At 45.1% G+C, this 55,368-nt stretch overlaps 1 protein-coding gene across 4 annotated transcripts; it reads left to right on the top strand.

Annotated features, from left to right (window-relative positions):
• Positions 1 to 22,649: 22,649 nt before the first annotated feature.
• LETMD1 (LETM1 domain containing 1) lies at positions 22,650 to 54,928 on the top strand. Of its 4 annotated transcripts, none has more exons than XM_069970322.1 (9): positions 22,650 to 22,720; positions 40,944 to 41,095; positions 44,498 to 44,613; positions 47,062 to 47,144; positions 48,250 to 48,436; positions 49,208 to 49,309; positions 50,898 to 51,050; positions 51,989 to 52,085; positions 53,681 to 54,928. In XM_069970322.1, coding segments are annotated over exons 1-9 (966 nt in total). In that variant the 5' UTR covers positions 22,650 to 22,718; the 3' UTR covers positions 53,755 to 54,928. The 4 variants fall into 4 exon arrangements, with proteins under 4 accessions (XP_069826423.1, XP_069826421.1, XP_069826420.1 ...); XM_069970320.1 differs by lacking the exon at positions 22,650 to 22,720 and adding an exon at positions 30,948 to 31,047; XM_069970319.1 differs by lacking the exon at positions 22,650 to 22,720 and adding an exon at positions 38,211 to 38,412.
• Positions 54,929 to 55,368: the final 440 nt, after the last annotated feature.

Below are 55,368 nucleotides of genomic sequence, written 5' to 3'. Positions count from 1 at the left end.
GACTGGTTTCAGAAAGTTATATAGATTTATAATTTACTTCTATTTAAAAATCTAAAGTCTTCCCATACTTATTAGCTGCTGTATGTCCTACAGGAAGTGGTTTATTCTTTTTAGTCTGACACAGTGCTCTCTGCTGCCACCTCTGTCCAAGACAGGAACTGTTCAGGGCAGGAGATTTGCTACTGCTCTGGACAGTTCCTCTCTTGGACAGAGATGTCTGCAGAGAGACATGTGTCAGACTGAAAAGAATATAACACATCCTGCAGGACATACAACAGCTGATAAGTATGAGAAGACTTGAGATTTTTAAATAGAAGTAAATTACAAGTCTATAACTTCCTGCAACCAGTTTATTTTATAAGAAAAAGATTTTCGCTGGACAACCCCTTTAGGGTGCGTTCACACGTACAGGATCCGCAGCAGATTTGATGGTACAGATTTGATGCTGTGTTCATTTGTTTAGATGAAATCTGCTACGGATCCTGTACGTGTGAACGCATCCTTAAAGTCTGTCAGAAATCACTACCCCTTAATCCTCTCCTGAATCTTTGCTAACACAATATGCAAATATGACACTCGAATAGAGGATTCCTCTTCCCCAAGTGCATTATTTTATTATTTCGAAACATTGAAACTTTCCATTGTTTTGACGACTAATCTAGTTAATTATTAATCCTATCTATCTCTATCTGTTTGAAATTAAAACAATTTGTGTGTATAAATAGTTATGAAACCTGTTCTTATAAAGAGGGGAAAAAAGGGGTGAGGCCACTTATCCTTCCTGGTAAAAATAAGAATAAAAACACAGATGTAAATAGTAGAGCGAGCGGTATAAATGCAGATGTAGTAGTAGGCAGTAATTATCCAACCGAATCAATTAAATCAATTTTATTTTCTCTGTTTGTGAACAGGTTTCATAACTGTTTATACACATTAATTGCTTTCATTGTTTAACTGCATCTCAAACTTAAAAGGGTCTTTAACAGGGGCAGCGATAAGCCGAGGAGTAGGAAAACACCTGATCGCATCTTTAGAGCGGTCTTCAAAATTTATTGTTCTTGGCTGCACATCTTCCTGTGTAAACAGATGTGCAGCAGATAGGAAAAGGAAAGCTGACAGCATGGATATGCATATCTGTATATGCAAGGCATAATTTATGGAGCGGCAAGGTACCACACACAATGCCTGTATTGTTTGTGTCGCCATTTAAAAGAGGGGAAATGACAACGCAGATAGGCATTTATCCATGCTGACAGTTTCCAGATGCCAATCCCATCAGCAGTGCATACTTACAGTCAGTGCTGTGTGATCCGGCAACTTCATCTTTTCTCTGACAGTGACAGATACATCCTGCTCCCGCAGGGGGAGAGTGAAGATGCTGCATCACAAACAGCACTGATGGTAAGTATGCACTGCTGATCAGCATCTGGAAACTGGCATTATGGATATACGCATCTGTGCTGTCAGTGTCTCTTCTTTAAAGGAGAAGCCTGGCGATTTCTGGTGTCATCTAGTGGGCATAAGGTAGTGTGAAGACTAATGGTGCGTTTACACAGGCAGATTTATCTGACAGATTTTTTAAGCCAAAGCCAGGAACAGACCATAAACAGGGAACAGGTCATAAAGGAAAGACTGAGATTTCTCCTCTTTTCAAATCCATTCCTGGTTTTGGCTTCCAAAATCTGTCAGATAAATCTCTCTGTGTAACCGCACCATTACTCAAAGTCAATAAACAGGCACAGGTCTTTTTCTTCTAAGTATTCCACCTCATCCTCCAACATACCGGCAGAGCACAGTACTACATAGGTTAAGACCAGGGGCGTAGCTAAAGATTGATGGGCCCTGGTGCAAAATTCTAATTTGGGCCCCCCCCTTGCATCCCACCTGATCAGGCACAGTCAGAGGCTGTCCCATTGATTCAATAGGCTTTCTTGTGCGCCTTCACTCTCCGTTCTATATGACATGTCAATTCTTTGAGAGGAGAGTGGAAGCACATGAGAAATCCCATTTAATCAATGGGACAGGCAGAATTTCAAGTGGCACCCGCGGCGCAGGTTCCGCTTGAAATTCCACCTCTTTTGCTCTGTGTGAACGGGCCCTTAAAATATAAATCCCACTATATAAAGGCCAATAAAAGCATGTTCCTGTTCCTCCTCCAGCATGTAATGGGGTCCGGCCATCAGCATGCAGTGAGGGTTGCTGCTGCTCACAGTGGTGTGTTGTTTTGCCACCTGTGACAGCAGAGGCCCTCAGTCTGAGCCTGGCCCCTTCAGCAGCTGCTTAGTAAGCACCGGGGCTTGGGGGGGCCTGGGAGGAAGGGAGGGAGGGTGTCCGCTGTGATGCCTGTTACTTTTACAGCCCAGGCGGCCCCCCCATGTACTGGCAATCTGGGCAGCCCCCTGGTCTGCCAGATTGTCAGTCTGGTCGTGGAGGAAGAGCAGCAGTGCAGTTCTCTCACACGGGGAGAACTGCAGAGTAATAGAAAGTGGTGTTGGTGGCGGGCGTCGGCGCCCCCCCCCCCCCCCCCCCCAGCTAGGGGCCCGGTCACCATGGCGACTGGTGCGACCCCCTATAGCTACGCCACTGGTTAAGACCACAACATCCTCCTCTCTGCTACTCTGTTTTCTTCGTACTACTCAGCACTACTCAGTCAACACGACTATATCCTACCATGCACCTTCACTACAGATCTGGTCGTTGTATTGTCAAGTATTTATTTGGAACGATTGTCAAGTGTATTTTCAAGTGCTTTATCCAGAGAAACCTCATATCATTGTCTCTGTATTACCTGCTGCACATTTGCAAATAGTAAACTGGCTTTACTACCTTTAAGAGACTCTGTGATTTCTTGCAGTCCACCTACACAGCACACATCGCAACCTTGGGACACTTGCCCTTTCTGTAGGTAGCGGTTCTGATAGTCCTGGAGTGTCACTACACAGCTCTGGCCATCCATGATCACTCTAACCCAAGGGACCCCCGTAGCAACCCGGCAGGACACTGACCACAGGGGAAAAGGGTACAACCGGCCTCATAAAATAAAAGCAGGCATGCCATCACACCTGTATGCCCACCTGGCACTGGCGTCACAAATTAACATCTCGAGGTCTGCCTGTATCTCGGCCAATCACCACAGAACTGGCGTCACACCGCAACATCTAGCAAGTGACCGATCACTCCTCCGATGTAACATCACCCTGGGGGTACATCACATTGTAAAACTAACAAATGACAGCCAGGTAGGGGGTGCGGGTAGATAATAAAGAATCTATATTCACCATTCCCTGTGCCTCTCTCTCTCCCACAGCGGCTGGAAGTCGTTCTCGGTCATTTTCGACAGGGTTCCGTGTATTTCATGGCCCCAGCTCCTTTAGCTGCAATGTCACATACTCAGCTGATGGACTGCCTGTTCAGCCAGTCAATGACTACAGCGGTGTCCATCCCCAGTCAGTGATTGGCTGAGCGGGCGATCCATCAGCTGAGTATGTGATGTGGCAGCTGGAAGAGCTGCAGGAGGCCGGTGGCTATTGGATACCATTAAGGAAGAGCTACCCTATAGACAGGAATAGAGCCGTTTCTGGGAGAAGGATCTGTTCACACAATGCGGATATCTGTTGCATTTTAACATGCATTTTGATTGGTGAACTTATTAAAGGGAACCAATCACCCAGAAAATCAATGTAAAGACAAGGATATGTGCTGATAGATCACCCAGCACACTTCCCAAATATGCCCCTGTAACCTCTGTGCCCCCCTCAATTAGACAGTAATCTTACTTTGTTCAGGTCACGCGCTGTATGTAAATTTTTGCTAAGTAGTCCTGGTGGGCGTATGTAGTCCTGGTGGGCGTATGTAGTCACGGTCCGGGGGCGTATCTAGTCACGGTCCGGGGGCGTATCTAGTCACGGTCTGGGGCTGTAATCACGCCCAGAGGGGCGTGATTCGGAGGCTTGCGGTCCAGTGACGTCATCCGGCGGCTTGCGTTCCGCGTCGCGGCCGCGCCGACGTGTTCGGGAACCCGCGCATGCGCAGTACGGCGGGAGACGACGCTGACGTACTGCGCATGCGCGGGTTCCCGAACACGTCAGCGCGGCCGCGACGCGGAACGCAAGCCGCCGGATGACGTCACTGGACCGCAAGCCTCCGAATCACGCCCCTCTGGGCGTGATTACAGCCCCAGACCGTGACTACATACGCCCCCGGACCGTGACTAGAAACGCCCCCGGACCGTGACTACATACGCCCACCAGGACTACATACGCCCACCAGGACTAGTTAGCAAAAATTTACATACAGCGCGTGACCTGAACAAAGTAAGATTACTGTCTAATTGAGGGGGGCACAGAGGTTACAGGGGCATATTTGGGAAGTGTGCTGGGTGATCTATCAGCACATATCCTTGTCTTTACATTGATTTTCTGGGTGATTGGTTCCCTTTAAGAGACTTGGGAGTTCACCAACCAAATTACATCATATATTTCCAGGTAGGGATCCCCTCCTTGTCTATTCATTTCAACAGCTTCATTAATAATACTCTCTGGCCGCCCTTTCAACATACAATTACATCAGATTGTCAGCAGTCTCCTTCATGTTAACAAATCCCCCATATATAACCATGTACCAGTGGATTCTAAACTGAGCGACTGGAAATGCTGGGAATTGTAGTGTATAGAAATGTCTGTGAACCACAAGTGTCCCTCCAAAAAGTTGGGAGGTATGAAGGAAGGGCTGACTGCAAAGCATTATGGGGGAGCTTGATGTCATGTGTTTTCAGTCATCATCATAAACTTTAAAGCAATGGAGCAGCTTTATCAACCTGCCAGAGACAAAACACGGTCTGATTCGCCTATAGCAGGCATGTCCAAAGTCCGGCCGGAGGGCCATTTGCAGCCCACGTTCCGAACTTTTACGGCCCCCCAGGTATCCAGCTTGCTATTATCTGCCTGTGTTATAAAGCATATAGCATGTAGCATGTAAAATGGTCGGCCCTCGCACATGTTCACTTCATCAAATTTGGCACTCTTCGAAAAAAGTTTGGACATGCCTGGCCTATAGCAACCAATCACAGCTCAGCTCTCATATCTTAACAAGCTCTTGTAAGGGTACAAACACACACACCGTATATGCAGCAGATATGCAACAGATCTGCAGCAGATTTGATGGTGAACACTTGATGCTGTGTTCAGTTATTTAGATACAATCTGCTGCGTATCGTAGCAGTAAATACGCTGCGTATACGGTGTGTGTGTTTGTACCCTAAAAGTAAAACTGAGTGATTGGTTGCTATGGACAAGTTAGACGCATGGCAACCAATCACAGTTCAGCTTTTATTTTACCAGAGTAATTTAGGAAATGGAAGCTGAGCTGTGATTGGTTGCTATGGGCCACATCAAACCATATTATTTAGTGTTCTTAGTGTGGCCTAACCATAAGCTGTTTGCTTGGCCATAAGTGTGTTGAGTGATCTCTGCAGTAAAGCGCATCGCTAGTCATTAATGGGTTAATGCTTCAGATGTGTTTACCTGCAGTAACCATGGCAACCCTGCACTGTGATGACAAACGCTTATGTCATAGAGAAGGTTCCATAAAGCCATGCACCGCACCCTGATCAGTGCCATCTTGGATGTGCCAGAGGACCCTGAGCCTAACTTTTTTACTGCCCCCGACCCTTGATATAATTTGGAGGATCTAGCAGAGGAAAAGGGGTGGTCTGCTTTAGACTACCCCTTCATCGAGTCTCCACCTTCTTGAGAAATGGACCTGGATCTGTGAGAGAGAAGAGATACATCCACCTAGCCATCAATAAGGTGACAGATATTGCAGCTAGATTTCTCTCACATCCAGTTAATTATATTTATAGTATAGTATTACCCTCTAAGCCCAGGGGAGGGGCGACTCTCCAGCCATGGCTCCCTCGAGGTTTCCCCCACAGGGGTTTTTTCCTCGCCTGAGTGCTGGAGGGTGACTCTTTGTGAGTCGGGAGTCTGCCATTTTCAGTGTCATGTAATTTTAAATAAAATTAGGACCCTTTGACACCTGATTACAATGTGTTGTGTCTTTATTTTATGTTATTTGGTGTAACTTATTATGCTTGGGAGTTGGGGATCCATCACATATTGCAGAGTCATACCTCCCAACCGTCCCGGATTTCGCGGGACAGTCCCGTTTTCGGGGTGCTGTCCCGCGGTCCCGGAACGGCCCCCCGTGTCAAGCATTATATGTGGCCCCAGCGAAAAAAACAATAAACCAGTAACTCACCTGTCCTCCGGTCCCAGCAGCTCCTCTCCCGGCAGAGCGCGCACTCCCGTCATCCTCCGGGGCGGGCAGCGGGGAACAGAGACACTGACTGTGCCGGCAGTGACCTGTAGCCTCTGTCATGAATCACTTCCGGTACAGTCAGTGACTCTGTACCCTGCTGCCCGCCCCGGAGGATGACGGGAGTGCGCGCTCTGCCGGGAGAGGAGCTGCTGGGACCGGAGGACAGGTGAATTACTGGTTTATTGTTTTTTGTTGCTGGGGCCACACAAATGTGGGATTGGCTACTCTGTGGGCACTATATGGGGGATTGGCTACTATGTGGGGGGATTGGATAATATGTGGGGCACTATATGGGGGCATTGGCATTGGCTACTATGTGGGGCATATTTGGGGGCATTGGCTACTATTTGGGGCACTATATGGAGGATTGGCTACTATTTGGGGCACTATATGGGGGATTGGCTACTATGTGGGGCATATATGGGGGATTGGCTACTATGTGGGGCATATATGGGGGCATTGGCTACTATGTGGGGCATATATGGGGGCATATATGGGGGATTGGCTACTATGTGGGGCACTATATGGGGGATTGGCTACTATGTGGGGCATATATGGGGGGCATTGGCTACTATGTGGGGCATATATGGGGGGCATAGGCTACTATGTGGGGCATATATGGGGGATTGGCTACTATGTGAGGCACTATATGGGGGATTGGCTACTATGTGGGGCATATATGGGGGCATTGGCTACTATGTGGGCACTCTATGGGGGTTTGGCTACTATGTGGGGCACTCTATGGGGGATTGGCTACTATGTGGGGCACTATATGGAGGGATTGGCTACTATGTGGGGCACTATATGGGGATTGGCTACTATGTGGGCATATATGGGGGATTGGCTACTATGTGGGGCACTATATGGGGGCATTGGCTACTATGTGGGGCACTATATGGGGGATTGGATAATATGTGGGGCACTATATGGGGATTGGCTACTATGTGGGGCACTATATGAGGGGATTGGATACTATGTGGGGCACTATATGGGGGCATTGGCTACTATGTGGGGCACTATATGGGGATTGACTACTATGTGGGGCACTATATGAGGGGATTGAATACTATGTGGGGCACTATATGGGGGCATTGGCTACTATGTGGGGCACTATATGGGGATTGGCTACTATGTGGGCACTATATGGGGGGATTGGCTACTATGTGGGGCACTATATGGGGGGATTGGCTACTATGTGGGGTACTATATGGGGATTGGCTACTATGTGGGGCACTATATGGGGGCATTGGCTACTATGTGGGGCACTATATGGGGGCATAGGCTACTATGTGGGGCACTATATGGGGGCATTGGATACTATGTGGGGCACTATGTGGGGGATTGGATTCTATGTGGGGCACTATGTGGGGGATTGGACACTATGTCGGGCACTATGTGGAGGATTGGACACTATGTTGGTCACTATATGGGGGCATTGGATACTATGTGGGGCACTATAATGGGGAATTGGATACTATATAGGGCATTTTTGGCGGGATTGGATATTATATCGGGCACTATTCAGTCAGCAGCATGTGGTGACTGTAGGGGAGTGGCTATGGAGGGTTGCTATGGGGGCGTGGCTATGGAGGGTTGCTATGGGGGCGTGGCTATGGAGGGTCGCTATGGGGGCTTGGCTATGGAGGGTCGCTATGGGGGCTTGGCTATGGAGGGTCGCTATGGGGGCGTGGCTATGGGGACAGCGGCACACATGTCCCTCTTTGCTCTTTGCAAAAGTTGGGAGGTATGCAGAGTCAAAAAGCTGGACATCTGCCTGCTACACCAATCTTTCACCTGCACAATGAGTGCAAGTAGGATGGAGCAGTGGCTAGTAGAAATCCTGCATGTATACCAACTTACATGGTGCTGGGTATCTCACTGTAAATGGGAGCTATGTAGACAGAGAGGGAAGCTCCATCTCTTAAGGTTCCACTGTATGCAGTGGGAAGAATGGCACTTGGCACTCCGGCGCCAAACTCAAAATAGATGTGTTGCACAATGGGCATTTCTGAAGAAAGCATTGGAGATACAAGGGGTTAAGAGCAGAGTTTAGATTTGTAAAGAAAAAAGTACTAAGCCGTGTTTTATGTTCTTTGAATCTGATTATGATTGTGCAAAATGATATTTATTCTTCCATTATTCATATGACCTCACCTTTTAGGCTTGCTGACAAATGAGCACTCAATCTACATGTGAAGTCTATGTGTGTCATGTGTCATGCTCAATTCAGCATGTGTTTTAAAACTATTGGCACCGCTCTAGGCTAGGTCAGTAAACTCAATGACCCTTGCTCGTCTACAGAGTTAATTTAAAAATGTAGGAGATATATATATATATATATATATATATATATATATATATATATATCTCCCCACCACTTAATGACTGATGAGCTATCTACAGGATCATCAGTCAGTTGTGCCTGGAAAAGCCCTTTAAAATTATACTGTCAACCCCTTAGTGCTGTGGGCAAAGTGCCCTGCATTTAGTATCAGTGACCCTCTGTATCAGGTTGCTAAGGGTGCTTCTGGGTGCAGTCGTGCCTAGGAGTTATCCCTGAATGAGCTGTAGGAGGGCATGTAGGAACAATGAACACCCTCCTACAGCTCTTTGGCACCACTGCTCCTAGAAAAACCCGTGCCATTTTTTCAGGGTAAATTCACACGGCGTCTCGCACAAGAAATCCGCAGCTAATCCGCAATACACATATTATTCTTATTATTATTAATATGTGTATTGCGGATTAGCTGCGGATTTCTTATGCGAGACGCCCGTGTAAATTTACCCTCAATCAGGAAAGCTGACAGATTTCCATAGCGGCTGCAGGACCTGGTGAGTGGATGTCCTGCAAGCTACTGTCACAAAAATTCAGACTGTACCTTACAAAGTATAACTGAAAAGAAAAATATTAAACCATATTTATTAACATAAATGTAAAAGACAAACAGCTAAAATCACTTTAAAAAAATATATATATATCCTATCTTTGGTTCAAATTGAACACAGTAAAACCTGCTTGATCTCAACCAATAAATAGAGTGACAGCCTTACAAAATATCACAAAGAATATTAATATTTGTGCAAATACAGCAATAAATCTCAAATTTATATTATAATAATATTAATACCAAGCAATACACAAAAAGAACAACCATAAAGTGCAAATACTAAAGCTTGATGCAAAATACAAAGATTTGCTGTCACTGCAGGATCAGGTGAGGACAAAACACCCCACACCATCAGTCACCAGGACTTTCTCAAGGTTCCGTCACCGTATAGTAAATGGCCTGTTTATTGGTTGAGATCGGTCAGGGTTCACTAGGTTGGATTTGAACCAGTGATAGGATATATGTTGGGTTTTTTAAGTGATTTTAGCTGTTTGTCCTTTGGATTTATGTTAATAAATATGGTTTGATATTTTTTCCAATTATACTCTGTGAGGTGAAGTCTTTTTCCAACCCATGTTTGTTGCTGTTCTGTGTGTGGGAGTTGTGAGGACTGTTACAGATATGGAAGAAAAAACAAAACATAATTTAAAAAAAAAACAGACCCACAATGCCCTAAAAAAGTATTGTATTTAATATTTCCCAATCGACTTTTGGCCAACATCTGGCTGCAGCATTTTTAAGCTACAAAAAAAACCATACACCAATTTTGACATTCTTTTTAGAAAAATTCAAAGGGAAATTCATCAAGGGCTTTGAGCCTATTTTCAGGTGAATAATTGGATTTTTCTCCCATTTTTGGTCTCAGTTCTATTTATGAACCGGTATTCGACAGAGATTTTTTAGATGCAATTTTTTTAATCTAATTCGCATAATATGGGAATTGCGCCCAATTTATCATTTGAGACTTTTAAAAAAAGTCGCAAAAACTGGTGCAGGCCTACGTCTGGTCAGTTTCAGGTTAATTTGTTGGCGACTTTTTACTTAGACGCAATTATTAGAACAGTGGGACTTTTCCATGAATCACACACAATATATTGTAACAAAATAAAGAACAACCCACATTAGAATAGTCGCACACATTGTAGTATGTGCACACTACGGAATAGCCGAGGAATGTCAAGTGGAATCTGCACTGTGGATTCCGCTTAAAATTCTGCCTGTTCCATTGATTAAATGGGATTTATCAAGCGCAATTTGCTATCCACCCAAAGAATTTACATGTAATTGCAACTGCAATGGAGTCGTAGTCACAACTTGGTACCTGTAACACAATATAACAACCTGAGCTGTATGCATAAGTACTTGTCTTATTTCTCTGTATTTTGTGTTATAGCAAAAAAAAAAAAAAATATATGAAAAATCACATGCATTAAAAATGTCACTGATGAATTTATCCTAAACATATTTTTTATGCCTATTCCACAGCTACAGCAGAAGCCTGAAAACATGTAATATGTTTTCAATTTGTGAGAGACTTGGTTCACATTGGGAACTGCAACATGCAGTTTTTCCACCACAGATTTGATGTCCATCCCTTTACAAGCCCAGCAGCCATAACCAAAACCACAGCATATGGAAACAACAGACATGTAACCATAGCCTTATACATCACTGTGTGTAGATGATCAGAGTGGACTTACATAGGACCTTGTGATGATCATGAGCCCGTGCAAACAAGTCTTGCCGTGCTCTATATTGTGTCCACATGGTTAAAAGGATTACATTTAGGATGCCCTTACACATCCAGCTCTGAATCAGGTTTTCTTATTTAGTTAATGAAAGAAAACCAGGGGCAGATTACAGGAATGATAGTATATAAAAAGAGATTCCCCATCATCCTGGACTCCACTCCTGGTTTTAGCTTAAAAAAAACTGCACACACACACAAAAAAAAAGGTTTAGGGGCTGTAAGACTGGATTCACACATAGGAGGGAATTTACTAAGGGCCCTATTCCACCGGACGATTATGGTTTGCATAATCGTTAATGATTAACGATCTCAAACGACCGCTATTGCGAAAGACCTGAAAACGTTCACTCATTTCCATGGAACGATAATCGTTACTTATGATCATAATTGCGATTGTTTTTTCTTCTCTATTTATTCGCTATTGCGTTCGTATCTTTTGCGAACGACCGAACGATGTCTTATTCAATGCGAATGATTTGCGAACGTTTAGCGAACGAGCAACGATAAAAATAGGTCCAGGTCTTATAGCCCTTATTCACGGAACGATTATCATTGATAGACTCGTTCCAACGACCGCTCGTTAACGAGCACTTAACGATTTTTTTAAGCGAACGATAACACATAATACGCGTGGGAACGTTAACGATATCTGTAGTGTAACGATTTTTTTGCGGTCGTTACATCGTAACATGGTCGTTTAAAACGTGGGGAAATGTAGGTAGACATTTCAAGAACGACTGAAAGATTTTTTATTCAACGAAAAGATTAGCGAATTATTGTTGAAAGACCAACGATCTTTTTTCGACATGTTGAAAAAAAATAGTGAACGACTCAAAGACGATTTCACTGTTGTCGTTCGCTCGTTTACAGCTATTGCACAGAATGAATATCGTTAACGAGCGGTCGTTTGAACGATTTTATGAACGATAATCGTTCGAAAAAGTTCCGTGGAATAGGGCCTTTATAAAGCGATCAACGATTTCTCGTTCGGTCGTTAATCGTTAACTGCATTTCAATCGAACGATTATCGTTTAGATTCAAACGATTTAACGATGATCTGAGCGATAATCGTCCGGTGGAATAGGACCCTAAGACTAGAGCACTGTTCATATAATAAGATTTCTCAAGTAATCAGTCCACAGAAAAAGCAGTCAGCACTGCTAAGTTAGGGTATGACTCCATTCTATGCACAGGTAGATTCTGTTGTCCGCGTGAAGAATTAACTTGTTCACTTTTCGATGGCTAAATCTGCCTGGCCATAGAATGGAGTCTATGGCACAGGCAGTGGCGGAACTACCGCAGTAGCAGCAGTAGCTGCTGCTATGGGGCCCGGCACAACAAGGGGCCCGGCAGCAGGGGCTGCCTGAGTGAGGGAATGGTATTTGTGTAGAAGCCGGGGCATCACAGAAGAGAGAGAGGGGGAAATAAAACACGGATGCACCCCCTCTCTCTCTCTCTCTCTCTGTCCCGGTCACGGAGAAGAAGCCCTGACAGGAGACTCCTCTCCTCCTGCAGCAGCTAGAGGCCGCTCTCCTGTCTGGCCTGTCAGCTGCCTGCACAGAGGAGCATGATAACCTCTGACCCCCAGCCCTCTCCTGCCGGACCTCAGGCTTGACAGCTCCTTCCCCCTTCGGTAAGTATATACTGTCACCTATAAGGTGTGTGTGGTTGGGGAGGGGGGATGTTGTATGGTGGCTGCTATGTTGCATAAGTGTGTGTGGGGGGGTGGGACTACAACTCCCAGTGTGGTCTGTCTACTGTCTGTGCCCCCATCCTCCTCACAGACTAAATGGAGACACAGATTGCACAGACAGATCACACTGGGAGTTGTAGTCCCACACTGTCAATAATATGACAGTGTCAATAATTTGAATTGTCCCATTTTTCCTTGCAGTGCCAGCCAGGATATATACATGCAGTACTATATTATATATATATATACACTGTATATACATACACACACATGCAGTGCCAGCCAGGATATTTACATGCAGTACTATATATATATATATATATATATATATATATATATATATATATATATATATGCATATATATAGTATTGTTCAGTTCTGTTATGGCGGTATTGTTCTTGTCTGGTATGGTGTTATTATCCAGTCACAGTATGGCGGTATTATCCAGTCACAGTATGGCGGTATTGGTCAGGTCTGGTATGGCGGTATTATCCAGTCACAGTATGTCGGTATTGGTCAGGCCTGGTGTGGCAGTGTTATCCAGTCACAGTATGGTGGTATTGGTCAGGTCTGGTATGGCGGTGTTATCCAGTCACTGTATGGTTGTATTGGTCAGGTCTGGTATGGATGTGTTATACAGTCACAGTATGGCGGTATTGTTCAGGTCTGGTATGGTGGTATTATCCAGTCACAGTATGGCGGTATTATCCAGTCACAGTATGTCGGTATTGGTCAGGTCTGGTATGGCGGTGTTATCCAGTCACTGTATGGTTGTATTGGTCAGGTCTGGTATGGATGTGTTATACAGTCACAGTATGGCGGTATTGTTCAGGTCTGGTATGGTGGTATTATCCAGTCACAGTATGGCGGTATTGTTCATTAGGTCTGGTATGGCTGTATATGTTAAATGTGCATTGTCTGAAGCTTTTACCTACCAATCCTATGGCGGGAATCGCTACAGACAATATGCAGATCATTTAATGTGCAAACTTGTTTATATATTTTAAGCATTTAAAAACCATGTAGAAAAAGAAAGATTCAGACAATGTATGTGGCCGAAACCACACGTCCATTTCTTCCCCAGTAACCGGGAAGTGGGGGGGGGGGCCCCTTGGAAAGTTCGCTATGGGGCCCAGCCATTTCTAGTTACGCCCCTGGGCACAGGCGAAGATGCGTGTGGCCATGAGTGGGGGAACACAGAAGAATCTGCGGCGGGTGACCTGCCTGGGTTCCATAGTGTGCACATTCACTTACACTTGCCAACCACTTTAGGTGTTCATCTGGTCAAACCAGTGCTAGTGGGCTTGGACTAAAGCCTCATTCACACGTCAGCAAAATTTATCTGGACAAATTGTTTTCAATGTGCCTATTCACACAACCACAATTCTTGTGGATCTGTGTATAGGCAGTGATCTGTGCTGCAAACAAAAAAAAAGAGGAAATGCCCTAGTGTGAATCGGCGGTCGCAGCACGGGTTACTGTAGTGGTCTATGAACCGCAGACCACTATGAAGGCACATGTGCAGACCTGCGATTGCAGACAGCATTGCAGATGAATGTAGCTTTAGTGATGTCAGTATATAGCAGTCCACAACTGTATAATCAAAAGAAATGAATATTACACTCACCAGCTTGTCCTTTATGAATCTTCTTTATTTAGCAGTGTTCACATTGCTGAGACAGGCCAACAAACATTTTTTGCCACGTGCACTTTGTAAAGATTCATTAAAGGGGTTATACAGCGCTACACAAACATGGCCTCTTTCTTCCAGAGACAGCACCACTTTTGTCTCCAGTTCAGGTGTGGTTTGCAATTAAACTCCATTTACTTTAAAGCGACTCTGTATCCACAATTTGACCCCCCCAAACCACTTGTACCTTCGGATAGCTGCTTTTAATCCAAGATCTGTCCTGGGGTCCGTTTGGCAGGTGATGCAGTTATGATCCTAAAAAAATACTTTTAAACTTGAAGTCCAGTGCCAAACGGGAGTATCTGTGCCCTTTCTTTGCACCACCCCTCCGTCCCTCCTCCCCACCCTCTTCATCATTAGGAATGCTCCAGGAAGATTACCTCCTATTCCCCACCTGTGGCAGCCCAGCACATGGGCTGGATCATTAAGGACCTGTGCAATGTTCAGCATGGAGAAAATGTTTCAGTGGCATTCCACTGCAAAGTTAGGGTACAGATACTCCCGTTTGGCATGGTTTTCAAATTTAAAAGTATTTTTTTTAGGACAATAACTGCATCACCTGCTGAACGGACCGGAGGACAGATCTTGGATTAAAAGCAGCTATCCAAAGGTACAAGTGGTTTGGGGGGGTCAGATTGTGGGTACAGAGTCGCTTTAAAAGGGTTATCCAGCGCTACAAAAACATGGCCACTTTTCCCCCTCTCTTGTCTCCAGTTTGGGTGTGGTTTTGAAACTCAGTTCCATTGAAGTAAATGGAGCTTAATTGCAAACCACACCTGAACTAGCGGGAAAAGTGGCCATGTTTTTGTAGCGCTGGATAACCCCTTTAATAGAACTGAGTTTCAAACCCCACCCAAGCTGGAGACAAGAGCAAAAGTGGTCGTGTTTTTGTAGCGCTGGATAACCCTTTTAAGCTCCATTCATTTAAATGGAGCCACATTGCAAAACCTGCACCCAAACTAGAGAAAAAAGTAGTGCTGTCTCTGGTATAAAGTGGCCAAGTTTTTGTAGCACTGGATAACCGCTTTAAGCTAAAAATGAAAAAGATAGCACTCCAATGATACAGATCTCCAGCAGCAATAGACCAGAAAGCAGAGAAGTATGGGAATGCTCACCTTTGGTGGTTGTGCAAATGACAACACATAACTTTGCACAGCGTATTGATTTGAAATATGACCATGGCCTATGGTATCCTATGGGATGTATTTTCTTTCTTTTTTTTCTTTTTTTTTAAATAAGGACATTATGAAAAATAATGTCCTTAATTTAAAAAAAAAAAAAAAAGAATTTCTGTATGTTGCTGACACTTGTCAAAAATAAAAATGGTGAGCGCAAATGACAACACATAACTCTGCACAGCGTATTGATTTGAAATATGACCATGGCCTCTCCTATGGTATCCTATGGAATTTATTTATTTTCTTTCTTTTTTTTTTTTAAATAAGGACATTATGAAAAATAATGTCCTTAATTCAAAAAAAAGAAAAGAATTTCTGTATGTTGCTGACACTTGTCAAAAAATAAAAATGGTGAGCGTAAGTTAGAGATGAGGGAATCACTTGTCTAAACGCAGTGAAGCAATTCATTTGATCGGCAAATGGCTCATTGGCCGCCGGCATGTTAACTCTGTTCCGCTCCCTGCCGCTCCTCCTGAGTGTCGGGAAAAGCTGGATCCAGTCCTGGTAAACTGTGAGAAGCTTCCCAGGACTGGATCCGCCTGGTTTTTCTGCAGTTTTATCATCTGGTAAAAAATACTATAGGCTTTTATAACAGCAAACACACATGGGAAACTATAGCTATTGTACTGTGTGGTTTAGTTTTTCCCCATTGGCTCCCTGGCTAACTGACTATAGCATTTTTGACCCCAAAAAAGCAGAGTAACAATGTAACAAAGATGCAAATGTGGAAACACAGCCATACATCAAGCTTTTCTTTAGCCAGATAATATATCCAGTTATGTTTACAGCAGCATAGTAGTAGATGGTGGTGGATTATATTTACCTAAGGCCCTGGTCTGTTCACATAACCTAGCCCTCCTTCCCTGCTGTAAAGTGTAGTCAGCAGCACCATACTTTTGTGCCAACACATTTCTTCTGGTTAAATATTAAGTAAACAGCCACACCAATAGCCCTGGTGCTCCTTGCAGCAAAAAATGCTAAACAGACAAAATTTCTTTCCCAATGAATTGATTGCCAGGGTCACAAAAGCTAGGCTAGCTAGATTATTCGTCTAGTTTCTGTGTGGCATGGCGAGGGTTGTCAGCAGCTGAGGTGAGGTAAAATATTACCATTCCCCCTGAGGCCCCTAGTAGTGTAGTCAACCCCCCATGATGCCACTAGTGTTATAGTTACCTCCAATAATGCCCCTAGTATTGTAGTTAACCCCACCCCCCTAAATGCCCCTATTATTGCAGTTAATCTCCCTCCTGAGGTCCCCTTGTACTAAAGTTAGCCCCTCTCCCTCCCCAAAATGCCCCTATTCCCTACCAAATACAAAAACAATAATAGACATTCCCCTCACCTTTTCTCCGCTTTAGCGCTGGATGGGTCCTTTTCCTACTCTTGCAGTCTGTGCAGCGCAGGTCTGCTCCTACAGGCAGTACACAATGAAATGACATTATATCAAGTTGCCCGCAGGAGAAGACGTGCGTCACCCTGTGAGGGGGGGGCAGTGCTCCTAACAGTGCTCCCGGCCAAAGATTACACCAACTAACAGCGCTGCACCGGAGCTGAGGAGGAAGGTAAAACACTTACCTACCTCCTCAGTGTCCCAGGCGTTATAGGGGGCTATCAGTAGGTTAGATTAGTCTAACTTGCTTATAGTTCCCCTTCAACCCCTTGGGTGGCGAACTGTAAGCAGCTATCTGTACAGATCCTGCTTACTGAAAGGAGCAGAACACCTGCCAAAATGATGGGTGTTCTGCTCCTGCCTTTTTTTTGTCTCTCTTTTTTTGTTTTTCCGATATCGGTATCCCAAGGATTATGTTGGATTCCGTGGACTACGTAGATGACCAGCAGATTTTTGGGGGTTTAATAAAATGGTCAATGAGGGGTGGTGGGAGGGGGGGTTATTTGAGTAAAAAATATTTTTCACTCTGTAATGCTGGCTAGCAAATCCCAGGGGGGGCTAGGTGTTCCAAATGTAATCTATTACTATTGGGCTGCGCACTTACGGCAGATACCAGCATGGTCTACCTATTCGGCGTATAAGAAATGGACAGAAATAGAAAAAATTTGGTTGGCCCCCTATCACCCAAACTCTTATCACCTGGCACTCTTCCCCTCCGAAATCGTCCCACTTCTTACTGCTTGGCCCCATTAGGTTTACCATGTATATTTGGTCCTCTTGTGCAACCAAAATCGGTCTGTCTTCCCCTTTATCCCCTCTTAATTCCTTTCTGCTCTTTTCAGAGTTTCAGTCTGGATTGCAGTCTCAGATGGTTTGCACCTGGGGCTCCAAAAAGCTCTTTCAGTTTGCGGACTTGGTGGACCCTTTTACCCGCACTTTGCTTTTGTTTGAGCGGTTAATGGACAGATTGGATCTCCCTTCCTTTGAACATTTTTCTTATGTTCAGATTTGCCACTTTCTCGCCTGGGTTCCCTCACAGTGTCTAAGCCATCTCCTTTTGAGCAGCTGGTTAGGGCAGGCACGTCTACTAAAGGGTTGAGGCAGCTTCCTCCTGAGTGCTGGGCCACTGTGTGGGGCAGAGCAGCGACCTCCCCAATCTGCACTACGTATAAGGAATCCCATTACAAGTTAATGATGTTCCGGTATCATACCCCGGAGCTCCTACATAAATTGAATAACAGTATTTCCCCTCTGTGTTGGCGTTGCCAGAGAGCTGTAGGTTCCCTCACTCATGTCTTTTGGGAATGTCCTCTTATACAAGGATTTTTGAGAGAGGTCTGCTCTTTGTCCTCCGCGGTACTCCAGACCAGGGGCGGATCCACTTTACCATAGGCCCCGGGCTGTTCACCAAGCCTGGCCCCCCCACCCCACTGTAACTATGGCAGCACTAGCGTGGTGTTCATAGTACAGGATAAATAATGTCATGATGTCCGGATTTGTACAAAATTGCCATAAAAAAACAGTGATTTTTTTACAAATCATGGTGGAAGTGTAGCCAGGAGACAGTACACCACTGAAAGTATAAGTCTTTTTGGGTGGTCATGGGCCCCCCAGGAGCTCAGGGCCCCGGGCTGCTGCCCGAAACGCCCCTATTATAATCCACTACTGCTCCAGACTGATATTTCTTTGGACCCAGCAGTATGCCTTCTTAATTTGTTCCCAAAAAAGCTGGGGAAGAAATCTGCAAAGCTAATCCTAGTAATAAAAATTTACAGTAAAAAAAAATATATATATATATTTTTCGCTTGTGCATTTTCTTTTTTTCTTTACTTTAAAGACTTTGTAGTGGAAGCCGTATGATAGACATGATCCATTATTTAGCTGGGGCTTAGCTAGTAAAATTGGGGGCAGGAGGTCTGGCTCCTGCCCCCAAAACAAAGGGGGTCACTTACTCATTCTATTTTAGCACGGGTGCGTTAAGGTCAGCGTTTAGACCTTAACACAGACTTCAGCTCTTCCTTCCTTGACTCCCTTTAATGCAGGGGTCTCAAACTCAATTTACCCGGGGGCCGCTGGAGGTAGAGTCTGGGTGAGGCTGGGCCGCATCAGGGTTTCCACAAGAAAAGCTCTTACAAAAACATTCCAATGTCATCAAATGTAATTATTATTCAGATTCAAATGTCTGTATTGACAGTTCCTTAACATTTAACTTTCTGAACATGAAAGTTACATCAGGTGACTCACAGGGGACGTCTTCATTGATCAGAGTTCTTCCCTTTTTATCATCTTCTCCTTCTGTCCTGGGCCATTGTGAGAACTTCTTCGAGCGACGAATCTACAGAATCTACCAGAGAAACATATTAGGCTCCTCACACTGGCACCATCCTCATCTCTTTACTAACTGCACATCTGTATTGTCCCATTTACACCCTCGTTTAGTAGGTAGGCTGACTCTATGTGACCCCCCTTATAGTATATGCCTCCCTCTGTGTAGAGATGGCCCCTTGCTCAGTCTTCCATATAGATGGCCCCATGTGCATCTCCTTGGGAGCCCCTCTCTGTGTAGTCCCCCTATAGTAGATGCCCCCCATGTAGTCCCCTCCTTATCTCCCCCCCATATAGATGCCTCCTTTATGTTGCCCCCTTATCTCCCCCCATATAGAAGCCTCCTTTATGTTGCCCCCCTTATCCCCCCCATATAGATGCCTCCTTTATGTTGCCCCCTTATCCCCCCCATATAGATGCCTCCTTTATGTTGCCCCCCTTATCTCCCCCCCATAAAGATGCCTCCTTTATGTTGCCCCCTTATCTCCCCCCATATAGATGCCTCCTTTATGTTGCCCCCCTTATCTCCCCCCATATAGATGCCTCCTTTATGTTGCCCCCCTTATCTCCCCCCCATATAGATGCCTCCTTTATGTTGCCACCTTATCTCCCCCCCATATAGATGCCTCCTTTATGTTGCCCACCTTATCTCCCCCCATATAGATGCCTCCTTTATGTTGCCCCCTTATCTCCCCCCCACATAGATGCCTCCTTTATGTTGCCCCCCTTATCTCCCCCCCATATAGATGCCTCCTTTATGTTGCCCCCCTTATCTCCCCCCATATAGATGCCTCCTTTATGTTGCCCCCCTTATCTTCCCCCCATATAGATGCCTCTTTTATGTTGCCCCCTTCTTAACTTTTCCCCCATATAGATGCCTCCCTTATCTTTCCCCCCCAAATAGATGCCTCCCTTATAAATGCCCCCCCCCCCTCTTTGTAGATGTTGTCCCCATATTTTGTCCCCCGCAAAGTAGATAAAGAACAAAACAAAAAAAACAACTCACCTAACACCTCGATCCCCCGTCGCAGCTCTCTTCTTACGGACGGACCCCCGGCTGATGCTGCCTCCCTGGGGGTGTCCCCGGGATTCCCGGACAGCACGCGCACCAGGGAGCTGTGTGCGCCAGGCTGTTACTTCCGGGTCAGCGCTCCCTGACTCGGAAGCAACAGCCGCTGCGCACACAGCTCCCTGGTGCGTGTGCTGCCCGGGAATCCCGGGGACACCCCCAGGGAGGCAGCATCAGCCGGGGGTCGTCCAACACAGACTCTTGTGACCACAAGCAAAACACTGCTTGCGGTCACAAGATCGATCAATGGGCCGGGCGGAGGAGGCGGGCCGCCGGGCAGTAAAGTGGTGGGGGCCGCAAACTTGTGTCCCGCGGGCCGCAGTTGGGCCGCGAGTTTGAGACCCCTGCTTTAATGCCTGTCTTGCTGCACATGATGAGTTCCATGAATTACGCTGCGAGTCGGCTAGGTCCTGGCAAATCACTTTCACTACATACACACAGCGGTCTGTGTGTATGTAATTCTGCCGGCCCCTTAACCCCTTCAGCTCCCGCCCGGCTCCCGCTCCGCTGTATACATTACCTCTCCTCGCTGCACGGGTCCTGGCGTACTGCTCTCCCTCCCGGCCAATCAGTGTGTTGCCCTGCCGCAGCCACTGACTGCAGGGCGGGAGAGCAGTACGCCAGGACCAGTGCAGCAAGGAGAGGTAATGTATACAGCGGAGTGGGAGCGGGAGCCGGGTGGGAGCTGAAGGGGTTAAGGAGCTGGCAGAATTACATACACGTTCAGACCACTGCGTGTATGTAGTGAAAGTGATCTGCCAGGACCTGACAGACTCACAGCGTAATTTACGCTGCGAGTCGCTAGGTGTGAAGGCACCCTTAATGTGTCTGGGATATATCTTTTTATAATGATAGAAAGACTTTGGGAGACATTTATGGAGATGCACCCCTGGCATACACCACGGAAAAGGGGCAATTTCACAGTTTTCTGTGGCGCACTCCAGCATTATCCCCCGCTGGCCTGTTGGAGGGGCAGGTGCAGCGCGGCAAAGGCTGGAGGAGGCGTGGCCTCCTCCTGCACCTCATTTATCAAGGTTTACACCTAGAAACAGGCATAAACCAGGCAAAAATGTACACCAGTTCGAGAGTATGTGTACATTTTTGCTAAATTCCAGTACCTGGTGCAGGTCTTGCCGGAACCACTAAGAGGTGTGCTCCTCTTAGTGCATTTGACATGGTAATTAGGGCCAGGGCCTAATTTAAGACCTGCGTATGAGTATGCCGGTCTAAATAAATGTTGCCCTTTGAGTTCTTGTGAAGTTACTGGAGTCAGCATTGGACCATAGAGAGCCTGTAGTGTGTGTCAGAGGAAAGAAAACTCCATGAGTCTGGTGTGGGAAGTCTGACCAGGTGGATGCTGTACAATCGAGTTTACAAATAGGCAAACCTTCTTATGTTTAGTTACGGCCTTAAAGGGGTTATCCAGCGCTACAAAAACTTGGCCACTTTTCCCCCTCTCTTGTCTCCAGGTCAGGCGTGGTTTGCAGTTAAGCTCTATTTACTTCAATGGAACTGAGTTCCAAGCCCCACCCAATCTGGAGACAAGAGAGGGGGAAAAGTGGCCATGTTTTTGTAGCGCTGGATAACCCCTTGAACAGGTAGGTGTGTATGAGTGTTTCAGAAACATAGAAGATTGTCGGCAGAAAAAGACCACTTGGTCCATCTAGTCTGCCCTTTTAGTTTTCTCTTTTGTTATGTGTAGTATATGCTGTCGCTGTGCAACTTGTCTGCCACTATTTATTTTGGACTAAGTAAAACCAGGTTTGGACTTTTAAACCCGTAAAAACCAGTGAAGTGTCACCTGCCAACCGCACCTCACACGTACAGGTCCCAACAGTGGTTAAAAAGATAAAACATGGAAAATGTCTATAGGTCAGCAGTTCAGATGTTTTAGCTGTATGGCCAAAAAGACACACCTGTAAATGTAAATGCTGACACATCTAAAAGCAGCATTGTTAATGTGTGCTAAGGTGCAGATGTCAAACTTCACATAGTCACTACATGAGAAAATCATATTTACATCAGTCCAAAAGCTTTATTTAGCAGCATGTTGCATAACAGCTATCGGGGCATACAGGGCCGCCATCAGGGCAGTATTGGCAGTACAGTTGTAAGGGGCCCGGGCCCAAACTAGAATTCAGGGGGCCCGCTGAAGCTCCTCACAACTGTACTGCACACACACACAGCTCCTGCTGTCTGTCAGCATCTATCAGGAGCAGAGCTGAGAGAAGACACAAGCAGGGCCCCCTCCTCACTCCCCCCAGGCCCCTCCCCAGCCACCTCCGATACGGTTCTCTGGCTGCGTTCTCTGTCGGGACAAGAGGAGCAGGAGGGGGAGGGGCCCGGGCCGGCTGTGTGCAGGAGAGAAGAAGAAGATGACTGCACCTCATGCTGCCCCAGACTTTCCCTGAAGAGAATGTAAGTGTGTGTGTGTGTGTTAGTGAGTTGTGTGTGTGTGTTAGTGAGTTGTGTGTGTGTGTGGGTTTGTGAGGTGTGTGTGTGTTAGTGAGTTGTGTGTGTGTGTGGGTTTGTGAGGTGTGTGTGTTAGTGAGTTGTGTGTGTGTGGGTTTGTGAGGTGTGTGTGTTAGTGAGTTGTGTGTGTGTGGGTTTGTGAGGTGTGTGTGTTAGTGAGTTGTGTGTGTGTGTGGGTTTGTGAGGTGTGTGTGTGTGTTAGTGAGTTGTGTGTGTGTGGGTTTGTGAGGTGTGTGTGTGTGGGTTTGTGAGGTGTGTGTGTTTGTTTGAGAGTTGGGGGGTCACCTTGAGTGGGGGTTAGGCTACCACCCTGTGCACACCAGATAGTAATGGTGAGCACAGCACTGGATATCTGTATCCTCAGCCCCTCTGTGCTGTATGCTGAAACTTGTACAATTATAGCTAAAAGATGATGCTTGGTTCTTTACAAAGTGAGAGGCTTATGAAGTTCTGCAGCAGCTGAGAGGTGTGTATTATGAAGTTCTGCAGCAGCTGAGAGGTGTGTATTATGAGGTTCAGCAGCAGCTGAGATGTGTGTATTATGAGGTTCTGCAGCAGCTGAGGTGCATGATGAGGTTCTGCAGCAGCTGAGGTGTATGATGAGGTTCTGCAGCAGCTGAGGTGTATGATTAGGTTCTGCAGCAGCTGAGGTGTAAAATGAGGCTCTTGCAGCAGCTGAGGTGTAGTATGATGTCTGCTTACCTTCATAATACAACTCAGCTGAGGCATAACATCATCATACACCTGAGCTGCTGCAGAACATCATAATACACCTGAGCTGCTGCAGAACATCATAATACACCTGAGCTGCTGCAGAACATCATAATACACACCTCAGCTGCTGCAGAACCTCATCATACACCTCAGCTGCTGCAGAACATCATAATACACCTGAGCTGCTGCAGAACATCATAATACACCTCAGCTGCTGCAGAACATCATAATACACCTGAGCTGCTGCAGAACCTCATCATACACCTCAGCTGCTGCAGAACATCATCATACACCTGAGCTGCTGCAGAACCTCATCATACACCTCAGCTGCTGCAGAACATCATCATACACCTCAGCTGCTGCAGAACCTCATCATACACCTCAGCTGCTGTAGAACATCATCATACACCTCAGCTGCTGCAGAGCCTCATCATACACCTCAGCTGCTGCAGAACATCATCATACACCTCAGCTGCTGCAGAACTTCATCATAAACCTAAGCTGCTGTAGAACATCCTAATACACCTCAGCTGCTGCAGAACCTCATCATACACACTTCAGTTGCAGCAGAACATCATTTTAATTTTAACCTCAGGCAGCAGAAAAGCTAGAATTGGCCCTGTGTATTAGTAGTATGGATGTAAATATAAAATGTACATACGTGTATATATATCTGTTTAAAGTGTGACTGTATGTAATGTATATACAGTGTGTGTTGTGTGTATATGATGTATGTAATATATATAGTATGTGCTGTGTGTATACGATGTATGTGTGTTATATTAATGGGGGTCATCTCTTCATGGTAAGCCCTGATATTTTGTCAATCTGTTATTTTACCCAGCAATGACGTTGGCACTCGGGAAATTACAGGTGTAAATAGAGAAGATATTTTTGTGTGAGCCATGACTACTTCGCCACTGAGGGCCGCCCACATGACTACATGGGGTAATTTACATATGGTTTTTCAAAGTTGTTTTTTTGGGGACGACTGGGGGGCCCAGACACTTTGAGTGTACGGGGCCCAGAAATTCCTGATGGCGGGCCTGGGGGCATAAGAAGAGTATTGCCAGCCAGAAAATAGCCTGTTCATGGTGCTACAAAAATAACGTATAGACTCAGCTTTCCCTGGTGATGGTAACTGAATGTTGACGGGGTACCAGTGGGAAACTTTATGAGACAAGAAGTCAATTTTCCTGACCCAGTTTTACCTTTGGTCCCATACTTTAAGAAACATTTACAAATCTTAAAGAAGTTTTACCATCTTAACCCTTAGAGGACCCGGCCAATTAAAATTTTAGCATTTTCGTTTTTTCCTCCTTGTGTTTAAAAGGCCATAACACTTGCATTTTTTCACCTAGAAACCCACATGGGCCCTTATTTTTTGCGCCACTAATTGTACTTTGCAATGACAGGCTGAATTTTTGCATAAAGTATACTGCGAAACCAGAAAAAAATTCAAAGTGTGGTGAAATTGAAAAAAAAAAAAATGCATTTCTTTTATTTGGGGGGTTTGTGTTTTTACGCCGTTCACCCTGGGGTAAAACTGACTTGTTATATATGTTCCTCAAGTCGTTACGATTAAAACGATATGTAATATGTATAACTTTTATTGTATCTGATGGCCTGTAAAAAATTCAAACCATTGTTAACAAATATATGTCACTTAAAATCGCTCCATTCCCAGGCTTATAGCGCTTTTATCCTTTGGTCTATGGGGCTGTGTCAGGTGTCATTTTCTGCGCCATGATGTGTTCTTTCTATTGGTACCTTGATTGCGCATATGCGACTTTTTGATCGCTTTTTATTACAATTTTTCTGGATTTGATGCGACCAAAAATGCGCAATTTTGCACTTTGGGATTTTTTGGCGCTGACGCCATTTACCGTGCGAGATCAGGAATGTGATTAATTAATGGTTCGGGCGATTACGGACGCGGCGATAGCAAACATGTTTATTTATTTTTTATTTTTATTTATAACATGGGAAAAGGGGGATGATTCTGACTTTTATTAGGGGAGGGGGCTTTTTACTTATAACATCACTTTTATTTTTACTTTTACACTTATACTAGAAGCCCCCCTGGGGTTAGGGTTATTCCCCCTGGGGGACTTCTAGTATATGCACTCAGATCTCTCATTGAGATCTTTGCTGTATAGTTATACAGCAAAGATCAATGAGATCAGCACTCGTTTGCTTTTGGCTGCTGCAGCCGAAAACAAACAAGTGCCGAGCCGGGGACGGCGCCATCTTGGAGAGGTCCCCGGCCGGCATCAGGTACAGAGATCGCTCCTTCGGGACAACGTCCCAGAGGAGCAATCTCACCCACTAGACACCAGGGAAGTGCTGCAGCCGGTAATCGGAGGCAGCTTTCATCTTTGACAACTGCCTCCGATTACCTGATTAGCGGGCACAGCGATCACACCGTGCCCGCTAATAGCCACGATCCCGGGCTACATGCGGCACCCGGGATCGCGGCGGTTCAGAGCGCGGCCGCCGCACGGCCCCGCTCTGAACGCGGGGAGGCGGCCCTGGACGCACGGGTACAACCAGGGTCGCCTAAGGGTTAAGTAGTTATGCCCTATTCTAAAGGGTGCCCGTTCAGGAAAATAGGTCAGGTAGGTCTATGGGAACGCCGGAACCCTGGACACTTTCCTGATGCACATCATTTCCGGATTGTCTGTGCATCCCCCACCGCCTGTACCCCTCTCCCCTGGACCTCACCAGTCGGCCCCCCTGGCCTCCTGCTGCCACTGCCCCCGGTCTGCACCGGCCTACTGCTGCCGTTACCCCCCTGGACCTTAGCACCCACCGCCTGACCCCCCCATTCCGCCCCCCCCCCCCCAGGACGTTACTATATTATAGAATATGATCACATTTAGAGGACTGATCTGAGCAAAGGCAAACCTACATGTCAAGTCAAGTCAATGTCAATTCAGTAACACAGGACTCCATATATTCTTGCATGTTGCATGCTCCAGAAAACCAGGTCCAAGCACTACAAGAAAGGCACCACTCAGTGTCCAAAATCCATTTATTACACTCTTATGCTTTTCTGGACAATAAACTAGTGTTCAGTCAAAATAATTAAAGCAGAAGTCCGGACAAAATTATTTTTTTTATATGTTACTAAAAAATGTACCCGGCGCTGCCTGGGTATAAAGTGTCAGTGTGTTAATTAGATTTGTTCTAAGGTGCCCAGGAGGCCAAGCTAAAGGTATTGTTTCATCTGAGTTAATCAGTGGAATTAGTGTATACCTGTAGTGCATAGTTGGAGGGGTTCTGTATACCCACAATGTATAGTTTTTAGGGGTCTCGCATATCTGTAGTGCATAGTTGGGGGGGCTGTATACCTATAATGTATAGTTGAGGGAGGTCCTGTATACCTGCAGTGTACAGTTGGTGAAGGTCCTGTATACCTGTACTGTATAGTTCGGGGGTCCTGTATACCTGTAGTATATAGTTGGTGCTGTATACCTGTAATGTATAGTTGGTGGAGGTCTTGTATACCTGTAGTTTATAGTTTGAGGGTCCTGGATACCTGTAGTGTATAATTGGTGGAGGTCTTGTATACCTGTAGTATATAGTTTGGGGGTCCTGTATACCTGTAGTAAATAGTTTGAGGGTCCTGTATAACTATAGTATAGAGTTGGTGGAGGTCCTGTATACCTGTAGTGTATAGTTTGGGGTCCTATATACCTGTAGTATATAGCTGGTGGAGTTCCTGTATACCTGTAGTATATTTGGGGTCCTGTATACTTAGAGTATACTGTAGTATAGAGTTGGTGAAGGTGCTGTATACCTGTATTATAGAGCTGGTGTAGGTCCTGTATACCTGTAGTGTATGGTTTTGAGGTCCTGTATACCTGTAGTGTATAGTTTGGGGTCCTATATACCTGTAGTATATAGTTGGTGGAGTTCCTGTATACCTGTAGTATATAGTTGGTGGAGGTCCTGTATACCTGAAGTATATAGTTGGTGGAGGTCCTGTATACCTGTAGTTTTATAGTTTTGGGGTCCTGTATACCTGTAGTGTAAAGTTTGGGGTCCTGTATACCTGTAGTATATAATTTTGTGGAGGTCCCTTTGCACTTGTAGTGTATAGTTTTGGGGTCCTGTATACCTGTAGTGTCCTGTATACCTGCAGGGTTGTATTTACCCGTATGGCAGTGTTATTCAGTCACAGTGTGTCGGTATTGGTCATGTCTGGTATAGGGGTGTTATCCAGTCACAGTATGGCGGTATTGGTCAGGTCTGGTGTGGCGGTGTTATCCAGTCATGGTATGGTGGTATTGGTCAGGTCTGGTATAGCGGTGTTATCCAGTCACAGTATGGCAGAATTGGTCAGGTCTGATATGATGGTGTTATCCAGTCACAGTATGGTGGTATTGGTCAGGACTGGTGTGGCGGTGTTACCCAGTCACAGTTTGCCGGTATTGGTCAGGTCTGGTATGGCGGTGTTATCCATTCACAGTATGGCGGTATTGGTAAGGTCTTATATGACAGTGTTATCCAGTCACAGTATGGCGGTATTGGTCAGGTCTGGTATGACAGTGTTATCCAGTCACAGTATGGCGGTATTGGTCAGGTCTGGTGTGGCAGTGTTATCCAGTCACAGTATGGCGGTATTGTTCAGGTCTGGTATGGCAGTGTTATCCAGTCACAGTATGTTGGTATCAGGTCTGGTATAGCAGTGTTATCCAGTCACAGTATGGCGGTATTGGTCAGGTATGGTATGGAGGTGTTATCCAGTCACAGTATGGCGGTATTGGTCAGGTCTGGTATAGAGGTGTTATCCAGTCACAGTATGGTGGTATTGATCAGGTCTGGCAGTGTTATCCAGTCACAGTATGGCGGTATTGGTCAGGTCTGGTATGACAGTGTTATCCAGTCACAGTATGGCGGTATTGGTCAGGTCTGGTGTAGCAGTGTTACCCAGTCACAGTTTGGTATACCTGTTGTGCCCTGTATATACATGTACTGTATAGATGGAGTAGGGGGTCTACCAGTTAATACTGTGGATGTTGTGAGGCAGCTTCCCTAGCAACCATTGCTCCCTGTGAAAATGAAAGCAGTAATCCTATTGGTTGCTAAGGCTCCAACTGCCGTGTCTGCTGCAGCTAATTATATCACCTGTGTTTGCAGTGAGGAGATTTTCCCATTCATCTCTATGGGGCGCCTCTCTTTCCCCTCCCCCTCCCCTCCGGTACATCTGGCGGGGACGGGACCTTCGCAATAACCTTCCCGGGCACCCAATGTATCTGTGTGCCAAATTTGGGGTCAAACGGTTCAGGCGTTTGGAAGTCTATAGAGGACAGACAGACAGACAGACAGAAGGACAGACAGACTTTGATTTTTATTATATAGATTACTTATGGAAATTTATACAATTTTCTAATGTACATTAATTATGGGAAATGCTCATATACTGCTATTTCCCTTAATTTAGTGTATCAGGAAGTGTTAGAATTCTCTCAGATCCAGTGACGTCACGACGAATGGTGTAATTCCTATGAAGTGTCCAGCAGGGGGTGCTCTCTATATAGAAGTCAATGAGTACCATTGACTTCTATATATAGTGCGCCCCTGCTGGACACTCCATAGGAATTACAGTGTATGTGAATGTAATGTTATGTACTGTACTTTTGTGAATTCATGAATACATTTATGGAATACTTTGGGGAGCAAGTGTCCTTGCTCCCCAAAGTATCCCATAAATGTATTCAATGAATACATTTGCAGGGCACCGAGCAGGGAGGGAGAGAGGTGCCATCTACCTTCCCCCACCCTGCTCGGTGCTGGGAACATATACAAAGCACTACTCCCCCATTATCTGCAGATAATGCACCAGGGCCCATCAGCCTTTAGCTACGCCCCTGGGTATATACACTTCAAAGTCGGAGTGTTTAGGAACTTCCTCTATGATGATGATATTGGATGGCCCTCATGTTCCCCAGGCCTGAATCCAATTGAGAACCTATAGGACTTTATTTTTCTTTTCACCAACACTACCAAGTAGCATCACAGACTGCCCAGGTGCTCACATATGCCCTGATCCAGATTGGGAAGGAGAACCCTTAGGACACCATCTGAGCGTTATACATAATTTCGTTCTTAACAAGTTACTGTATACATATTATACAAGTAAAAATTATAACTTGAGTCAATTGTCCAGGCACCAAAAACTTACTTGCAAAAACAAAAAACCTTTGGGGAATTTTACACTGCCAAACAGATATACATTACAAACATTTATAAAATCCAATTAGGCTGAATATACAATGCCTGTCTTAGTAAATCCACCCATAGCACATATGAAGAAAGCACACTTTATTATAAGGTACTCATATATGGCAAGTCATACAAAAAAAAAAAAAAAAGAATCTTTTCTTCATGTAAACTGCTGTCTGGAGAAAAAAGTTGAAAAAATATTTCAAAAATATTTATAAGGATATTATAACGTTAAAATTGCTTTATTATTATTTCAGATCACAATGCACTTTTGGGGGGGGGGATTTATGAAGACCAGCATACAAGTACAAGTCTTATATTAGGCCCTTCCCCCTTTTCCCCGGCACACCTATTAATGAATCCGGCTGGGGTGTAGATTTGGGTGTAGACTTGGATCATGATTTATGCCAGGCGTAAATCATGATAAATGAGGCACTGGAGGAGGCCACGCCTCCTCACCATTTTGTCACGCCCCCCAGCCCGCCTATTGGGCGAGCAGGGCAAATGGCAGGCGTACGCCAGGGAGAAGGGGCGACTCTGCACCTTCTCCCTGGTGTACACCTCAGACGGACTGTTCAAAAATGTCCCCCTTTATGTTCTAAACAAGTCAAAATAATTCAGGACAAAGAAGGGGCCAGGCAAGTATTCACTCAATCACCCAACTAGGATGCTAACTAATTTTCTATGTTCATGATATGGTTTCCCATTGGTTCAGACTTGGACCTGTTAACTGCTCTCCTGGTTCTGACCCTTTGGCTTGTTAGATTGCTTCCTCTCTGGTTCTGATTGGTGATATATACATTACCAGTGGTTTTGACATATACTGTAAACTATTGTCCACTGATGGCCCCAGCACACTAGCAGTATAGAGACTTTCACACAGTTGGGGTGTGCCACCTTGGACAGTATGTCAATTAAGCAGGGTCAGGGTTACTGTACCTCCTGTCATAGCAGTGACAGCGTCCTGTGTTCTGGGCCGCTACCGCACCCTTCACTGCCAGTCTAAGGGCAGTTCACACTGAGCAAAAACCTTGGAATACTCCCTTCTCCCCTGACGCCTCTCCAGCTGCACCCACCTGCCACCATTAGCAAGCCAAGCCAGGGTCACCTGCTGCAGCAAGTCCAACCCACCTTGTGGCTGGCTCTGGTAAAAAACAGCGTCCCCTTAGACTCCACTCCCTGGTGAGGATAACAGGAGGGTTCAGTGGAACCACAACTCCAGTCATTACACCTTCCTGATGTAACAGAGCCTCAAACTGTGAAGAAGGATAGATGAACAGGGAAGAAAGCACAAGACGGACCCAAAGAGTGACAAGAGTGGATTTAAGGTAGTCAACACATTATGTGGTTTCTATGGGGTTTGGCTATTGCAACTCTCTTACATAACATCTTTGTAAAGCTTTCACTGTAACTTGTGCCCCTGTAAGTGTGCCAGGAAGAGCTCCTCTGACTATGGAATAATAGGGGGTGTTCTAGTTCTTTTGTCCAATTCCTCTATTGTTCAGTATGATGATATAGTCATTGCCTCATGACATGTTTAAATAGCTAAAAATTAATTGAAGGAAGAATGTATTAACGCTTTACAGCAGAAATTGGTGCAGAATATTCTGCAGTTTTTTAACAAAACACAGAAAAAATTGCAAATGTTTAAACAAAGAAGATACTTTATGCTAGTTTTCTGGCACTGTTTAAATCAAATAAAATGTATATTGAAAGGGAAATACATTAAGAGCATACTATGATATTCTCATGCACCTGGACACAGGTATCTTTATAATGTGATCCCAGTATAATACTAGTTTTTCATTTTTGAATAAGGCACTGTTGCCACCTAGTGGCAAGAAGTGCATTTTTCTAAGATAAACCTACTGTAAGTTTAAGGTGTTTTTGTCAGTTATATATCTTTAGCTTAGATTTAAAAATTTAGCAATAAATTGATTATGTTTTAGAACCTTTTTATGGCTCACTAGACTAAACAATTTGTAAATTGTTCAGAAAAGCGATGTCCATGCAGCCCTTGCCAAAATACCTGATACCTTACCTCTTCCCGCTCCTGGTTATCTCTCCTGTGCTCCACAGCTTCCCGGTCCCAGCGGCAGCAGCCTGTCAACTGACAGGTAGCTCACCAATCACAGGCCAGCCTGCGATTGGCTGAGCAGCCAGTCAGGTATTAGGTATTTGGGCAATCATCAGCCATTGGCCGCACATTGCTATTACACATAGCGATGTGCATTCAGCGCCCACCGATTTTAGCTAAACCAATGATCAGCCGATGATCGTTTCATCAGCTGATTGTTCTCTCTATTACACAGATACTGTTATAGAAATGTCATGTTTTGACACAGGAGAAAAGCAAACGTTTATGGATGCAAGAAAAAAAAATAAGTGAACCCTTTGGAACTGCTGGATTTCTGCCTTAGGCTATGTTCACACAATGTATTTTTTTTATTACAAGAACGGCCGTTGTTGGCAATTAAAACAATGGCCATTGTTGTCATAAAAAATGGGCTGTATTGAAATCAATGCAAACAACGGCTGTTGTCCACAGAGTTTATTGAACAATGGCCGTTGTTCGCTACAGATGCGGAAATAATTGACATGCCAAAGTGCATATAAATCAATGCAGTTTTCAGTGCATCAACGATTGCATGCCATAAAGGAAAGATTGAGATTTTCCCCCTTTTGAAATCCATTCCTGTCTTTGTCTTCAAAAATCTGTCAGATAATCTGTGTAAACGCACTGTTAGATTTCTGTCCGCATGCTACTGTGGTAAAAGTATATCGATGAACAAATGGTGGTGCCAATAATAGAAACAATTTTCGATGGCCCACTACACCATGGCCGTCACTCATGGCACATAAAGAACAGCTCTGCTCTATGTGTTGGTGTTCTATTATAAGGGCAGACTGTGCTTGTACAGGGAACTGAGTTTGGACCACTGAGAAACATAGAAGATTGTCGGCAGAAAAGACCACGGGGTCCATCTAGTCTGCCCTTTTAGTATTTCCCTTCTTATTATCTTAGGACAGATATATGTTTATCCCAGGGATGTTTAAAGTGACTCTGTACCAACAATCTAACCCCCCCCCCCCCAAACCACTTGTACCTTCGGATAGCTGCTTTTAATCCAAGATCTGTCCTGGGGTCCGTTCGGCAGGTGATAGTTATTGTCATAAAAACAACTTTTAAACTGGCAGCCCCGTGCCCTACGGGAGTATCTGTGCCCTAACTTTGCACCACCCCTCCGTCCCTCCCTCCCACCCTCTTCATCATTAGGAATGCCACTGGAACATTTTCTCCAGGCTGAACATTTGCACAGGTGCTTAACGATCCAGCCCATGTGGCGGGCTGCCACAGGTGGGGAATAGGAGGCAATCTTCCTGGAGCATTCCTAATGATGAGGAGGGTGGGGAGAAAGGACAGAGAGGTTTTGCCAGCCTAATGCATACACAATCTAGGCCACTCCCGTAGGGCACAGGGCTGCCAGTTTAAAAGTTGTTTTTTTAGCACAATAACTGCATCACCTGCCAAACGGACCCCAGGACAGATCTTGGAATAAAGGCAGCTATCCAAAGGTACAAGTGGTTTGGGGGGGGGGGGGGGTCAGATTGTGGGTACAGAGTTGCTTTAAATTCTGTTAATGTAGATTTACCAACGACATCTGCTGGAAGTTTGTTCCAAGTATCTACTAGTCTTTCAGTAAAATAATATTTTCTCACGTTGCTACTGATCTTTTCCTCAGATAACCTCTCACTGTGTCCTCTTGTTCTTGACTTGTTTTTTTTTTTTTTTTTTACTAAAAACACTTCCCTCCTGAACTTTATTCAGTACTTTAACATAATTAAAGATTTCAATCATGTGCCCCCTTACCTTCTTTCCTCCAGACTATACAGATTCAAATCCTTAAAGGGGTATTCCCCCAAGAGTGAAAAAAAATGGAATCTTTGCACAACCATAACAGTGAAGAAGTAACCTTCTTATTGTCTGCAGCTTTGGGGGCAGGTGTTTGCCCAGACACTTTAGCCCCTGTGTCCTAGGGGTACAAAAGACCTAGAGCCACAAAGAGACCAGAGTGAGAGACCATTAGTGAGAGCAGGGAAGGGGAGGGGGGGCGTGTGAAGTTGCACAGTGTGCCCGGGTGAGCTGCGGGGGGTGGGCCGGGTGGCTGGATGGGTGCTTGGCTGACGCGGGTGAGCAGCACTAGTGACGAGCAGATGAGCCCACCGGGGAAGGGGGGGGGGGGTGCCGCGGGTGAGCGAGCCACGTATGAGGTGGGGGGGGGCCCGGATGAGCTCAGCAGGGTGTGTGTGTGTAAAGGTTGGGGTGCCGTGAGTGAGTGAGAGCAGGGGGGTGGGGGTTGAGTGACACACAGTGGAGGTGGGGTGCACAGTCAGGGGGAACAGTGCGGGTGAGCGCAGGGGGGCACAGGGTGCGGTCGGTCTCGGGTGACCTCTGGGGCTAGGGGGGCCCACAAAGTGTGGGTGGCTGCTGTTAGAAAGGGAGACAATGGCAGCTGCACTGATTACTGTCTCCCACCCCCGTCAATGTCCTCCTTCACTTCAGTTTGGCTGGGTTAGAAGCCTAATCCGGCCCATTGAAGAGACGGAGGACATGTGATCCCGACACGGAGGGTGGGGGCCAGGAGCAGGGAGTGGTGTCAGGTTGGACTGGGATTTGATGATTTTATTCATTTGGTGGGGGTGAATGTACCTAGATGACAGCAAAACTGTGCAGAATCTATAATACATTGATATTGGAAAGATGGAAAGCTATGGGTGGGCAACGTATTTATGCAAAAATAATTTGGGGGGGAAATACCTCTTTAAGTCTTTCCTGATATGGTTTATGCCTAACACTCTCCACCATTTTTGTAGCCCGTCTTTGGACCCGTTCTATTTTATTAATGTCCTTTTTGTAGATGAGGTCTCCAGAACTGGACACAGTATTCCAGATGTGGTCTCACTAGAGCTCTATACAGCGGGATCACAATCTCCCGCTTCCTACTGGTTATATCTCTAGCTATACACCCCAGCATACGATTTGCTTTCCCCACCGCCAGGTGACTAAGGCTGTCAGAAATCACTACCCCTAAATCCTTTTCTTTTCCAACACAGTACTGCCGATGTGATACTCAGATAGAGGATTCCTCCTCCCCATGTGCATTATTTTACATTTGGAAACATTGAACTTCAATTTCCAATGATTGAAACACTTATCTAGCAAAGCTAAATCATTTTCCATATTACTGACACCTCCAGGAATATCAACCCTATTGCACACTTTTGTGTCGTCAGCAAACAGACAAACTTTACTTACCAAACCTAAAGTTTGTCTGTTTGCTGACGACACTAAAGTGTGCAATAGGGTTGATATTCCTGGACCTGATAATACACAGAGAGGGATGCCCCACATCAAACTCAAAACAGTGCAGCCTGGTCCAAAGTGGTTCTGGGTGTGAAGTGTTTTTAAAGGGTTTGGGCCACTGATCTCGCACTGCCCTCACACAGACAGGGGTGCACTGCATCACACCAAAGCAGTTCTGGGTGTGAAAGCTGTGAGATCAGTGGCCCAAACTCAATTAACCCTTTGAAAACACCAGTTACTTTAAATCAGGAAAAATTGCCTATCTGCCCACTTTAATGGCAGTTTCAACACCCAGAAGCCAGAGCCAGGCTGGACTTGGATGGGATGCCGAGCATGCCTCTCTGTGTGCTGGCAGTGGCCCTGCGGGGCATCCCTCTATGGGTGCTGGCAGCGGCCCTGCGGGGCATCCCTCTCTGTGTGCTGGCAGTGGCCCTGCGGGGCATCCCCCTCTGTGTGCTGGCAGTGGCCCTGCGGGGCATCCCTCTCTGTGTGCTGGCAGCGGCCCTGCGGGGCATCCCTCTCTGTGTGCTGGCAGCGGCCCTGCGGGGCATCCCTCTCTGTGTGCTGGCAGCAGCCCTGCGGGGCATCCCTCTCTGTGTGCTGGCAGCGGCCCTGCGGGGCATCCCTCTCTGTGTGCTGGCAGCAGCCCTGCGGGGCATCCCTCTCTGTGTGCTGGCAGCGGCCCTGCGGGGCATCCCTCTCTGTGTGCTAACAGTGGCCCAAAGTCAATTTTATTATTAAATCACAATTTTGTGTTTTCACTTTGATGCCTATTTTTATGCCAACTGTGGGGTCCTGTTGGCCATATTTATCTCCATTCCTCTCAGGGCTCCTCACTTATGGGTAGATTATGATTATTATAATTTTTCTTCAATTATTACTGCGGGAATTCTACAAAACAGGCTGCCGCAAGCCCAAAATAAATGCCTGATGGTGTAACATCAAAATTGTATTTCACAGACGGACCATTTTACACCCTAAGGCGATAAAACTTAGCTTTTAGTATTTTTATATAAATAAAAGTTATCACACCAACAACAAAAGATTTTTAGTGAAACTACAAGTGCTTACCTATTCCTGCTCTTGAAGTATATTGCGATATAGGGAAATATGTAAGGGATTGTACAAAGTAATACACTAGAATGGCCAGGGGAGGGATAGTGCTCTCTCACAGCTAGTCCAGATGGTCCATTCTCACCCTGCTTTTTGGGGTTGCCCACCTCCTTAATAGGGTGGCCCCAACCACGGTGACAGTCCCTCCCTAACCTTCTAAGTGCAGGGAAAAAATAAGTGTCAGGACTGTATCTTTGCGGAGCATTATGCGCCCCTCGGCTCATGCTGTGCGGCCGAGAAGGCACTGATTTTCTTGCATTCTGTTTCTGTGTTTTGTTTTGTAGTGTGTGAACACTGGGTATTTGCTCACCTTGAGAGACACACCTGACTTCACCTGCTGAGTTCTGTCTGGCTATGTCTGGGTTAATCTGTGTTTTGGTTCTGCTGTGACTGACAGTTCTTCCTGCCAGCGATCTGGTTTGCTCTCAGCTGTCTGTGCTTGGAGATCAGGGGGATGGTCCAATTATGTTCTGGATCAGAACCCTGGCCTCCTATATAACTTCCTCAGTCTGGGATATCATTGCTGGTTATTGACTTAGTCTCTGCCTGCTTGAGTTTCTGCTATTATCTGTCGTTTCTCTGACCCTTCTGCCTTGTGTTCTGACCTTCCTTGCTAGCCGCCTGCCCCTGACCATATTGCTTGTTTTTTGACTCTGCTTATTGGATTGTGATTTTGTACTTTTGCTGCCCGATTGTTGTGACCCGGACTGTCGACTATTCTTCATTGTGTTTTGTCTGTCTGTCTGTCTTGTCTTTGTGTCCCACCTAGCCAGTGCAGGGACTGCCGCCCAGTTGCTCGCCGCCATCTTAGGGCGAATTGTGGCAAGTAGGTAGAGGACAGTGGGCGGGGCTGAGCTTAGGGCTCACTGTCTTGTCTTGTCCTGCTGTCCGGTTCCTAACAATAAGAAAAGTGAAAAAAATCAAACATAATGTGTAATTAACGAAAGACTTCACCAACACCCTATATACAAATATTATATACAGTTCCATCAGGGAAACAGGTGTATTAGTTGTATGAACTACCAAATAGCAAAAGATATGATTGATACAGTAGAGTACTACACAGAGAACTATCTGACAAAACAACCAAGATGTCACTTGTTAGCCAAAATTCATATATATATATATATATATATATATATATATATATATATATACACACAGTCACATGATATAACTCCTACCTATCGGGGGCACACACTAAAATCCTTATGGGATCTCGGCATCCGCCATTAGATCAACCACAACACATGGTATGATTACCGATGTTTCCCTGATGAACCTGAGAGATTGGACAGGAGAAACGCGTCGGAACTGTATATAATAATATTTGTATATAGGGTGTTGGTGAAGTCTTTCGTTAATTACACGTTATGTTTGATCTTTTCACTTTTCTTATTTTTTCCCTGCACTTAGAAGGTTAGGGAGGGACCCTATTAAGAAGGTGGGCAACCCCAAAAGGCAGGGTGAGAATGGACCATCTGGACTAGCTGTGAGAGAGCACTATCCCTCCCCTGGCCATTCTAGCGTATTACTTTGTACAATCCCTTACATATTTCCCTATATCGCAATATACTTCAGGAGCAGGGATAGGTAAGCACGTGTGGTTTCACTAAAAATCTTTTGTTGTTGGTGTGATAGCTTTTAGTATTTTTATATAAATAAAAGTTACGTTTTATCGCCTTAGGGTGTATTATAATTTTTCTGTAAGAATAATGGCTAAAAAAGGATTTCAGCCTCAGTTGTCATTTTACCAATCAAAATAACACATCAAGCTTCACTGAGAGGGAATCTTCTGCTGGAACCCCAGATGCAGATGTGACCTATACACTTCTGTGCCCAGTGAGATGCCATGCTGAGCTGTGTAGTGCTCATCACCACATTCACAAATAAGCAGCTGAAAAAACAATAAACAGAAGGAAACGTGCAGCTCCTCCAGCAACTTGGTGAACACGCGCATGTAACTGTTCACATTGTTATGACGTCATCACGGGTCCTTCCGCACTAGTATCTTATGCTACCAGCAGGTCGTTGTCTCTGTGCCCTAAACCAACATGGCCGCGCACAGAAATTATCGCGTGACGTCTGCACTATCGACCTTGCGGCTGATGACAGATGCCGCTTCTCCTCCTACCTAGAACATGGCGCTGTACAGGACCGGGAGCTGCCGGCTGCATGTGGATGGAGGGCGCCTGAGGAAATGTCTAGTAATGTTGTGAGTATGTGGTGAGGGCGGGAGCAGGCAGCCACACGTGGGGACAGACAGAGCCGGCAGACATGGTGCTGCTGCCCGAGCACAGTGCTCCGGAGACAACCCGCCCTCCATGGTGCTGATAATGGAGGACTCTGACATTTCTGGCTGCTGCCTATTATACCTCTCTTGTCACCAATGTAAATTACATTATAGGAGTGGAGGTTTCTGTGTGAACCAATAACCTGAGGATGTATAGTAATAGTAACACAGCACAGGGCATGTACCCCAGGGCTGGTGTCCGGGCGTGTGCCCCCAAGGCCGGTGTCCGGGCGTGTGCCCCCAGGGCTGGTGTCCGGGCGTGTGCCCCCAAGGCTGGTGTCCGGGCGTGTGCCCCCAGGGCTGGTGTCCGGGCGTGTGCCCCCAGGGCTGGTGTCCGGGCATGTACCCCAGGGCTGGTGTCCGGGCGTGTGCCCCCAAGGCCGGTGTCCGGGCGTGTGCCCCCAAGGCTGGTGTCCGGGCGTGTGCCCCCAGGGCTGGTGTCCGGGCGTGTGCCCCCAAGGCCGGTGTCCGGGCGTGTGCCCCCAGGGCTGGTGTCCGGGCGTGTGCCCCCAAGGCTGGTGTCCGGGCGTGTGCCCCCAGGGCTGGTGACCGGGCGTGTGCCCCCAGGGCTGGTGTCCGGGCATGTACCCCAGGGCTGGTGTCCGGGCGTGTGCCCCCAAGGCCGGTGTCCGGGCGTGTGCCCCCAGGGCTGGTGTCCGGGCGTGTGCCCCCAAGGCTGGTGTCCGGGCGTGTGCCCCCAGGGCTGGTGTCCGGGCGTGTGCCCCCAGGGCTGGTGTCCGGGCGTGTGCCCCCAGGGCTGGTGTCCGGGCGTGTGCCCCCAGGGCTGGTGTCCGGGCGTGTGCCCCCAGGGCTGGTGTCCGGGCGTGTGCCCCCAGGGCTGGTGTCCGGGCGTGTGCCCCCAGGGCTGGTGTCCGGGCGTGTGCCCCCAGGGCTGGTGTCCGGGCGTGTGCCCCCAGGGCTGGTGTCCGGGCGTGTGCCCCCAGGGCTGGTGTCCGGGCGTGTGCCCCCAGGGCTGGTGTCTGGGCGTGTGCCCCCAAGGCTGGTGTCCGGGCGTGTGCCCCCAGGGCTGGTATCCGGGCGTGTGCCCCCAGGGCTGGTGTCCGGGCGTGTGCCCCCAGGGCTGGTGTCCGGGCGTGTGCCCCCAGGGCTGGTGTCCGGGCGTGTGCCCCCAGGGCTGGTGTCCGGGCGTGTGCCCCCAGGGCTGGTGTCCGGGCGTGTGCCCCCAGGGCTGGTGTCCGGGCATCTACTCCAGGGCTGGTATTCGGGTATGTACCCTCATCTTCAGCCTCCTGTGGGGCCGGTGCTGAGCTCTGAGTCAGTGTTTGTTCATGCTCTGCTGGTCTCTGATATATTATTCTGTGTAATCAGCTTAAAGTGACTGTACCACCAGGCCCAGGCTGAAGCACTGGAGGCGGGCCGACCCACCCTTAGTGGGAAGAAACCCCAGCCCCTCCATGACATGACTCCATTAGAATCAATGGAACCCTATCATAGAGCGGGGGTTTCCTCCCACTAAGGGTGGGTCAGCCTGCCTCCAGTGCTTCAGCCTGGGCCTGGTGGTACAGTCACTTTAACAAACATGGTCTCCTTCTCTTTCCTCTCATGGCATTTGTTATCACTATCAGCCATGCTCAGTATCCCTCCTGCATGTTTGGCCTGCACATTGTTTATAGGCCACAACCAATCAAGCGCTGCGGAATCTGTTGGCACTATACAAATAAATATCATTATTATTATCTATATGTTTAGCCATCTTAATGAGCAGGTCAGCATCACACTACTACTGGTGTACACGTTGATCAGAGAAGTGGCCAGGCATGCTATTTGTTGCCTATAACAATCAATCTGAGCAATATAAAATAAACACTAAGCTGTGCTGTGGGCTACAAAGAGAATCTTACTGTAAGACAGCGCAGTGGTTCTCAGAAACATTTCACTATGATGGGGAGAACATGTATGTATCATTTGTTCTTATAATTACCACTGTGCCCACAGTTGCTTACACCTTCTAAGGGTTTTACCTTATTCTGTTTTTGTCACTTTTAAAATTCGCTAATGTCAGGTTATTTTTGGAGAATTTATACAGGAGTAAAGGTCGCCCGCACACTTGGCCTCAGGTCTCTTTAGCCTTCTAGAGGCTGATATACAGAAGTAGCAGCTGCCTCACATACATGGCGTCCCTCTGAGCGCCAGTAAATTAGTTTTTTTCTGTGCCAGGGTACTTACATTTCTTGTCTCATTTCCAAAATGATATTTCAAAACCAGTGAGGAATTTATACAGAACTCAATGGAATCAATGCTCCGCCTGCTCACTAACTATTATCCTTAGTATTTCTATATATGTCAGGGCTTCAGATCCTCAACATTTCTCATCAACTGCCTCTCAATAATGCTGAAAACCTCACAGCTGAGAATTTGCTACACTTGTATCCAGTTTAGGCAATGCTCTCTGTGCTTATTAATCGGTTATCTATGCGTGTTTTTTTCCCCAGGTACCAGCCATGCCACTTATCAACCAGCCAGAAGCCACAAAGCGTGCTATCACTGATCGCTGCAAAAGCTAAACTGCTCAATGCAAGATATGAACACTTTTTGGAAACAAAGTTTCCCAACTTCTATGTCTTGTATTCCACATTTATGAAAGGTAAAGATGGCTTGTAATGGCAGGTTAATACCTGGCTTAACATGAATATTAGAGTCCTTGTTCAGAGGAGTCTCTTACATAAAAGACATTAAGAGTGCGTTCACACGTACAGGATCTGCAGCAGATTTGATGGCGCAGATTTGAATCTGCAGCAGATCCGCAGCATATTTGATGACCCAGAATTGATTCGCTTTGAATCTGCAGCTTGAAATCTGCGCCATCAAGCCTGCTGAGGATCTGCTGCAGATCCAGTACGTGTGAACGCACCCTAAAGGGGTTATCCAGTGGTACAAAAACATGGCCACTTTATTTCAGAGACAACACGACTCTTGTCTCCAGGTCAGGTGTGGTTTGCAATTAAGCTCCATTTACTTCAATGGAACTGAGCAGCAAAATCCCGCCCAAGCTGGAGACAAGAGTGGGGCTGTCTCTGGAAGAAAGTGACCATGTTTTTGTAGCGCTGGATAACCCCTTCAAAGGAGAAGTCCGGGCTCAGACATTTTTTTTTTTTTTTTCAAAAGAGGTGGAGAGGAGAGGATGTAGCTGAACATAACAACATGCACTCACCTTCTGGCTCCAGCGCAGGGGTCTGCTGTGCCTCGCTGCAGTTCCTGGTCCTACGGGTCTGAGTGGGGACCTGGGTTCTGACATGTCAGCCGCAGCCAGGAAGTGGTGTATTCTTTCCAGTCTGGAGAGCAGGAGAAGTTTTTTGGGGGGATTTGCAACTGCTGTGGACAGTTCCTGTCATGGACAGAGGTGGCAGCAGTAAGAAATGTGTCAGACTGGAAAGAATACACAAATTCCTGCAGGACATACAGCAACTGAAAAGTACTGGAAGACTTGTAAATTACGTTTATTTTTTTTTGTTTACTGTCCACACACTCCTCTTACCAGATAGCTTTATTTTCCTAGTATGATGCCTTTCAAGTCCTCATGCTCACTCACATAACTGGTGCTGTGAGTGTCTGAATCCTACAGCAACCACTGTGTGGACCAGAAATCATTTTCTCTATGCATCTCTATGAGAAACCTATTGTGTGGTCTCATGGTGATACACAGTGGTCCACACAGTAGTAGCTGAAGGATTCATACAGTCACATCACCAGTTATGTAGGTGAGAAGCAGGGTTGGATTGGCATCTTATAAAGCTGCATAGCTGTTTAACTATAGCATGGTAATTGCCCTCGTTGTTTAGCAGCACTTACAGTGTGAAGCCGGCATTTTGCGCATATATTAGGTGTCGCTCCACCTGTTCCTGATTGACTGGTTTCTCCCTGTGCAGAGTGATAGAAAGAAGCCTGTGAATTATACGCGGGTGGGTAGGTGGAGCCATCTCTAGCACCACCAAGTGTGTGCTGCAGGCCTTACACTGCAAGTTCTGCTAAACTACTTTACATATCAGAACAAGTGACAGATGTCATAGTGACCTAAATGGGCATGTCTGTCATTACATTATATAGGTCTAAGTGGGTGCTGCTGGGTGTGAACAGTTCCATTTAAAGTGTACTTGCCATACATTATGGGGGAGATTTATCAAACATGGTGTAAAGTGAAACTGGCCCAGTTGCCCCTAGCAACCAATCAGATTCCACCTTTCATTCCTCATAGACTCTTTGGAAAATGAAAGGTGGAATCTGATTGGTTGCTAGGGGCAACTGAGACAGTTTCACTTTACATCATGTTTGATAAATCTCCCCTTATGTGTCTGAACATGAAGACTAGAAATATTTTTTAACATTGTGACTTGTATCCTGCATTCTTCAGCAGGTTTCTCAGGCTCTAACTTTGTCCGATTCAATGAGCTAAGCTTAGGATTGAGCGGGCGCTAGCTATTATGATATATTCCATACACAGCAAACAAAGAAGAGGAGATTTCACTCTCCTATATCTCTCTCAGAGAAGAACTGGGAACAGTATGGAGGACATTACACAGCAGTACAGAGTATGGTTGCTGTAAATGTAACTCTGGGATGAAGCAGTAGAACACTCACTTGAAGCAACATATGTGTCTCTCTGTCTATCGTGAGTCCAATGAATGAAGAAAGTAACATTTTTCTTTCTTAGGATATATTATAAATTACAGGGTGATCTAATTATGGTGTAAATTCATGCTTATAGCTGCTATAGATTTTTTGCACCTAGGCAGTGATTCACCATATGTATTGTATTCATTTTTAAGCTGGCTACACATGGAACTTTGATCACAAAGTGGATGATGAATCATCTGGATATGTGATTAATATTAAAATTAGTTACTTGTCTTACCTACCTAGTGTTTAAGTTTGCTCTTTTTCCTTTTAGGCTACGTTCACATGCTGTTAAAATGACGGTCACTTTCATTGGACGGCCATCTAGTGGCAAATAACGTCCGATTGTTGTTTGTATATTATCATATATTATCATATCAGGGGCAATGAAAAATAGACCAACAAAACACAACAATCATTGAACTCAGGGAGAACAGCGAAAAAAATCCAATGGAGTACTCATTTACGAGTCTCCACTGATTGCCCCCTACAAAATTTGAATATGCAAAGAAGCGGTCCATGGAGCCTCAGTTACGAGTCTCAAAACACGGGAATAGCCAGATATCCCTCTCTCCAGAGAAGGAAGCCCGTTGCCAAGGGGTGCCTCCTAGTGGGGAGAGCACCAAACCACCCTGATATGTAGTCCCTCAGGTCCTCACTCTGTAGCGAGCTTTGGGACCTTTGTCCGGCTTCAAGATGAGCACAATATTGGCATCATAACAGGAGTCTGGTAGTTTGCCCTGCTCCAGAGACATCTCCAGGACCTTCAGGAGGGTGGGCAGAAGGTGGTCAGCATATTGGGCATACACCTCTACGGGTATTGCGTCCGGACCTGAGGCCTTACCCCTCGCCGTTGCCTCCAATGCCTCTCCCAGTTCCTCTAACGTGATAGGAGCGTCCAGTTGCGTCCTAGTTTCCTCTGTGAGTTCAGGTAGCGGAATATTAGCAAGGAACTGGACAATGTCCTCTATAGGGGAAACAAGATGAGAAGTATAAAGATCAGAATAAAAAGAGACAAATCTTTGTAGTATTTCAGAACTGGAGGACAGAATCAGCGAGCTTTGGGACCTTAATAGGGAAACACCAGGGTGGCACCTGTAAGTCAACTGGGAAGTAACTGAGGCTCCACGGACCACTTCTTAGCATTTTCAAATTTTGTAGGGGGCAATCAGTGGAGACTCTTAAATGAGTACTCCATTGGATTTTTTTCGCTGTTCTCCCTGAGTTCAATGATTGTTGTGTTTTGTTGGTCTATATATGTGAGTGTGTATATATATATATATATATATATATATATATATATATATATATATATATACACACTACCAATTCTGGTAAGAGAAAAAGTTCACCTTCTCCTATCTTTGTGTTGCAGGATTGCGCATGTTGTTGATTGATGGAAAGGAAGTACACAGGATAAGGAGGAAGATGAGAAGCCAAGGGATACAGTATCACGAACTGTCTTATAGGGAAATGGAAAGATTAAGACAGGTGAGTCTATATGCTGAATATAGGCACATTTATATAAGGAGGCTTTCTTTGTAAAATAATTTTACTGGGGACCTAAGGCAGTTGTTTACATAGTATGATGTCTCCTTTGTCATGATTCCGGGGCCAGAGGACCATCTTAAGAGACTTTTACAAAGGCTGAATATTATAGGAACCTGATAATTAGCTTGTGTAACTGGACCTTCGATTAGCTAATGATGCTGCTCTTTGGTAGAGATACATTCACTGTAGAGTAAACATTCACTGTATTGCTTGTGCAGCCATTTAAATATAAGAGATGTGTAGCCATAAAAATCATTGTTATCAAATCAGCCAACGAGTAGAGATGATCAAACATTGGGAAACCTTAGGTTCAATCGAACTCGAACCTTGTCGGACCTTCCGCATTTGATTCCCGGTGCCTTCCCGGTCCGTGGGGAAGGAGGAGACAGCCCGGGTACCGCCTGAAATTCCGCGATTCAGCGTAGATAATAGGCTGTATCCCGGAATTCCAGGCGGTACCCGGGCTGTCTCCTCCTTCCCCACGGACCAGGAAGGCATCGGGAATCAAATGTGGAAGGTTCGAATTCGATCGAACCTAAGATTTCCCAATGTTCGATCATCTCTACTCGTTGGCTGATTTGATAACAATGCTTTTTATGGCTACACATCTCTCATATTTAAATGGCTGCACAAGCAATACAGTGAATGTTTGTATGGCCCTGCTCTGCAATTGATTGTGCCTTGTAAAGGCATTGCAAGTAAGGTTGCATTTACACAGAAAGATTTATCTGACAGGTCTTTAAAGCCAAAGCCAGGAACAGACTATAAACAGGGACCAGGTCATAAAGGAAAGACTGAGATGTCTCCTCTTTTCAAATCCATTCCTGGCTTTGGCTTCAAAAATCTGTCAGATAAATCTGTCTGTGTAAACGCACCATAAGCGCTGATCTCCCTGATCGGAACTGGCTTGCAGCTGTACACTTAAAAGGACCCTTAGTAAAAATTACTGCAAGTCTATAAGATTTGTACTTTGCAGCCATAAAGGCTTTGAATCCAGTTTTCACTTTGGCATTTCTCTAGCTATCCATGTCACAAGGGAATTGTGTCTCAATAGACAATGCAATGAACCTAGTATAATTGTAATTTTTTGAGCAAATAGGCGATTGCAGAAAAATGTGTCAGTTTTTACACCAAAGCTTACACAAAACCCATTGATAAATTCCCTGCAATGTATTTTTATTGCACGAAAAAAAAAAGTTTAAAGAAATATGCTGTCAGTGTGTTAATGAGTACCAATGTGCTGTCATATTTATTCATCTATTATGTACACCTTTGGGTGCGTTCACACGTTCAGGATCTGCAGCAGATCCGCAGCAGATTTGATGACCTACAATAGATTCAAAGCAAATCTGCTACTTCAAATCTGCGGCATCAAATCTGCTGCAGATCCTGTACGTGTGAACGCACCCTAAGGGCCCTATTCCACCGGACGATTATCGTTCGCATAATCGTTAACTATCTCAAACGACCGCTATTGCGAAAGACCTAAAAAACGTTCACTCATTTCCATGGAACGATAATCGTTACTTATGATCGTATTTGCGATAGTTTTTTCTTCGCTATTGCGTTCGTATCTACTGCGAACGACCGAACGACGTCTTATTCAATGCGAACGAGCAACGATAAAAACAGGTCCAGGTCTTCTAAAGCACTCAACGATTTATCGTTTGGTCAGTAATTGTTAACTGCATTTCAACCGAACGATTATCGTTTAGATTTAAACGATTTAACGATAATCTGAATGATAATCGTCCGGTGAAATAGGGCCCTAAGGGTGCATTCAAACGTACAGGATCTGCAGCAGATTTGATGGCGCAAATTTGAAGCTGCAGATTCAGAGCAAATCAATTCTGGGCCATTAATCTGCTGCGGATCTGCTGCAGATTCAAATCTGCGCCATCAAATCTGCTGCAGATCCTGTACGTGTGAATGCACCCTAAGGCTATGTTCACACTGCGTATTAGACCGGCCGTTCCATCTCGGCCGGTACTTAAGTACCGGCTGGATGATCTTTCGGCCGCGAAGCTCTGATGCGGGCGCATCAGCGCGCGCCCGCATCAGAGCTCCCCATAGCACACAGTTAAGCAAGCGTCCGGAGCCGCTCGCTTCACTGTGTGAACTGACAGGTCTTTCTTGTCAGTTGTTTGCAGCGGCGTATGGGATCCCGGCCGGAGCGCACACGATGTGTGTACGCTCCGGCCGGGATCCCATAGAACAACAGGCATTGTTCCACCGCGGTAAAAGTACGGCCGTTGTTGCCATCGGCAACTTAGTGTGAACATAGCCTAAAGGGGAAAGTTAACTGAGATGTATGCTTTATCAGTTTTTTGCTTCATGCATACAGCTTTTGTATGTTTTCTTCATATAGCCTTTGTCTGTCTCCCTTAGTTCAGAAGAGATATCATCAAAGCCACCCCAGTGATGATCATTTCTATCCCACCGTTTGCCAACTATCTGGTCTTTGTTTTAATGTAAGTACAATTTGCTAACTTTTTACTGTAGCTGTGTAGATGAACTTTTGAGGCTGAATTCACACTTTATTGATCATTTTTGGAAAAACTCCAAAGACCATATGCACCACATGGTCTTATTTGGCTAAAAAAACACTTTAGCTAGATGTTGGCCTGGAGTCAATAGGGAAATATGAAGCACCATACCCACATGGTGTTTTGGATATTGATATTTTTTGGTTCCATGGCAGTTTATGAAAATTGCAGCATGCTCAGTATATGGTGGGTTTGTGTAGTTAAACTAGCCAAAGTAAACCTTCTTGCAGAGTCTTTTTCCATAGCCAAACATAGAAAGGACCGGGGTTGGAAAGAGATCCTTTTTTTTCTGCAAAAAAGTATATTTGATTCATGTGATTGCAGACGTGTGTAATAATCTTCTGTACTTTGAGATTGAAAGAAGTGAGAGTGGCAGAAGATCAGAAGATGTCATCTGAATGGGTAGTGATTATTTTCTACATGCTAAGGCTGGGTTCACACTACGTATATTTCAGTCAGGATATGTATATTTCAGTCAGTTTTGCAACCAAAACCAGGAGTGGATTAAAAACACAGAAAGCATCTGTTCACACAATGTTGTAATTGAGTGGATGGCCGTCATTTAATGGCAAATATTTGCTGTTATTTTAGAACAACGGCTGTTATATTGAAATAATGGCCGTTATTTACTGTTATATGGCGGCCATCCACTCAATTTCATCATTGTGTGGACAGATCCTTTCTGTGTTTTTAATCCACTCCTGGTTTTGGTTGCAATACTGACTGAAATATATGTAGTGTGAACCCAGCCTAAAGGTGTCTATATAAGTGAGAGCAAAGTCAGCAAAACCTTCCAATGTATCTTGTATTTGGGGTTGTGCGGACTCAGAAGGCCCATGCTTGTTAAATATCAATACTTTAATCTTCCCATTAAGAACACTTTCACACTGCGGTGAACTAGACATGGTGCAGGGTGATAACAGGAGCAATAGCTTTTTGCTAAGCAATTGTTTGGTGTGCAGTTATTGACGGTTTATGCTACCTTTGCAGATTGGATGCCATGTTTAGTTTTTTTTTGTGCCTTCCCCAGGTATTTGTTCCCCAGACAGTTGCTGATTCGGCACTTCTGGACTCCAAGACAGCAGGAGGAATTCTTAGAGATTTATCATAACAAGCGAAAAGATGTTTATGAGGATGTGTTAGACAGTATGCTAAAATCTGTTCCCTGTGTGACTGAGCAGACTCTGCGGGATCAGATTCAGCATTTGGTCAGACAGGTAAGGGTTAAGAAATAATGTTCACGCATGAACGAGGCCAAAGTATTTGTGGCCTCCCTCAGTAGCTCACATCAGGAAACTTATCTCAAGATTTTAATCAGATTTTATAGCGTCCCTGTGGTGCTAGGTAAAAATTTAGATGCAAAAGGAAAATTACAGCTCACCTATGCCTGTTACTATCATTACATGGAAGTAGCGGGTAACTCTTATGAAGAAGTGTTCAGCAAACTGCACGTCAAATCTTTCACTACTTTGTTTCATACCAGGTTGTACATGGATGTTCATTACTTCAGAATTACCTTTTCCAACTTAATCTCTAGTTTGTGAAATCAGGGTTGCCTTCACTACTGGATCCATAAAGTGGTTGCCTGATCCCCTGCCCTATCCTCAAGCCTGGATGAGTGTTTCCTGCATGTTAGGGTATGTTCACACTGAGACATGTCAATTCTTTGAGTGGAGAGTGACGGAAGCAAAGGCGCGTGAGCCACTGTGGGACACTGAGGCAGGTGGAATTCCGCTGCTTTTACTCAGTGTGAACATACCCTTATAACAGGATGCACTGCTTAGCTGGAACTGTTGACATGTGAATTTTTTCGGCGGACGGCGGAATTCGCCTGCCCATAGAATTGAGTCTATGGGACGGGCGGAGGTGCGCCCTGTGGAAAGCAGATACGAGCGTTGGAATCCGCCATAACTTCTCTGGGCGGATTCTCTAGTGTAAACCCACCCTTATTGTGCAATAAACAGGCTCCTGCCCTCTTCCTATTTTAGGTACAAGAAGGAATTCATCCAAAGGTAACAAACATTCAGGAGGTCAGAGCGGCTTTCTCAGGTCCACCTTTCTCTTTGAACAGTCTTGATATCCAGCAAATGGTAAGAATAGTGCACAAACTATACATTTTTTTTTTTTCTTTTCTTTCTGAAAAGCTATGTACAGTATGACATTGCTCACTGTCTGTTCTTGAGCTTTTCGGCAAAGGCTAGAGCTGAATAGATTAATATTACATCCTCTAAAAAGTAAACAACCCATCCAGCTTTAACCAAATCACTGTCACATATACATCGGATTCCATATAAATTGGACAAAAAGGCATACGTGCTATGCACTATTAGATGTATGAAGGCACCATACAACTCTTATGACTATCATGTAGCAGTGTACAATGGGCTTGAAGGGGTTGTTTCATTAAGAAAAATAGGTGTAATCTGATGCAATGTGAAATTAAAGATATTTCAAGTGTACAAGACTTTCTAAAATCATACTGTTTTAGAGATAGAGATTTATTAATCTCCCATGTGCCTGCATTGTTTTTGATAACCTGTTGGCCTTGGTTACAACACACTAAGGTGGGCCCAGGCATGCTCCGTTCAACTACGATCTCCAGGAAATACTGGCAGTTGGTCTCCACTAAGCCTGCAAGCAAGGGGGATTGTGGGAATGTGTGTGTGCACTGTTGCATGGCAACAGTAGGGACACAGTTTAAAGAGGAAACCAGGGAGTGATTAAATCAATGTGAGAGAAAAACACTGCATTGATGTAAGTTACGGTGCTAAAGACAGCAAATTTGTATTTCTTTACATCAGTTATGTACCCTATACATATATTTAAACAACTTTGCTTCATGGCACAACCCCTTTAAAGCGTAACTGTCATGTTTTTTTTTATTGAAGAAATCAGTGGTATAAGCGATTTTAAGAAACTCTGTAATAGGTTTCATCAGCCAAAAAAGCCTCCTTCTGTACTCAAGAAGCAATCTCCCAGCCTCCCTCCCTGACTTCCTATCTGTGCATTATCAGGCAAACACGTCTTCATTACAGAGAAGCCAGTGAAGACGGGTTCTGCTCTCTCCATTGTAAGCCTATGAAGGGGGAGGGGCTGAGGGAGATGAGGGAGCAGGAAGAGGTGACATGAAGGTCAGCTGTTTGTAGACTCTCTGGGCACCTCAACCGCAGGATTCTGGGGTCAGAAAGGTCAGTGCTTATCTATGAACTTACTGAGAGAAGATTGCAGGGTGTTGTGCTTTGCAGGACTGCTCCGTGCTCAGTCACTCCTAACAGCCCCTCCCCTCTCCATAGCCACATAATGGAGACAGAAATCCTGCTTCATCTGATGTGAGGGGGGAGGCTGGGAGATTGCTTTTTCTGTACAGAAGGAAACTCTTTTAGTACATAAAACCTATTACAGAGTTTCTTAAAATCGCTTGTACTGTTGATATTTAATGTTTTCAGAAAAATGACCCTGAAATGACAGTTACGCTTTAAGTCTTGCCTACATTATTGATTTGTTAGTTTTTATCTTGATGTACTGTACTGCTGGCTCTCTGATTTACCCTACGTAGCAAATCCACCTGTATTCTTAACGGATGCACAAAACCTGCATTGTTGTTGAGTCTTGAGTAGAGTCATGAGAAAAAGTGTCCTGTGTCATTCTGATGGCTAATACAGTCTTTTGTTTGTACAGAGAGCTTTAAGCCGTATTATGTTCCTGACTCCACACCTTCCAGCTTTTTTCCTTCAGCGTCGGCTCAGATCACACATTTTTGAAATTCATCACCTGGACGCTGCCCTGCTCCAATGTGGGGTGAAAGAACTCAGCGACGAAGAAGTGAAGCGGGTAAGCTGTGTATTGACACAGTCCGCATTATTATTTTAGTTAAAGGGGAAGTCCAGGCAAAATTATTTTAATATATGTTATTGCCCAAAAGTTATTAAAATTACCAATAGACACTTATTATGGGAAATGCAGCTATGGTGCATTTTCCCTGCACTTACTACAGCATGGCGTGTTCAGGTCTCTGTTAAGTTGGTCACATAATCTGCCGACACCTGCTGCTCCAAACTCTCTCACCGCTGCAACAGCAGGAGTCGGCAGTTTATGTGACGTGACGTCAACAACTTTACAAAGAACTGAACACGCCATGCTGTAGTAAGTGCAGGGAAAATGCACTATAGGTGCATTTCCCACAATAAGTGTCTATTAGTAATTTTCATAACTTTTGTTGGGCAATAACACACTTGCATATGCATGAGATCATTGGCCATTCATATACATATTGGTTGGTTCTGGACAAGTTTTCTGTCATGTGGCAGCTCTGAAGGTGTTTTACCTATCACAAGGTTTTGTGGCCTGGGGATACAGTGTAAATCATACCTCAGTAGGGAATTAAACAGTATTTCAGAAGTTATACTTTATCACATGCATATGTATCTTGCTATAAAGCAAACTCTTCTCCATTTTATGGTTCTGGAAGATAGAAGAGTTCTGTGGAGATAGCAGCAGCATATACATAGAGCTGGGTGGGGAGGGGTCTTTTAGGTGATGTGGTTCACAAGAAGTCAGATGACCTTGGACTGACCACTTCCTCTGACACATTAAACGCTGGTTTTCTGTGGGTCAGACTGATGATCACATGGACCAGTTACAGTAATGAAGCACGTGGATGCAGCTGTGCTGTAATTAAACAGATGGCACTTTAGGACAAGTGATGGTGAGTGTGCATGACATAGGCAAAAAAAAAAAACTTATAGAACTCTGATTTGTATTGTTTTCAGGCTTGCTATATCAGAGGGCTAAACTCTCCTCACCTCAGTATAGAAGACTGTAGAAAATGGTTATTCTGCTGGCTGCAGCTATCGGCAAGATTAAAAGGTAAAAACCATCAACCCTGTAACCACTTTAATAAATTCCAAAATGAATGAGTAGCTTTGAAATAATTTGCCTATATAAAGGAAATTACACTGACTGCAATTTCCTAGTAAAATCACTTACTTCTACTATCTGGAGCGATTCAGGTTATATAGGAAAACAAATTTCCTGCAGCTGCTTCCTCCAGTGCTGTCTGTAACCCATCAGTCCAGTGCTCTGGTGACATCACAACAGCCAAGTCTGTCATAGAATGCGCTATGCATAAGCACGACAGTAACTATTGTATAGATAAAAACAAAAACAAGGGGTGCTTCCTAGTGTATTACCCAGGTAGTGTGTGGGTGAGTTCTATGCAATGAGACTAACTCACCTTATCGAGTTGTGCTAAGAGAGGCACAACTCTATGGAGCATTTGAAAATGGTGTCACCACAGCCAGGAGAGAAGCACCAATAAATTGGTGTGTAGAACGGAAGCTTGTGATCCAGACAGGACCATCGGACCGGGAAGATCTCCTTTGGAATCAGCGCTGGTGCTCGGGTAAACTGGATTATTTACGTGAAAGTGTACACTGACTCGTTCCTAAAGAAGATCATCCCAAAGAATCCAAGGATGACATTTGGCGTCTTCTGTCACCGTTCTCTCTGTTCGTGCACTTTTTTTTAAGGTTCAAATATCATACAGTAGTGTCAGTAGTAACAAGGGTAAGTGCTATTTCCAAGTGCTTCTCTCCTGTGTTGGAAGTTTGTAGGACCTTAATCATGTGACACAGTCGATTCTTCGGGATGATCTTCTTTAGGAACAAGTCATTGTACACTTGCACGCAAATAATCCAGTTTACCTGAGTACCAGCACCGATTTCAAAGGAGATCTTCCCAGTCTGATAGTCCTGTCTGGATCACCACCTTCCTATTGTATAGATACAATTTTTATACTTTGAGAAATATGCAGGACCCCTTATATATGTTTAGTTGTTTCACAGATCTAACAGTTGCCAACTTTTTCGGACTATAATATTATTATTAATAATAATAATAATAATAATAATAATGGACAGTCAAAATTGTGCATAACTTATGAAGATTAGAGATGAGTGAACCTGGAGCATGCTCGAGTCGATCCGAACCCGAACGTTCGGTATTTGATTAGCGGTGGCTGCTAAAGTTGGATAAAGCCCTAAGGCTATGTGGAAATCATGGATATAGTCATTGGCTGTATCCATGTTTTCCAGACAACCTCAGAGCTTCATCCAAGTTCAGCAGCCACCGCTAATCAAATACCGAACGTTCGGGTTCGGATGGACTCGAACCCGGTTCACTCATCTCTAATGAAGATGCTTGTGGGATCAGTCTGATCGGAGGGCTAGTTGGAGAGTAAGCTCAAGGCCGTTCATATTCCTTGGCTATAATTTAATATTGCAGCAGGTCTCAGGGCGAAATGTCTAACATTAATATAAATGACTGTACTGTTTTAACTTTAAGAGCAGCTTGTGAAATGCCAGTGTTTAATACATCCTAAAAAAAAGTTTCTACCATGTAAAACCTTTTATTCTGTTATGTGACTTGAATATTGACTTGTGTTTGCTTGTGTTTGTTTCCAGAGTCAGAGGCATCATTGTTATTGCACAGCATGGTCCTACTATCTGCCAACTACCTCCAGTCTTTAGAGAAGTGAATGTGAAGTAATCCATTGACAGTACTCATTGACTTCTTGTCTGCTGTCATCTTAAACAGTGTCTTACCAGTTTTGGGCCCTAGATGCTCTGAAGACTTATAAAGCGAGCAATACTGAAGGCTTTCTTTCTTTTAGGACTTAGCAAGCTATGTAAACCGTCCTTTTTCTCAGCAGACATATTGTGCACGGGTACATTGTTAACTCGTCTGTCTGAGATTACCCTGGAGAAATATTGGTCATATTGGGACCAAATAAATTAGGAAAAACCTTAAACAGCTTAGACGTTTGTCCACTGAACCATTCAACTGACCCGAACTGCTTTCTATTATTAGACTTATAACTGTGGTCCAAAAGAAAGGGGAAAAAAACAAGTACTTTTATACAAAAATGGTCTTAAGGGGCCATACTCCCGGGTAAGCGAGCACTGATCTGCTAGATTGGGCAGACAATCACTTTGTGTAATATGGTGCTGAGCCTGCATTCACATGGACATGTTTGGTGTATGTGCTGATAAACCTCAATGCACATGCTAAACATATTCACCCATAGAGATGGGGGAGAAAAGTGTCCTGTTGGCCTTCATATGGCTATATATTGGTATACGTCTGACCCATATACCTCTGTATTGAAGAAATGTATTGTGACCACAGCCTTATTTGTTCAGAAACTAGAAAATTAAAGTGCAGCATTGCTCTCCTGCCTGTTTTGCAAATTTTAGTATGGAGAGGCACGTGTTGGGTGGTCAGTTTGCAGAGGCAACCAGTGAGTTCTATGCACAACCCTTATCAACGTGACTACTCGTCATGTGCAGTATCTCTCCATGCCAAACTTTGTAGAATGGTTGGGAGAACAATGCTGGACACCATCTAGAAACAATTGGCAATGTTTTTCTTCAGTTTTTCTTTTTTAATCCCGTAAAATTTATTTAAGAAAGGACCAATGTACTTTGTAGGTACAACAATGTACTGTACATGGTATAATTGTATACTACTAAGTGTTGATCTATGGCCTTGTATATATTTTTTTATTCTGTGGATAAATCTATACAGCACTGTTTAATTTCTACTCTATTTTATATTGAACTATTGTTACCATTCAGCAGAGGTGGTAGGGGTGTCCCACTCCTGCAACTTCTAAACCGGTGGCATTTTAAAGAAACCACTTATGTGTACAACATTCTGTATGGAATCACTTTGCAGGAACACATTTTATTTTTGTCTTACACTTATATTACTCAGTAAGTAGCGCTGTGTATATTTTACTTCTAATGCAGTGAATCTAAGTAATGTATTATACATAAAAGTGCTTAAGAATTATTTTATAAGCATATTTTTATTTAATTGTGCCACTGTTTTTTTTTTTTTTAATTCAGGTTATTTGGTAATGGGAACATTGAAAAAGTAAGGTCCCCTGTACAGCTCCGTCCTTTATTAGCCACTGCAGAATATGCTATGAAGTGCACCTTTCTCTCCGATGCACCCAGAAGACGGCAGCATAGTGATGTTATTTAGAGATGATCGAACATCAGGAATTTTCAGGTTCTCAGACATTCGTTATTTGATTCCTGATGCCTTTCCGTTCCATGGGGAAGGTGGAGACAGCCCGAGTACTGCC

This window comes from Dendropsophus ebraccatus, chromosome 5, assembly GCF_027789765.1.
Source record: "Dendropsophus ebraccatus isolate aDenEbr1 chromosome 5, aDenEbr1.pat, whole genome shotgun sequence".
Classification (NCBI taxonomy): domain Eukaryota; kingdom Metazoa; phylum Chordata; class Amphibia; order Anura; family Hylidae; genus Dendropsophus; species Dendropsophus ebraccatus.
This window is presented reverse-complemented; position numbering and strand designations above follow the sequence as displayed.

Bases quoted from the DNA above. Each gene is read 5' to 3' on its own strand.
- LETMD1 (XM_069970319.1), top strand. From the start codon at position 38,339: ATGGCGCTGTACAGGACCGGGAGCTGCCGGCTGCATGTGGATGGAGGG. The intron at 47,145-48,249 runs GTAAGTACAATT...TGCCTTCCCCAG, and splicing joins TATCTGGTCTTTGTTTTAAT to GTATTTGTTCCCCAGACAGT. The intron at 52,086-53,680 runs GTAAAAACCATC...GTTTGTTTCCAG, and splicing joins GCTATCGGCAAGATTAAAAG to AGTCAGAGGCATCATTGTTA.